Source organism: Dicentrarchus labrax, unplaced genomic scaffold (genome assembly GCF_905237075.1).
Source record: "Dicentrarchus labrax unplaced genomic scaffold, dlabrax2021, whole genome shotgun sequence".
NCBI classification, from domain to species: domain Eukaryota; kingdom Metazoa; phylum Chordata; class Actinopteri; family Moronidae; genus Dicentrarchus; species Dicentrarchus labrax.
The window spans coordinates 11,371,972-11,440,524 of NW_026136724.1; the positions used below are offsets into that span (position 1 = coordinate 11,371,972).

Consider the following 68,553-nt stretch of genomic DNA (forward strand, 5'->3'; position numbering starts at 1 on the left):
GTTGACATTTATGTTGCCTTATATTTATTCCAAGTAACCAAAAACTTCAAACAGTGAAATCAATCTATAAAATGAAGACAGAAAAATATTTGACAAAATATTTAAGTCAAAAATTTAATTTGTATTTTTCTAAATTCTGTCTCTTAACATCGGTCAAGTTTTTAAGTTTGACCTATACTTTTCTGACAAAACATTGGACATTTGGATTTACTTTGGATACTTTTGCACACAATATACCCAATGATTTAAGATTTTTAGTTTTAGTAATGAGTGACTTTTACTTGGAATTTGTCAGGAATTTATTTTTACTTTGACCTAAATATGACTTTTAATGCTTTTTCACCTCAGTGGAGTTCAACTGTAGGGCCAGACATACATAAGACATCCTTGTCTGTTCATGTTTTTTCCACCAGGGGATGCTGTAAACAAGAGTGGACAAACAATAGTAAAAGTGTGGCAAGTCTTCCCTTGTAAAAGTGACACAAGAAACTCATTTCCTCTTTCAATTTAGAAGATCATCCTATGTTGGAACAAGGAAGTTAGGGGTGAGGTTGTCAATATAGCAAACATGCTAGTGCAGATATAACATGAGTTGTTGTGTTTCTGTTAAGTTTTTGTGTCTTTCTGTTTTGGTTCATCCCCACTCCTTCTCCTCCTCTACCCTGCCCCACAAGCCTGCTTTCTCCCCCTTTCCTTTCTCCTCCTTCTTTTACTCTTTTCTTCTTAATTTATCTTTCTTTCCGTTCTTCCCCTCTTCCCCATTACTCTTCTGTTTTCTTCTATCACTTCTTTCTCTTTCACTTCCTCTCTCTATGCTTCTCCATACTACTAACTAAACATTTATTCACCCCATCTCTATTTCTGACATGTCCACTCCAGGGTTCCAGGCTCCAACACCTCCACCTCCAGTCCTCTGCCTCCAGCACCAGCCCCTGCCCCGGCCCCTAACCCAGAGCCGTCTCCCCACAGTTGGGTGACGGCAGCGGGAGACGGCGGCCGGCTTTCCAGTGACGAGGGAGAAGCAGAGACTCCAGACTACGCTGACAGGCCTGCCTTTCACTTCTCCAATCACCACCCACAGCCTTTAGGGGTAAATATTATGACTACTAATGCTGCACTAACAGACATTTTTAAAATCCCATAACCTTGGGGCATTAAATACCCATTCTCACAGGTTTGAGGCAATATTTCCCATTTTTACCCCTCAGGGTCTGCTTTTATATGCAATTTAGAGGAGTTATTTTTCTCTTATCGAGTATTTTCAGTGCAAAACAAAAAAGGTAAGGGTTCTGTGTACATTTGATGAATTGAGCCGTGGCCAAGATGTTACTATTACTAAATGTCTGTGCTTTCTGCAGTTAAATAAGTGTTTAAAGAGAAAACACTGACTCTTTTCCTGTTAAACTGACCACCTCAGTGCATATTTATACCCTATGTCTGAAAATATAGCATTAACAGAGAAGCTTTTGATATTGAGAATCTGTAGCGAGACCCACAAGCTTGTCAGATGAAGGATCAATGACTCCATTTCCTTTCTTAATTATCATGTGCATTATGCTGTACACTGTCACTAAACCAGTGACATTAAAGATTTGAAGGCTCATTGTGAAGTCTTCTCTTAAAAATGAAAACAAGGCTTTGATTTGGTTTTGTTGTCTTAGCTTAAGAGATGGTTGGGTTTACTGCTTTTTTTAGATGTTTGATTTTTGTTTAGTTTTTAGGCCATCTTTCACACCAGTCAGTGTTAATTAGGCATTTTTCTGTCTCCTCTACGCACTACCTTGGTCATCAGTTTTTTTTGCCATCTATCTCTCATCTTTCTGTCACTTGATGCCTCTTTCACTCCACATCCTGCTCTGCTTACCCACCTCTTACTTCCTCCCCCTTTCACTCTTTTTTTCTTTTTCTCTGCATCCTCTTCATTAACCTGCCTGTCTTGTTCTCTTTTTACCACTCTATGTACCTCTATCTCATGCGCATTCTTCTCTTCTCCCTTCTCCCATCAACACCTCTCTCCATGCCTAACCTTACGTCCCTTCTTCCCCAATCCCCTTTTACCCTCCCTCCAGTGTTGCGTATTCAGCAGCAGGCTCATGGGACGGGGTCACTATGTGTTCGACAGGCGATGGGACAGGATGAGGCTGGCGCTCCAGAACATGGTGGAGAAACACCTTAACTCTCAGATGTGGAGGTGAGTGTACATACACTTTTTCACATGAAAGTCAATGTATAAATGCATGCAACACATGTGAAATTCATTTCCAACTACTGTATCTACTCAGGAGTGACTGTGCGAACCTCTGTTTTGATTACACCTACGAATCAAACATTCAGGCTGAGTAAATGTGAGAGGAAGTGACTTATGCGAGCCTGTTTTATGACGGAAAGAGAAACAAAATTAAGTGGGTATACGGGAAGTGTTTTTAATGTCATGTGTAAATGTGATCAAACAAGAAGCAAGTTCATTTAAGGTTATAGGTTAGCAGAGAGAACAACATAAATACAAAGAGAGAAAAAGATGCATGCATGTGTTGATTGAAGAAATAAAAGAATATGTTGGAAAGGAATAGTGTTTGAGTTTTAAATCATATATATATATATATAGTTATAGATAAAATCAATGGAGGAGCAACAGTAGCTAATAGGATGCTAAGATTATGCAAAAAACACAAAAAAACACAAAAAAACATAATTCGGTAAAATACAACTTATTGATTTGTACTTAAGTTTTAGTACTCTGAATTTTCTGTTTATTGGAAATAAAGCAACTGTATTGGTGCATTTCTCATTTGTTTCAGGAAGGTGCCTCTGGCTTCTGAGAGCCTCCTCTCCCTCTCCTCCTCCGGTGCCTCCCCCATCACTTCACAACAGACTCCCTCTCCTACATCCATCACTTCTCCTCTCCTCTCCTCCCCTTCCAACTCCCTCTCCTACACCCCCACATTTCCTCAGTCCGCATCCATGGTGTTGAGCATTCGAGACGCTACACAGCCCGTCGCCCCAGTTTCTGCACTGGGTAAAGCCCGTAACGGCACGCATAAAGCCAGCCGCCCATCCAAAGACATGGAGGACTCAGTAGTGGGATCCAAGAAGAGAAAAAACTCTTCCTACTCCTCCTCCACATCCTTTTCTTCTTCTTCTTCCTTGTTTTCGACTGTGGATAATCACAAAAGGAATGGCAGCAGCTATCATCCAACGTTACAAGGTTCAGGGGGGGCTGCAGCAACCCCAGCCAGGAAAAAGGGACTTGGGCGCGGGGGAAGCGGGTTTTGGACCAGCGGAGAGGACTGGCTATCCAGAACCGATGGGTCTGAAAGCCACAACTCTCAAAACAGGTGGGTGCAGGGCTGTTTAAAGTTTTGGCAGGATTAAATCCACCTGACATATTCACAGTTTCTTCTGAAATGTGTCTTCTTGAAAAGATACTGGAGAGGATCTGCTCCCTCATTACAGGTCCCTCTATAAAAGAGCATCAGTTTAATGTGTTCAATAGAATGTCCTCAAATAAAACGCTATTGTCTTTATTGGTCTAACAGGAAGTTTTAATTGTCATCAGGGCTGCAAACAACACAATACAGGCTCAGCACACAGGGTACAGCATGAAGAGAAACACACAAGAGGGTGATTTATTAAAAGTAGAGCAGTGTGTAAACAAAGAGGACAGTGCCAGCAGTCCAGAGACTGTGATGACAAGTGCTTGGCTTTCCTCTAAAAGATACAGCACTGTAAAATCTGCTGTGATGATTTTATACCAGCCCAAATAGATCCTACTGTACAGTGAAAACTCAACTGGAGCTCACTATAAATCACTAATTGCAATTTTTCTCCTCTTCTGGACCTCTCCAGTCGCGAACTTGGCACGACCAGTATACCCTACTCACCCAACAGGGAGCCTGCCTCTGCCCCCCATCAGCCCTTGGCTTCCCCCTCCGGACCCTTGGCTTATGGGGGAGGAGCAGAGGGGAGGAAAAGGAGGAGTCCTAGCTCTTACAGAGGGAAGGCCAGTAAGCTGAGCAGGCCAGGTGGGTTGGAGAGCCTCTTTGGGAATGGGAGCGACAGCGGGGGAATACTGGCTTCGGGGCCCGAGTCCCCGAGACAGGTAGGTGTTACATACTGTCTCTTACATCTTCACATCTGTTGCGTAAATCTTACCTTCTCCTCACTGGCCTCTGAGCCTTTAACCACATCTAATGATCTTCGTCAGGGGATGGAGTTTTCCCAGTTTTTATGGACCAAAGTATGGAACCCAACATGATAACAGAGACATGGGTTATGATGAACTCTATCTGTTAAAGAAGACTGTTAGATGTGGTTGAAAGCTTTGAAAAAAGATTGAACATGCCAATCATTTCAGTTGTTTCTGAGGGAAAACATCAACAACTATACACTGCTGAGACTAGGAGAGCCAGCATTTTTAGCAATGCTAGCAGTATCCATGAATGGTCGGTTGGTTCCACCACTTTGGTCCAGTTTGAAATATCTCAACAGCTATTAGATGCATTGTTATAAAACTTGGTTTAGACATTCATGGTCCTTAGAAGATGAACCCTTCTAGCTTTGGTGATCCTCTGACTTTTCCTCTGCTGCCACCATCAGGTCAAAATTTTTACCTGCCCACTACTTAATTTTATGACCAGATACTGAACCTTCAAAACTATTGACGTTCCCATCAGCCTCAGCTGTACTTTGTGTTTAGTGATATTTAGCTAATGTTAGCATGCTAACATGCTACATTAAGATGGTGAACATGGTAAACATTATACCTGCTTATCATCATGTTAACATTGTGTCATTGTGAGCATTAGTAGCATGTTGACATTCACACTTAGCTCAAAGCACAACTGTGCCTAAGGACAGTAGTAGCTGCTAGTATGGCTGTAGACTCTTAGCCCTTGTTAATCACCTGGACCCTCGTGGACCTTAGCATACTTGGACATTCGCAAGGATGCGAGGGTCCAGGTGGGTGCACGCATAGGCTCGGGGCAGACACCTGCGTACCGCCAACTTGTTGTGACTGTAGAGAACATGCTCTCTAAGCGGACTCCAGCAAATAGTGTAAACAGAACTACTATGTGGCTGTGGTGTATCCACATGCATCCATGTGGGCGTGTATTCTGGCCAGCAATCCCATATTATAACAGATATGATGCTAAAATCATGTAGGTATTAAAAATATTATACAAACTGGCATTCTGTATTGTCGTCAGTTTTCTTAGAAAACCAAGCCTTCATTATTTTTCTGTTTTTCATAAATGTTAAAAGCTGCTTTACACACACTCATAATTGAACCAATAATAAATGAAAGCCTCTTCTGCCTTCCTCTCCCTGCAGGCCAAGTTGCATCACTGACAGAAACCTGTTTCATGGACTGAATGTTGGGCAGCTGTGCAGGCCACCACCGTTTGTGACCTTCGAACCTCACCACTCTTCCACTGATGGCACCAATCAGACTGCTTCATCTCTGCGATGTCACCCCTATTTACCCAATGACAGTTGAGTTCACCCACTGTGACATCGCAGGCTCTGCAGTCTTTGCCCACACAGTTGACTAGCAGTCATTTTCACTCTCCTCCTCTAATTATGGAGCGTTTTGATGGAGAGCTGCTGTGCATCACTCTGCTTGTGGTCTTTTTTCAGAAGAAGACAGTGGAATCCAAAAACTTATCCTCTGAAAAGGGAATTTGCCTCACCAAGTTTTCAAGGCATTGTTAATAATACCATCACTGTATAATTTTTGGGGAGACAATCAGATTATTTTCTGGTTGTTCTGACCATTTTCCTGGTTGCTGTGTCAGGTCAGCTGACAAGGACAGAGGTCTGTGATTGTTTTTGGGAGTTAGATGGTTGAAGGACCTACTGATATGACTACTGTAGGACTCAGCCTTCAGCTGTGCCACCCCAAGTGCCCCACCCCCCCCCCCCTTTCCCCCTTTCCTTTTTTTTTTGTTTTTCTCTTTATTTTAGCTTTTCCTCTTTCTAAAAGATGGAAGAGACAACAGCAGCTGTAGTTGGGTTTTATCCAGCTTCTTCATCTTTCAACCTCTTCCTTTTTCTTTATTTCCCCTCCATCTTTCTTTATATCAAACAACTTTGTCAACATCTCTACAGTTCTTATTTTTACCTTTCTCCCCCTCTCTCCCTATCCATCCCAGCATGCCCGTGTTCAAAGTGCACTTACTGTCCTCGCTTCCCCCCTCCCTTCCTATTCACTGACAGCAGAGCAGTCTCCAGCAGTGCCACAACAGGACCTGTTCACACGAGGGACGGAAAAACACCTCTGTGTTACCAACGACGCCGTGTCAATGCATTGTATTTCAGTATAGGAAGAAATCCGAGTTTATTTGAAGATTGTTATTTTTTTTTTTTATCTCTTCGCTCTGGTTTTAAATGTTGCAAGAAACACAAACTCCTGTCTGTGTGTCAGGACTTGCATCCAAAAAGGAATTATTACTATGGTGTTGGATCTTTTTTTTGTATAATAATTTATCATTTCTTAAATGATTTTCTCACTGACCATTGAGGTTTGAGCTACAGAGACTTTTTTGAGCAAAAAAATTATTTCTATGGCATTTTGAAGAAATGTTTGAAAGTATTATGATGAGTTCATGTTGTTGATAATGTGTACATATCTGTTTATTATTTTTGTATTTATTAATAATTTCCCCCTTTTACTTAATATGAGCTAGAGAAAGGAGTATGCTTTCCCTCCTGCCTTAGTCTGTGTTTAATTATATTGATGAGATTGGCCTGGTTTCTCAAAATCTGTAATATTTGTTCATTTGTAGGTTTTTAAATCCATACTAATTAATTCTCAAACACAGCCAAATATGATCTTTGACTCAATGCTCAATTTCAACAACAACCTGTGGTCAATTTATATATTTTAGTCAGGCCTCTTCTAATAACTAATTCTAGTTAAGCTAATTATGTTGCCTGACAGAAATATCTGAACTCAGCGAACACAGCTTTCAACCACCTCTCACATGCTGTGTGTCCCAGTTCCATAAACTTTACTAATTGTATACAGTATGTACTGTTTGGTAATCATACTATACTGTTTTTTTGCAGTTGGCATACAAGAAATTAGCATATTTAATAGTTTTATAATTACAGGAAACTAAACAATCAGACATATGTCAGTCAAACTGCAACTTTGGAACGCTACTGACAGTTAAACTTCACAAAGAGGTTTTTTTCCAAAGATTTTATAGGTTATTTTTCTTTCCTATATCTGTCATAAGGCTGTCTCAACACTGCCTTCAAATACTTTTTTATTTAAAAATGTTTTTGCAGTGATGAGCAGCTCGTCCATTTCCATCAACATTTAGTTCTCCAGTGTGAAAACATTCCATACACAAATCCTGCATAGAATTAGTATGTAGTTTTGTAATTGGACTACAACCTTAATCAGCAGATGGAGTTTACTCAGTTGCCATGGAGATGGCTCAGTTGTTGTCACATGACATGGTTTTTCAGCGAACCTCTCTCACCCCTTTCTATAAGACTTTTTCCTCTTTAGATCTTGTCAACCTTGCCGGTCCAAAATGTCAGTTGACGGTTTCTCCACCAGTATTTGTTCACATTTCTAATAACTGTGTGCCGCAGTGCACAATCTGTACGTCATGTGCACCAATGAACAAAGGTTGATTTTGTGAAACCAGGCCCTGGTTAGTATTTTTCATACAAAGGGCCCCACATTCCTGTTTGCCTGTGGTTCCACCCTTTTTCATACTTCTTCCAACGTTCAAAAATATAGATATATTTTTAAACAGTTTTTATCTTCCAGGATCGATTGGGTCTAGTGTCAGCGCGATTATGCTTCGTTGTTGGGTGTGTGTGTAAAATTAAAAGCCAGATCAAAATGCCTTCATTTACTTCTCAGCCGCAGACATCAAGTTTGGTATCATTTCCTCTCCGGTGGCTCAGTAGTTCACTGCACTGGAAATGCAGCACAGTCATTCCCATGAGTCTGTAATGTTTTTTTAAGTATCTACAAGATGCACACATACAGAATCAGGCGTAAAAAAGAGATAACATTTAAGGTTAAAGGGAAATCTCATGACTAAAGCATATATTCTGTTTAGCAGCGAACTACCACAGCGTCCAAAGTGACCCAAACATGGTTAAATCTAACTGAGAATGTCATATTGTGTAAATGTTAAATTCATCAAATGTCAGGGGGATTTCCTTGATTGAAAGTGGTATTGTGGATGCCATAATATGTCCACAAAAATGGGGAAAAACCTTCAGAACCCTGTCTATTTATCCGATGTTGCTGATAAAGCTAAAGTAATTGAAAGCATTTTGATTTAGCTTGATGGCTGTGAACCCACCCCCGCCCCACCTGGTACTTGCTAACCGCTTCAGTGGGAATAACTCCTAGGATTTTTTATTTTTTATTTTTTGTTTGTTTGTTTTTTGTTTTGTTTTTTTTTCAAAAGCGTCTAAGCACTAATGATGAATGAATTGTACATAATCAGTTGTATCTGTGTTACGCTTTTTTCCCAAGTGCTTCCCATGATGACACTTTATTCATCAGCGTGTGAGATCGTCTAACAGCTCTTTTCAGTTTAGTGGTAGCGGCTCGGTGGTCTTTATTATACTGTAGATACACATTCTTTATCAGTTTACTGGTTAACACACCTACGATTACATTATAAACAAATCTTTTCTGGTTTTTTCCCCCTACAGTTTTCTCTGTTTAACGGGACAGATGTACTAGTATGTAGATGTTTTATGTTGGTTTAATGGCTGAAAACTATGGTTCAGGAGTGATGTCAAGATTTTATTCCCTGCTCTCCACACCTGTATCCACAGATCAAACATGACGATCTTGGCGCTAAGATGTTTTTGGGAAATGGAAAGTTACAGCCTGCTGCAGCTAAAGTTTAAGACAAAAGCTCATGGATGTTGATTTCAGAGCAGTTGTTGAATTTTATGGAGGTATTAACAGTTTTTTAAAAGAAAACCCTCCCCCCTCCTTCCTTTTTTTTGCACTTTGTCATAATGCCCAGATCTTTAATCAACTTCTATTTATATAAATATTTGAGATATTAAAAAAAAAATTCTATATATATTTGTAAAAGTGTTTCTGGCAACTACAAGATGAAGAGTATATTTGTGGTGAGTTGGCGCCTAAACCAGCACACTTTTGTTGTTTGTTGTATCTGATTCAAACTGTGTTGAATGTCTGAAAAAATGCCTTGTAAGTTGGGGTTTATTCAATCTCACTGCAGCCGAATCGGATCAGAAAATGGAATTCCCATCAAAACAACTGAACACTTGCTGTAAAAAACAAAAAACAAAAAAAAAAAGGTCTTATATCCAAGCTTTTATTAAATGATTGAAAGTGCATGTGTGTGTTATTTGTAAAGCAAACATGCAGCTTTTGGATTGGCAGAAAAGTCCCACTGATGATCAATGTTTGTTTGTTTTGTGAATTTGTCATTTTTGCAACTATCTGTCAAATGTTTTCAAATGATGTTGTGTTATTGGCAAAGAGCAAACAAGTCTTCTGTGGCTGTCACAAAGGAGCTTCAGTTGTGTATTTTGTGTTTCACCAGATGTATCTATAATTGCCATTTTCATTGTTTCATTGAACTGTGAAGGCCTGCTTCCATGCCAAAATGTGAAAGTAGTTGTTATGCCTATATATGACTTTTGTTTTCAGGATTTGTATTTCCTAGCATCCTGGCAAGTGGCAAGTGACCGTGATGCTGGGCAATCGGTCCACTACTTCTGTCCAGAAATATCTCAACCACTATTGGATGAAGAGAATTGATCCTACTGACTCTGGTGATCCCCCGACCATTCCCCTAAGTGCCACCAGCAGGTTCACATTTTTGGCTTTTCCTGAAATGTCTCGACAACTTCTGGATGGATTGAAGTATAATTTGGTACAGATATTCATGGTCCCCAGAGGATCAATCAATCATAATCACTGTTGTGATCATCAAGTCAAAAATGTGGTTTTACTAATCAATGTCAGGTTATGTTGGACAACACATACAGTTTCCTTAAGGGACCCTTTTTTTTATCAGTAAACTGACGACCTCTGACTAAGTTAGATATTGAATGGGTATCTCATATTATATTCAATAACTGTAACGGTACAGAACAACTGATGAACTGTATAATGAACCCAAATACTGAACGCAATAGCTGCAGGAAGTTTATGTAGAATGAGCAATTTGGATGAATTTTGAGCAGATCATTTCCTGTGAATCAGTCTTCTTAAACAATGTATGATGTTTTTTGTTTTTTTTTAATAATCATACCTCATTAGGCTGCTTTTTTGAGTTTCATTCCTTGACACTTGCTCGTTGTTCTATGAACTCTTTGGTTGTTTTAAGTGCGTACTTTTCTAATGCAGAGTGACGGCTCTGTGAATATAGCTTGTGTTCAGGTCTTTACCGTACCCTCTAAGATGTCTTTACGTTTAAATCTTAAAGAATAATCTACACTTAAAAAAATAATTCCATTTAGTTTAATTCACTTTAAGAAATGCTGAGATATCGGCCTACTGTATCTATTTTTTTAAGTTTTCTTACACCCCATAAAAATCGAGACAGCCTTTATGAAGCTTTGGCAACCTCTAGTGTGGGTCGGGACCCTCGGGTTGGGAACTAGTGGTATAAGGTATCGAATTACAACATGACATGTTATTAACTTGTGTTTCGGTGCAATCTAACCAGATCCTTCTCAATTGAGGAAAGAAAGATGATCTTTGAAGCTTCTTCTCCACAGCAGGATGACTTGCCAGGTTTTAAGGTCCACCTGTAAAGGCTGATAACACAAAAGCACTATTTGTTCTCTTGACACTAAAGCTCAGCAGGCAGCAAATCACCTATGTTGGCAAGGAAATGAAATAGAAACTAATTTTGTGGGGCCCATAATTAAGTGCATAACAAGTGATCTTTGGGGAGTCCCTCTTGGTGCTTGTAGTTGGAGCTAAGCTAATTCTTTATTCCACCCTTTATCATCCATTAAACGTTGCCTATTAGGAAGAAATTCAGTCTTTTAATCACAGAACATCGGTCCACACTCTTGTCTTGGCACACAAGAATGATGTTGAATCCCGGACCCCCTTTTGGCAATGTAGCCGTCCCTAAACTTTGACCTCCAAGCAAGACGGTGAGAGAATTTCCCTTTGGTGACTGACGAGTCTTTCATGGTGCAACTTCAACGCTGTCTTTGATCATCTGATCTCGACAGATCAAATGGGAACCCATGATAAAACTTTAAGTCCGATTATTCTGTGGTGCCATTTCACAGCCCATCTCTCTTTATAGCAGTGATTTTATGTTGTTATTGTTCACAGAGAAAAGTGGGCTACTGAGACGTCATCTCTCTGCTATCCAGTCATTCAACAAAATCCCCACCTGGCTTGAGAAAGGACACTGTCGGCAGTAATCAGACATTTGCTCAGTGCTGAGTATTCGCTCTGCTGTGGGTTTTTTTTTTTTTTGTACTTGAGTTTACCTTTGAAGTTTTACAAAAGGAAAGAGGTAAGGAAAATGTGAATAATGCATTTTCTTATGATACTAACAACTGTTAGTAACACATTTCTTCTCTTCATCTTCATTTACAGGCCAAAGCAATGTGGTAAACTCAAACAATGACCTTCTTGTGTCAGTGATTCACGTGATCAATTTGGTATCCAGTTTGTTTTTTTACAGTTTTGCTGCATCTTTTCTAAATCAAAAACCCTCAAGATGGCAGTTTCTGTCTAGTGGTAGAGCTCACAGATCATTTGTGACTAATTGACTGAAGGGAAAATCAATTACATTGGACATCGACCTTAAAACAGGCTGATTTTGATCATTCTACTGATTAAATAAACCTTGATATGAATTTTAACTCAAGCCTTATTAACCTGGCTACATTTCCTTCCGACTACATTTGATGTTCATTAGATTGACTCGGAAGGGGAGCGCAGCATTTACCTCCGTCCGTATCATCAACCCTGCAGTCATTGACCATTAAACCATTTAAATGTACATTAAAATAAAAATGTATTTTAATAACCTGATTTTATATTAAGGAATTTAAAGACTAACACCTCTGGCATGATCTATCTTTAGTTCATTTTGAACACTGATGACTGAGAATTGACGTCTGTTCAGCCTTTGCAACTAAGTGCCTCTTGCCAGTGAGAACAGCTAATTTGTCCTCAAGTCTGAGTCAGATGTGACTGTAGACCCCCAGAGAGTGGTGACTGAGTAAAAAAAAACCACACAAAGACCATAAAGAGAGTGCAACTGACTACAAAACGATAGAAACACTGTCCCCACATTCCCTCGTGTTAGCACTATAATAATCCTAATGATCCGCAAAGAAAGACTAACTTTTACTGAACAGCATCCAATGTCCCCACAAGAAACATTATGAGATCATAGTAAATGTAACAGAACCACAGATATAAAGGAGTCAGTGAACTGACTCAATTAATATTGATTACTCGCTAACATTAGCAGCCATAAGGCTAGTGGTCATACTGTACTAGACTGAGTAAGGCTATAGCAACAAAAGCTCTTTGTGTATACGACTGAGTAAGACTGTGTTTTATTGCTTATAAATAAAAGTTTAAATTTCCTTCGGAAAATTAGATTTTTAACTGCGTCTGCCATTCCGAAGATTAAAAAATCTGAATATGACACATGACAGCAGCTTTACTTGTCCTGACAACTCACTTAACCTTCTTAGCAACAGACACAATATGGATGTACTGATCACAGTCTCTCTTCAAACTCAGATGTTGATGTTTTCCTCTTGTTTATGAGAGTTTAGGCTGGGTGTCATGTAAAAAATATCAATAGTAGGCTTTGTACTATTGGCCATTTGATTGATTTTACAGCAACAGTGAAGTCGTCCATAAAGGTCCTGTAGGTCGAGTGAGTTTAAGACGCCCCTTTGGCCTTTTTCATGGTAATTCTCTTATCTGAGAAAATGAGATGGCATGTGACAAAGGTCAGAAAGAAACAGAATCTCATTTGGCAGAGAGGGAGGTTAAAGTTAAATTACACATAAAAACTTGAAAGCAAAGGGACACTGTGGCCAAAACACACAACACTGTGTGGTCAGACTCCCTCCAACATTTGCATCTGAGCCTGGAGAGTTTATGAGAGTTGTTTTGTTTTTTTCCACAAAAGGAGCTGCTGCATTATTTTTTTTTTTCATCTTGCACTGCTATGCTGCTCATATGCCTACAGCATTTTCCAAACATCATTTTTCTCTTAAGAGGAATGGTTCAGCCTAAAATACACTGTATAGATTGTATCCTCTTACTATTATGTTGTGCAGTGTTTTTTTTTTTTAAAGAGGTTACGTATGTGTAAAGTCTGTAAAAACCCAGCTTTTGGCATACATACTGATCCAGTTGCTGTAGTTACATGTACAGACGGCTCTACTGCCTTATATTACTGCTCTCCAGACAAATCGCTACATCCAATTAGATTTATTTGAGCATGACATCCAGCAGGCATTTTTTTTCCTACTCGCTGCTTTCCTCCATGCTCTCTACATTAATGGACTGAAATGACAGACCGAAAACACATTCCCAGCAACATTGACACCTTGTGGTCAGTTACCTCTAACACGACCCGAATCTCATCAGCCACATATCAGATCAAAAGCACTCAGGGAAAGTAAATGCAGTGCAGAGCAAATGACGCTAACCTCGAAGTGAGGGACTGCTCTTATTTAGTCTTCATTTATTCCGATACTCCTGCTGGGATGAACAATTACTGTGCAGGTCGTCTGCTGAATTCATAATCATAGGCAGCTTCCAAGGGATATCAGATACTCACATATCCAAGGGAGTATTAGAAACTTTGAGTGCAAATAGACTTTAATTTTCAGCAATCTGGTGAGAAAGTTGAGCACAAATTTGATTACGGTGAATGTTTCTTTCTCAATCACAATATTTGCTCTCATATGGAAGCCTAAATAGGGAAAAACAAAAGATTTCATCAGTCCTATCTGTTCATTGTGTTAGTCTTCGGTGGATCCCACTGGAATCAAGTTGTACCCTAATCTCCAGCATCTTCACCAGTCCCCCCCTCCCACCTCCCCTCCACCAAAAAAAAGGCCCACTTGTGGCTCATGCTATAATTATAAACAGGCTATTTAAATTAGTAGCGTAAATTAATTATTTTTCATGCACAAAAAGTGTCCAAACATGTCACTAGGTGGTGTGATAAATGCAGCCTGCATGTAATTGAGAAGATAAAAGCTCCCGGGCTCTATTCGGCGACGTCCATGAATGCCGAGGAGTTTCTCCCCCCATTGCAAACAGCATTCTTATGATAATGGAATAATGCTGGTGCTTTAGTTAATTGTGTATAGCCGATAGTGGTGGGCACCTTTTGTTGAGAGCTCTCGTGAGCCTAAAGGAAAGAGCTGGCAGGGATTATAACTCTTATAGAACTTCTCAAATTCCCCCAACACATTGCATTCAATGAGTTGATTGTTTTTCTTCATTTGATTTGAGATATTAGCAGTGTGTATTCAGGAGACCATTTTGTGTATCATTATATCTATCAAATATCTGTCAAGTGCTGCCTAACCTGGTGGCTAAATGAAATATTTTCATGAATAGCTCAACATGTTGGCAGAAAGAAAAGGCTCTTTTATAGCTAGTGTAAAACCTCAGTTGGTTCACAATGTCATCCTGTTCGGGGTGAAGTAAGATAGCAGCTTACTTTTCATATATACTTGAATTCAATCTCTCAACTGTAGGGTTTCAGTTACAGTTTAATGGGATTATCTGCTCTGTTTACATGTTGCATTTTTTAAACCACTTACCTTACAGTTTTCTCATTAAAATGACTTACCAGGGAGGGTAATTGACTGGTTTTTGACGGCATCTCACCGTCAGATCCGGTTCGAATCACAACTGAATAAGCCCGTATCCATGATTACTAAAACAAATAGCATATAGAAGTATAAGAAAATGGTAATTACACTGAAGATACACGACAAAAAGTACTATAAGACAAAGACAGTAATGTGTTATTTCCTGCAGACAGTGACAACCTTTGGCTGTTAAAGTACTGGTGACAACTACTACACTATATTATGATCAAGTAGTATAATTACATGTACTACTTCTACTATACTGTAGGCCTAATACTATACTTACTATTGACCGACAACTACATCTGTAGTGCTTGTTGTGACAGCTTATTTCAATTATAGGAACAGCAAAGAAAACAACCTACTGCTTCTACAACACACATGATAACACAGCATTGCACTAATGGACTAATAAAGCTTTATGAAATATATTATTTGACCATAGACCCTTACTAACCAAACTTTTAATAAAGTCTCTCTATGACTGCTCTCATAGCATTTGAACAAATGTGTCACTTTTTGTGTCAAAAAATAAATAAATAACCCCCATATCCTCATAATAATACCCCCTCTCTGTCCCCACCCCACCTCCATAAACTCACCTCCATAAACTCACCTTATAAATGTAAAATGTTTTTAACCAGCTGCTCCTAATTAGCTTTAACACTTTTTCATTAAGCACAGAACAGGTGAGTCAGTCAAGCTAACACATTAGCTCGCTAACTTTAACCTAACAGCTTTTTTTTTTTTTTTTTGCTTTAACTTTTAAATATTGTTGTTATGTTTTATGTCATTTCGTTAATCTTTCAGCTGATGGCCCGAACAACCAAACAAACAAAGCTTTCTGCTCAACAACAATCCGGACACAAGGTAAAAGATGTAGTTATTAGTGTTATAACTTATTGTTATTATATCTAAAACACTAGCTGAACTGCCACCTCTCAGTGCAGCTCATAATAAATGAACGTTATATGTTTGTAGTTGTTTCTGTTACAGCTTATTTACGTTTCATTTATCCCACACCTGTCGTGTTTGTGAAGAATATAAAGGAAAACATCGGGCGTTTTCATGGTTTGTTGTCATATGTTGGTTTTTATAAGCAGGTTGAACGGAGGGAAAGTTACTGTGAGTGGAAAGCAATAAGCTCCAGATAGTTATTGGACATAATTATGAATTTAAGGCTAGCTAACTTGCTCGTGTTGCAGAAAAAATGGCGTTAGCTACTTTTAGCATAATGGCTAAGTCAGTAAAATGATGTATTGTTGTTAATTATTTTATCACCACCTCGGCAAACAATATAAAACATTTAAATATGTTTTTGAAGGCGTCTGTGTAGCTGTAGCTGTGTGATACCGTGAACCTTAACAACATAAACCCTGAAACAAACACTAATAATAAATGATATGTCAATTATTGATTGACTCTTGTATTGGCTCTTATGGGGGGGGGGGGGTTTGTAAATTAGACTGAAACCACTTGAATCAGCTCTGTGACTTGATGAATTTATCATCAGTAAGTGCCAGTGTTGTGTTAAAAGGTGTGTGTGTGTGTGGGTGGGGGGGGTCCTAGGAGGGTTTCTCCATCCAATTGAACCACAGTTCATTAACACACATTCCCACATACTCATTTGCACAGTGCAGGAAGTCACTGAACAACCATTCAACTATTAAATATGATATGTTTTAATGATTATATCTAAACATTTAAACTTTAAGATTTTTTAACCAAATATGCTGTACTTGTGGGGGGGCCCACCCCCCACCCCCCCGGACTGTGTAACACATATAATGGAAGTTAATTTTGGCCACACATCGCTTAGTTCAGTCCTCTAATTGTGACTCTGCTGAATGTGTATGTGTTTTATTTAACTGGTGCTGTATAAAGTATTTTAAAGTTTTATTTGAAGTCTTCAGTTTTTTGGGGAGGGTGTGTCCACTCCTTCTTTACTTTGCGTTTGAGTCGTGGAGTCTTGTGGAGAGCTGTGTGTCCTCAAAAAGGGTTGCGCGTTTTGGGGGACAAATCGGCGCTACAACCGTGGCCTCTGGTTAAAAGGTGGGAAATTATACAACTTTTATTAATTAAAACAGGTCAAGGCGTTCATTTTTATCACAATGTCGCCCTAAAAGTGCCGGCATTTCCAGCTGAAATTGGACGTAGAGGGTGCACCTTTGCGCAGAGGCTGGTTTAATGCTGAGAGGCTCCTCTGGGTGCACAAAGACAGCGGCTCGCAGACGAACTTGTTCAGAGTGAGCCGGGGACGCTGGGAGGCGAAATAAACAATCTCCGGACGAGAAGTAGCCACAGCCGCGCAGTTTTACCTCTTCAAAACACACTATCACACCACCCATCCACCAAATACAAGGTAGGTATTTGTTTTTAATGCGTTTCAGGAGGATTGGAGGGCTGCGGAGCGGGTTAAACCTCCTTCGCTTTGGCTTCCCGAGCATGGTTGTTTTTGCAGAAAATGGCGTCATCGCCCTCTTGTTTCTGCCTGGCCGCGGCGGGGAGAGGAATAGTTTCAGAGTGTTGTAGCAGCCTTCACACGTAGCGTTTCGCTCCTCAAAGAGGAAATCACCTACCGCAATGTGTTTTATTCAATAGTAAATCGTCAAAATACGAGATAGTTCGTGATTTCGCTCGGTAGAAGGACGCGCAAAGATGGAAGGGTCACCGGTCCTGTGCGCCAAGCTGCTTCTTGGAAAAGGTGGCACGGAGCCGCAAAACGCAGCGTTTTACATTCATAATAATGACATCCTCGCCGGCTCTAGGCTAATCCAAATGCCCGAGGATGGTTTAGTGTTATTACCAGGGTGGTGATGGACGTATTTATGGGAGTACTGCACCTTGCCTTTGTGTGTATTTTATTCGGGTTAGCTCGTTTTTACGCCGCACTCCCCTGCCATGCTGCAATCGTTATGAGGGGCCTCTCTTTTACGGCTTGAAAGGTGCATTTTGTACTTGGCTTTCCCTTTGATCAAGTCAAGCTGCCCCTTTGTTGCTCAAAATAGTGGCGTTTTTAGGCTGACAATATAACCGTGTAAAAAGAGATTTTCGGGGATAATGGGGGCGATGCAAATCGTGCCATGAGAACGGCGACTGCCCTGCGCTCTGGTTCGCCGCTCGCCAGACGAGGACTGCCTGAATGAGATAAAAAATAAAAGTCTTTTGGACGAATCACATAGTTTGCACAAAACTGGGGAAGTCCGGCGCTGCGCAATGATTGTGCTGCTGCTTTGCGCAGAGCACAGTGGCAGCTGCTGTAACCGCCGCCACCATTTCGCCGCGATATTTTTTGTGTGTGTTGGCCAACCTTTTGTAAATAGTTGGGGGACTCTTGGATAAAAGAGCACAATAGTATTCATGCGGGCCCTTTATGGCCTGTGAATGCGGTCCTAAGTCCCACTCCGGCTGTCCTGTCTTTCCCCGTCAGCTACGTGCATGCGTCCTAGCACTGGCCACCACACATCCACCATAGCGAGGCCACTCGGTTCCCTGTGTATACGCTCTGCTTGGTTCCTCCTGTGACCAAAAGTCGAGGACTGATCGTGTGCGGACTGTTGTGGTACAGGCCATCACGATCAACTCGAAACAACGACAAAACATCAGTCACGGAGACTGCACATCGCTCGCTCCGTGCACATTTTTATTAAGTTTCCTGAGTTATGCAACCGCATCCCCGTAGAGCGAACTGCTCATCCGCCTTTATTTACTCGTCACCCACCATCGGATGGATATTTCTGTGTGTAATATCTGGAGAATTGGACCAGTCCCTGTGGCGACGACACTGTTTGAGGAAGATATGTCATTTGCAAATCACCCAGTGCCATTTGCGTCACAGCCCGCGGCCTCGCACGCCCATGGGGGGCGATGGAGTTGCAAATGGAGACTGTGTGTGTGTGTGTGTGTGTGTGTGTGCTGACGCTGCCCCAGCTGAAAGGGAACCAATCGACACGGACCCGGGCGGCAACAAACGCCGTGCGCTTCCACTCTCCAGTAGTGCACCGACTTGGGATTGTGTATCAACACGGAAGATCGCGCCGTTTATTCGGGATGGTTAGGTTTCCTTCGCCCTGCCTGGGATGCGTAAGTGGATGCGTACACACACTGGTTAAGACTGCTTTAGGGCTCGACAGGCCAGCCAGAGAGGAGTATATCCGTCCGGTCCTTCCCTCATGGTGCTCGGTGCATGTGGCTATTGTGGAGTCGCTCATGTGTGGATAAATGTCTTTCCACTGGATCGTGATGATATGACCGTATAACCTTTATTAACAGCGCAGAGAATAAAGCTGGATGGTGATTCGGACACTGGATACACACCCGCGTCGATTTCGTTACATCCATAGCGCGCCACGCGTTTCTGGTATGGAGATGAGCAGGGCGTTTTTATCCAGGAATGTTTTATTTGTTGCTGTTGCGCTTTTGGGCACTGCGCATGGTTTCATCCACCAGAGCTCAGAGAACTTATTCACGAGGCAGAAAGTCCTGAAATTGTCAAACTAGGAAGTGTAGATTTAGTCAGCGTGGAAATCTTTCATAGGAGCTTATGCTGCGTGGGAAAGATGTACTTATTGTATCAGTTATACCGGTTGATTGGTAACATGCTGATACCATAACATAACATCTAATGATAGGATCTAATGTGATCAGCGTTAAAATATAGAAGGAAACTTGAAGATAATATATCTAAATATTATCATATGTTAAACTGCAGCAATATGGGAATATTACAATATGTTAAACAATTACAATAGTGCAAATATATAGCATTTGTTTGTGCAAATTGATTAAATTAGTAATATTGTCTGATCTTGTCTAAATCTGTTTTATGGGGCTTAATCTTAAGCTATAAGTTGCATGTAGTTTGTTTAAATGTAGATCACACTGTCCACTTCCTGTGCTCTATTTAAAAGGGCACAGATGCAGTCAGGTAGCATATCAAGTATTGTTACAGGGGCAAGTCAAGAACTAGAGATTGCTACCTGCACCCCGGAAAGATGGTCCCTAAGGTAGAGATTCACCTCAGAAGGCCTGAGTCAGGCAGCCCTGCCACTATGAACTATTTTTATCTGCGATAATTTAAGGTTCCAGGTTCATTCGTGCAACTTTGAATCTGCATGTGGCTGTACATGATCAATTGACTGCAAACTTACTTTGCATTGCATATTGATCAATAACCTGTCTAAGTTCAGATATAGAGATGGTTCTACTGTACATTTGTTGTAAAGTTAATTAATCAGCTCAGATTAGGCCCATCAATATCACCCCGTCTAAAGTCTATAACACAGTACATGAGTAGTAAAGATGGCCAGTCTAACCTTGAAGAGGAATATGAACAGATAACTAGGACATGAGTGTAGATAACAAAGTGGGTTATATGGAACTAAAATAAAATGGAAAGAAAGATTAGCCTGAAGTTGGCAGAATTGCCCCGCATATTCATAATACTTTTATGTTTGTTGTTCCACATGTTATATATTGTTTGCATTCATCCCATTTCCCAGCATTTTGACTGTCTCAGCTGGCCTTCCATCATCTCACGAGATTTGGGTTTATAGCAACCTGAGATTAGTCTTCCCTTATTAGAACAGCAGCCAAAACTGCCTGCCTGTCTTCCCTGATAAAGTTTTCTAGGTATCATTGGTTTTCTACCAGCGTGGATGTTTGTTGAGGGCAACAGTTCAGTGATGTCACTGTATGATTCAGTCAGTTTAATGATGTAGTGCTGCGTCCACTCACTTAGTCACCTCATCAAACTAATGTGCAAGTTAAGTCACTGAGCAAACCCATAAACTTGTAACCTGTCAGTCAGGCAAACAGAGCGACAGACGTTATGATATCCAGTCAGGCAGCCAGTCGGTAAGTAAGTTCAGCTGCAGTAGTTCTACAGTTAGTCCTGATACCTGCAAGCCAGGAAGCTGCAGTCAGATATTTTGAGAGCCCACAAATCAGATAGTAAGTACACCAGTCTAACCTAAACAGTTGTCTTGCTGTGTCAGTGGTGAAGGTGAACGCTGTGAGTTTCCAGCACAGCTCAACCTGTCAACAACTACTTTCTGCCCATTGTGACAGACATGCACCAGTAAGTTGGAGAAGATCTTTTTAGTAGTGCTTTTTGGATATCCCTGGAATTGGTGCTTTTTTTTTGCTTTGCCATTTCATGTTAAAATCACCATATGCAGTGTTTAAATATATACTTATGTGTGATTTTTAGAGACTTGATCTCAAAGATCATAGGCTGTGCATATCCACACCTGGACTGAAAATGCCCATTATGCACCTCCCATGGCTATATTTATTTAAATCTGTGTCCACGTTCGTTTTCCACACTCTGCTGCTGCATCTCTTTATGTTGCTCGTGCTGTGTGCCTGCTTTGATTCTGGACCACACAATGTACTGCGCCGAATTTCCGTTCATATCTGCTGTTTGAAAATCCAGTGGCAAATTTAGCCAAATCCAACCGTTTGGTACCCGCTGTCCTGCCACCAAGTGTGTTCTGGTTTGATTGGGTGATGAAAGTTATCACAGAAAAACAAGTGGAGCTCATTACAGGCCCCTTAAATTTAAGTCTAGTTAACTTTGTTGAGCGATGAAATCTGGAGTGAAACTGAAATTCGCTATCTGGGAGGCAATATTTCTTTAATTTGGTAATATATGAGCGTATGTGTGGACACAACTATGCATATGTGTGTACTTTGTCCGTGTGTGTCTGTGCCCCTCTCAGGTATTTCCCCATTTGCAACTAAATCTGTGCAGGGAATGGTTGGCCGAAGTGATTTATGTTGGGAGTTTTCCGAATGAAGCATCACATGTTTATGGGCACATGTTCATTAATGTTGTCACACAGGACATTACAGCCACTGGCAGTAAGATTAGACAAGCACAGGGGAACTCTGTCAGTAGGCCACATCATAGTTCCCATCCTATTTTGTGGTCAGGTTGTATTTCTGGTGTCTGCCAGCAGTCAGCATCATGTCAGTTAGTGTGGAGTCCCTCCATTAGGAGGAAGTCCTGTCAGACCGCCTCCACACAGCCATCGGAAATAAGAGAAGGCAGTGGTAGTTGCAGGCAAACATCTGATGGCTCTAGAACCACACACACACAGTTAAACACATACATAACATACATTATATACGTGCACGCTCTTACATGATAAATTATGACAGGCTGAAGTTTCTTTATCGTGTAGAAATCAGAGAAGCTTAGGCATCACAGAAGAGAAAGTTCTGCTCTTCTGACATGGATTTACCTCCTTTGTTGCTTCTGTGAGGCCAAATGAGGATTTTCCTCCTAAAATAAGAGATGTTCCCAAAAGGGAAATGCTTTGACAAATTGATTTCTGGCTGGTATAAACAAAATTCACTATGGATTATCACTGGAGATGGAACATATTTGCTTGTAAAGTATGTAACGTTGGAGAAGATATCATGAGGTGTATTTGTGTAATATTATGCAAAGGCTGCAGCAAAGGTTAGTGTGTGAAAATAAAGTTTTAAATGTGTCAGGACCATTGAAGTTTTACATACTTTACAAATTATAGATTATGTTAGATGGCTACTGATGGAGTGAGTCCTGAAGATGTGTCAGTTACAAGGTAGTGGTGGATTTGTTCAGGGTTATAACTGTATAGCAGAGGAGGAGTTTATGTCCAATTTCTTAGCCAAAAAGTGATAAGTTCTTAGGATTGTCAGTCTCAGAAGAACCTCAGGCATTACGGTCACATCTTGCCCATTCATTTGGCAACAGAGGCTCATATTATTTATCTTTTTCTGCAGTATTAGCCTTTTTTTTCCAGCATTACCCAGATCATCAACAGTTGTTTATCAAGTACTGCTCTAAGGAGGAAGGAAGAAAACGCTGTTTTCAAATCAGTTTTTTTCCCCTCATTGATCTTTTTAAATTAGTCTTTCAGTTTGTGTAGTGCAGGCAATCATTTTATTTCTCACATTTCCACAGCACATCATGGGATGTGCTGTTTCTTAAAATGAAAGGTCGGGACACCAATGAACACTCTTTTCCAAAGATTTACCACCACAACAATAGTAAGTTTAACTTTAACTCTAATACAGAATAGTTTGACATTTTCAAAGAAATAGAATAAAACATATCTGTCAACATTACAATTGGGATTCTGGACCATGGCTGCCAACAACCACTTTGAGCCCAGGACATTTTTTACTCTCATTACCTGAGTCAGAACAGGAGTCACTGCTTCACAACCACGTCTGTTGCCACGGAAACGGGAGAGTCCCTCGTGTTTGTGTGTGCAAGTGTTATTGGCACGTGTGTGACGGGATGTGTTTGTTTTAGACCTTTTTGTAGTACATAAAGCCTCTTCAGAAGTGAGTGGAGAGAGTGTTGTATACGCTCTCGGACGGTTGTCCACACTGGGCCTTTTAAGCCTCGGTCAGCTCGGCAGACGGCTGCCTGTCAGGTATTTATGAAACACTCCTCAACAAAGTAATTAAGCTGCTGCCGGTCTTCAGTTGGGATGCGCAACCTTCTTCTTGGTGCCATGGCACACTCAAATGAGGCTCAGAATCCCAAGACAAACCGATCTGTTGATTACCATATAAAATGGTACTGTAGATGTGAATGAAGGCAGTGAATTAGTGTTTGTTTCTGAGAACCAGTGCAAGAACCACTTGTATAAACAGCTGTGTTCTTAAATGGCACATACAAGTGATTTGAGAGAATTTGTGACATTCACCAGTTTTCTTTTAGATATGAACAAAATTCCAGTGATCCAGACCCGTCGTACAAGTCAAGTACAGGCTTGTACAACATGTCCGAAACTAATATCCTATTCTTTATATCATCACTGCAGCTTTCCAATTTACTCACTTTTTAGATGTAATATTTTTTTTTAGTGCCATATTTTGGCAGAGCAGCTTATAAAAACATTGCACAAGTTGAGGAACATTCCCTCCAGTATCATCCTCTGTTGCACCCGACAGTGTAAATTACCTGCTGTTTGCTATAATATTATTTCATCTAATATCTCTGTGATTGTCACATGCCACCTTTCATATTATTCATGGACCATTATGCTTTAGAAAGCTGTTAACAAAACTTCTTGTAGCCTGAACAATTCCCTCTTTATGTCTGTATAGCGCTGCTCTAATGACACATTGTTTTGCTTTAGTATTCATTATTTCTAATTACAGTAAATAGGAAGTGTTCTGAAAAACAAAGTGGTTTCTGACAGCCGGACTTGAAGCTCAGCAGTGTGAAAGGTCTTCTTACTGTTAGTTAGTTGTTGTTAGTGACTCTTTAGTAATATTTTTGTTGCTAATGTTAATGATCAAATCTCACAACACACATCTACTCATGAAAAGGTGACAATCATCAGGCTGAAATGAACAACTTATGGCTGGGGACATGAAAAGAAAAGTTCCAGTTGAGAGAAAACTTAAAACTACTATAACTCTACTCTTTTTCTACATGGTATTCCGTGTTTTTTCCGCACAGAAAATTGATCAGGAATCTGTAAGCGAAACATGTCCAATAAGCAGAATTGATAATGTTATTGGTATCATTAGAATCTTATCAATTCCCATCCCTACTATGGCTCATTTGGTGAATGAACAGGAATAGGAATATGTTCTTGCACGAGGCCCATTCTGTAAAAGCTCAGTTTTACCGTGATGCTCCCTAATGCACAGATGTCAAGCTGAATAGGAGTAAGCAGGTATCCTATATATTTTTTCTGTACCTGCTTACTTGTCTTCAGGTTGACAGGGTGCTTGAGAGTTTCCCAGAATGCATGGGGGGAAATGCTGACCCTCAACAGGTCATCAGAGGCTACAGATAGCTAACAAGCTAACACATAATAGAGCAGCATTCCTATTATAGTTAATGGCTAGTGTTAATCTCCCTCCCTGATATAAATAGAACCTGGAAAGGTGCATAATGCATTAATATGCCTCTAAATTTTGCTAGAATATAAATAATTTTCTATCTAATAGCTCTGTTTGAAATTAATTGTGTCTTCATTACAGTTAAACCTCAACAAGGCAAACCTGTGCTCAGAAATGGTTCAGTAATGAAGTCCCCAAATCATAGTCCACCTATAGCATATCTCCCACGCTTTCACCATGTACACATAATTTGATGCAACTGTGCACTGTTTGTAGTGCGAGGTGTCGGCTCCTGCTGAAGCCTGTGTAGGATACACAGTGTATAGCAGCCAAATTAGCACAGAATATCTACTAAATTAATGTAGTGTGATACACGTTAACAGCAACTTTCATTACCCACATTTGTTTGGGACTGGTACTGCATTCCACTCCTGACAGACTGACATTCCCCTGTCTACTCCCTTCAAATGAGCCTCAACTCCAGTTGTGTTTATCTGTTATGTAACAGCTACACCACTGCAGGTAGCCTCTCCTGTCCTGATATCGCACAGTTCTTAATTAATTGGTCCATCCCCACTACTAGACGCAGATTGTTTCATGTGTCCGGCCTGAATTTGAAAGATAATGCATGGTTGTTACAGAGGTTTGGAAGTCTGGAAAAGCTGTTTAAAGTCTGATTGTAACCCTGACACCTCTAAACAGTGTGCACAGGTCAGACACATCACCATGGAGTCTGTCTGTTTTCTGACTGCAATCTGGGAAAATCTTATGATCTGTAGTTAGAGCTAGTCACCCATGGGAAACAGCTAATAGTGTATTTGACAGTGGTCTACATATGCCTGTGTGTTTTCATATTCATCCAAGATTTTAAAAAATCTGCGTTCCTGAACATCACTGCTAATATTATTAGGCATAAATATTGCTGTTTCAACTTGATAGACATAATGCATTTTGTATGTAGTTGTAAATTCTCAATGTTGTCAGTAGTAACTGTCGACCATGAAGTATAATGATCTACCTCATGACTAAATATCATGTTGAACTCTGACTACAACCGTCAGATCCAGTCATTAGAGTGTGTATTGAAAACTCGGGATTTAAATGTAGTAACCATGTCTTCTTCCCATTCAACTTTAAGCAATGTCTAGTCCTTCAAGTGACTTTACTGAAACAGATGTGTGACCCATGGTTTGGTCCTGATTCACTGCTTACAAAACACAGGTGCAGAAGTGTTTTTTGTTTTTAATTCCATGCAAAAACTCTTCTTAATCACAGGGATCCCTCTGAAGGACCATACCTGCATGATAACATGATTTACACAGCTGCTACCCTACAAAGTATTTCATTTCCCATTACGAGGCCATAAGAGCAATCTGACCTTTGCCTTTTCATGTACACAGTGGCTTCATGTTGACATTGTTCTGGCAGATAATTAAGTTCGTGAAGTTGTATAGTTGTTGTTTTGAATTGTAATCATCTCACTTGCTCCTTGTTGCCGGAGCTACTTTAATCACTAGGCAGAACTCCATATGTGTGCATGCCTTAGTGAAACAGTATAGCGAAATCACACCCTTTGTATTAAGACATACGTTGTGTTGGGGCAACCCCTCTGTGGCCCCTTGTGTGTGTCGCTCAGTGTCATGCTTTTTGGAGACCTCACCAGACTACAAAACTTTTCAACTGGAAAAACATTTCCGGTCCAAGCTTTGTCTCCCTCTGCTGGAGTTTCAGTGGAAAAACAAATCTGCCCAAGCTGTGTATGGCTGTGCATGTAATGATGACACAGGCTGTATCATGGAAGCATCTGAGGGCCGCACCACACTTACCTTTCCCTGTCATGTAACTTCTCTGTAGGTGTTAAAGGCTTCAAATTTCTCTCCATTTCCTTCCCCATAGTTATACAGCGCAAGCATTATTTTTAGCTATCAGTCCATGTATTTACTACTTTTGGATAGTTTACCATAAAATCACAGAATTAACTAATGTATGTTGACCCCAGGCTTAGAAGAGATGTGATTTTATTCAGAGAAAAATACTTTTCCTTTTTCATATTCTGCTCAGTTGGTTGGTGTTTTGCTGCCTGCCTGTTACAATTTTCCATAAGTCTGTGACACCAGTGTCCCAGACTGCATTAAGCACCTGTCAGTTGCAGCCCATCTCATTAGCCCACCATTTGACTCATGGAACATTTAAAGCTTATCCGCTAATTTTGACGTCCAGAGTTATCCGTTGCTTGGCTACACTTGGTGACAGCTAATGCTGGACTGTTGCTATTAGGTATGAGAAAGGATAACAAATTAGTAAGCAAATGAGGCTGTTCAGTATGCCACAGTGCAGCTAATGCATATTTTGAACCAGTGGAATTCAGCACTAGTGTGGTGTCAGGTGCATGTGGCTGTTTTAACGTAGACCGCCACTAGAGGGCAACATATGCAACAACACATGTTATTTCACCATTGATGCTGTCATATAAATAAAATATAATGAAATAAAGCACACGTGTTTTAGTTGAAGCTCTCGTCAACCTTAATAAGTGGAGTTTTATTTGTGTACTTCATATATGTGTGTGTATATATACACTGAACAAAATTATAAACGCAACACTTTTGTTTTTGCCCCCATTCATCATGAGCTGAAGTCAAACATTTGCGAGTGGCCTTTTATTGTGGCCAGCCTAAGGCACACCTGTGCAATACCCATACTGTCTGATCAGCATCTTGATATGCCACACCTGTGAGGTGGATGGATTATCTCGGCAAAGGAGGAGTGCTCACTAACACAGATTTTGACAGATTTGTGAACAATATTTGAGAGAAATAGGCCTTTTGTGTACATAGAGAAAGTCTTAGATCTTTGAGTTCAGCTCACGATGAATGGGGGCAAAAACAAAAGTGTTGCGTTTATAATTTTGTTCAGTGTATGTATGTTGACTACAGCAGTAGTTATTTGCATAAAATTACTTGTTATAAAATGTTTTATAATGCAGAGCCACACATATATATGCAGTAACAGTGTTCCTGACACTGTAAGGTACTCTGTGGAAACCATATAACCATTAGCATACGCTATGTTAGGAATGCCAATGTACTCATTTTAAATGCATACAGGGGTAGTGTTACTCATACAGACTAATGCTGCAGGTAACATGGGTTTAATTGAGCAGCCAAATTAGCATTGTGGGAAACCATTACTGTGACCTTAAAATATTCAATTCTGTTTTATATTTAGATCCTGTTTGTCGCTTGGTAGTTTCTAAGCACTCTACAGCCAGTAAACACACACAGCCATTATGTTGACTGTGTGTTTTCAAATGCATTAAACATGCTTTCACAAGAAATCTCTGCACTGAAATGTGTTGTGGGTGTACAGTTTGGCAACAGAAGTCGATTTTTGTTGTTTATTCTAGTGATAAATATTATTTGCCAACTTTAATTAATTTGATCTTTTTAAATAAAGAAGGATCTGGTTGGTCTATTTGTGGATGTCAGAATATAATAGTCTAAAAACAGAAAATGATAACATATGTATGGTAAGCACTGTATTTTAATTGCATTGTGATAGTTAAGAGTATAGTGGTAAGAAAATGAACACATATCTGTTAGCATTTCCATTGCATTGTCCTCTTTTCCTCAAATGTTTAAGTATAATGATGCACCAGGCGGTAGTGCAGCAATATGTAATGTATACTTAATAACAGTTCTTAGCAAAAGTTTAGTTTTTGCAGGTAACAGGTGGCTATTAGGTGTGAATCAATGTAAATAAACATGAAGACAGTGCTAGGATGAGACATGAGAAGCGTCTGTAATTTCTTATGCTCAGCCTTTCCTTGGCTCATGTGGAGTGTTGTTGCAGGTTACAGGTGTGTGCTGGTTGTGAACGTGTGGTGCCACAGGCCAGTCTTGGCAGCATGGTGAAGGCCCAGAAGTCTACTGGGAGGAAGAGCTCTCACTGTCACCGCAGACAGGTACTGGAAAAAAAAAAAAGACAGCAATGTGTAGATGTTATTGTCAAGCCTCACACCTTTCACTGTCAGATTGTAGAAAACAGACTTCTTTAAAGTTAAGACCCAGCCAGACCCCCACAACTATCATGTAATGGTCAAATTTTACTGTGTGTGTCAGTGGAGAAGAATTAATTTGATGCTTAGCTGTTGAGTATACAGTATAGGCCACTTAACACATTGTAAATTAGTGCAAAGGCACCTTCTGAATGTCTTTATCCTAGTTTACCAGACACACGTTACTCTCTATTAGCATATGTAACAGCCAAACTTTACACACTTTTATCACAATAGGTGCTCAGTTTCCTGGAAACAGATTAAATGTAGTCCAGGTTTGTTTTATTCTAGAACTAGACCTAATCCCAGCCCTGTCTTATGCCTGTGTGTTTGTTTCTTTATTTATTCATGTCTAACACTTTTTGTTGTGCACTGGGAAATTACAGCATGCCCTTTTATTTCATAGCCTTTACCTCCATGAGGGACATACAGTTTGTGCTCAGACACCAGGCAATACAATGAAACACATTTATTGCGATAAATTCACTTATTCATATTCTAGGAAGCACCACAGAGACAGCAGTTGCTCATTTAATGCGAGCGCTTTGTTCAGAAATGATCTTCATTACAGTCTGGGATCATGATAAACTAACAGAGAGGATCGTATCATATTTTGATGTAAGGAATATTCCTATTTTTATCAATATGGGAAATAAATCATGTTCAGTAATCAGTCATAAACATTATAATCCACTCTCTGTATTCCAGTTAGTAGTTTTATTTAACAGTAAGTGACTAGTCCACCTACTCCAAACAGTCGCCTTTCATATATTCATATGCTACCTAAATGGTGGGGCTCCCTGGTGTTTCTTTACCTGGCCAGTGGGCAGTCAAGATGGTGATGTTTTATTTTCTTGCCATAGAAGTTTTAGATTTTGATGAAATAGGTTCGTTTTTTTCCCTCCATCTCTTCACACTCACACATTGATTGTGTTCATTGGCAAGGAGTTAAGTGCATTGTACTGCACATATGGCTCCACTGAGCATGTGTAACATACTGTTGAGCTATTATGTGGTCATTTGGTTATGCCGTGGTATTCACTGTGTGTGTGTGTGTGTGTGTGTGTGTGTGTGTGTGTGTGTGTGTGTGTGTGTGTGTGTGTGTGTGTGTGTGTGTGTGTGTGTGTGTGTACTGGTGACATGGTGTCCAAGTGGCCCACTTGTCCTGTGGTGATGTTCTGTAATGTGCCTGAACGGTGGGAGTCATTTATCCCTCTTCAAGGGCAGCGGGGACACAAGGAGTGAGAGAGACCGACACAGACAGAGAGAGAAAATGAGGATAAATTGGTGGGTGGGAGAGGAGAAGAGATTGGGGACTTAAAAAGAGAAAGGAGGTCTGGTCAAGAGACACAGCTACACACACAGAGAGAGATGTATGTGTGCACACTGATGGGTTGGTGTGGAGTCACTTATCTGCTGAAGGGTTGCTGTGTGCGACAAGGTTAATGTCCACCTACAAAATCTCTGGACACTTCTGGAGACATGACAGCCACAGACAAACACACAAAACACACACACACACACACATACACACATACACACACATACATACTCCACCGCCATGATCATGTTTAATTTACAAGATTGCGCGTGTGTGTGTGTGTGTGTGTGTGAGAGAGAGAGAGAGAGAGAGAGGGGGGGGGGTAACACTTTCCTTGTTTGTTCCCTATAGTCTGACCCTTAAACTTAACAATGCAGGGTAGATGCTGGCGAAATCTGAAATCAAGATACGTGTGATAGTATATTGATTGTTAGTGTATTTTAGTGTAAGTCATTATGTATAAAATTTGAACATTTCTGACGTTGGTGCCATCCAGTGGTAGTATGAAGAAAGACACTGAGATTATTGGACTGAAAGCAACACACAGACTGCACCATTTTTCATATTTTTTACTTTTACATTTACACACTGTGGCTTCACTTACTCATTTTATATTTGTCATTTTTCTGTTGCTCATGTTTTTCTGGTTTTCTGGTTTTGGTCCCCCAGAGCGGTGGTCAGGCGGAGATGGAGGAAGGCCAGCTCCAGTCAGACACCCAGCCTCCACCGCAGGAAGCAACCCCAGAAGGAGACCAGCCCTGTGATCAAGCCCAACTCCAGACCCCTGCTTCAGCTGAGGCACCGTCGGGGGACTTGGACCCGGAGGAATCTCCGATAGACGTCCAGGAAAAGGACGACTCTTCTGCCCAGGCCAAGCCTCTGTGGAAGCCCATTCCCCCTCTGCTGCCTGAAAACCAAACTGAGACCAGGGACCAGAGCTGCCAGACTGAGGAGCGGCTTCAGCAGACCAGCGCCGGCAGCCATGGTCACAATACAGGTGGGTTAGGTTTTCTTCCCTCTGCACTTTCTGCTGCTTTGATTCATCCACCCCCAGGCTACAACTGTCTGTCAGCCTGTGTAGCTTCACTGCCAGAGCATCGCAGTGTGGCTGGCTGTGTAAATAGAATCAAATGGTGTGTCCTCGCAGGAAAAAAAAATAGAAACCGATAGAAGCCTGTTACAATTCTGAAAGGGGGGTGAGAACTGCATGTTGTTCTAGGTTAACTAAATCTAGCTGCTGGGTGCTAATCACAGTTTCAAATTAGGCTACAAATGATGCTTAAAGTTCTCACAGTTTCTCTCTGTTATCCCTAAACATTACAATATCAGTCCAGAATCCCCCAGCCAGAGGAATTAGCTAAATAACAAAATGAACACTAAAACAACATAAACATGGCTTCCTTACAGCTTCAGAGTTTGAAGTTGGGTTACAGACAGTCGATAACCTTATCGATCCATCGTTGAGCTTGAATCTTCGTTACTACCCTGTTATTAGCCCATGTTACTCCATAGCAGTACACTCAGCTCTTCTGTCCTATGCGGCTCCGGGCTGATGTAGAGATTTTTGCTGGTTATTTGACATTGTGTTAATTAGTTTGGAGCTGAGTAAATGTTCAGTAAGTTAAGCCCTGCAGTCTCCAGTCCAAGCTGAAGTTGAAGGTGTTTTGACTTCCTGACTTATGTGTTTAACCATCCAATTATTAAAACAGAACTACATTTCTTGAAGTAAAATATATTTGAATATTATTTTCATACATAATGAATGTTACTTCTAACAAAATAGCTTACATCAATATATATTATGTCTGCATGTTGTGCCTCCTGACCCCAAATAACAGATTAAGAAGCTTTTTTTCCTAATTAAAGTAACAATAGCGATTGTCCGAGCAGTGAGAATTTGGTTGGACGACAGCATATAGACCAAACAACCGACCAACCGACCAGAAGGCGTCAGCCCTAGTTTACTCTCACTATGTAAGCTGTGGAGGGCATTAAAGGAACAGACACAGGCCATTAACTGAGTAGGAAATTGGTCCAAACAAACGGTAAAACCTAAACCTACCTTTTAAAATAGGATTAAAACTTTATACATGCTGACATGTTTGTTTGTTTCCTTCCTCCCTTTTGGCTTGGCTGCCCACAATCCTCTCTTCTTTTCTGTCACCTTAGCTTTCCTCCTTCCATCAATGCTTTTTGAACCGAGGTAGATGTCTTGATTCAGATGTAAATCCTGCTACTGTGAGTTAATTTCTAGCTGTGCTGGTAGAGTTTCCCCACTCATAGTAAAAGGAAGCTGTTTACTTCGACAGACGTTTCTGATTGGTTGATCTTTGACCCTCTTGCAGAGGGGGGTGTGGAGGTCAGCGGGTCACTGACCCGCCCTGCTGGGATTATATAGCAGCTTGCCTAAGAGAGGTGTGGGGGGATGGGGAAGAGGAAAACACATTCTGTCACACATTAATACATAATCTCCATCTCTCTCTCCCGCTCACACAGTTGTCATTCACATTTCTAGCTCTTTCTGTCGGCATCTTTCAGGGTGTGTCAGCCTGTCTGCTGGTCTTTTTGTATTATGTCTGTCTCACGTTCACCAACACACCCACATACACGTTGCCATGTTGCACTCTTACCCTGTAGTATTGGTTTATGTGCTTGTTTATGTGCATTCAAGCAAGAGTCTCCACTTGTAGTCTTGTTGTCTGATCACAAGTAACATAATCACGGCTAGAACAAAACTCTGTCTGGTTAAATAGCAGAATATGTTATTTTCATTTAATTCACATTTAATATATATGTTGCCATGAATTAACAAAACCCAGCATTGTCCTCTGATTGACAGTAGTGCATCTTGACTAAACATAAATAGTGCTTTTCGGCCTGTAATTGAAGTGCACACTTCAAAGCCGAACAAACAGTGGACATTTGTCACTGCTGGAAACATTGACAATATTTTATTTAAAGCTTTGTCCCAGACATCGCTGTTACAAAATGTTCTTTTTGTTGCAGCAGAAATGATGTTCTCCCTGTCACCTTCTTTCAATATGTTGTGAGAAATTAAGCTTAAGCGTTTGAGGTGATTACAGGGTCTGTGTTGATGTTTGTGAGTGTAATTGGTCTGCTTTCTGTGGCTGTTCACCCCTCTGTTTGTATGACCATCTCCATGAAAAGTTAAGATGGTACTGATGGAAAAATGAAGTTGCTGAAATTAAAATGCATGGAAACGGGTGGAATGAGAGCACTTTATCTCTCCACAATCCATCTCTGTAGCCCATTGTGGGTCATGGAGCCACAGTCAGCTTGCATCAATAATGCAGGAACCCAAGCCCCACTCCTGCTATTTTATATTTAATGTTTTATACAAAGGAAAAATAAATGTGTTTATTTGAGATCAATAAGTAAAAAAATAACACCCCAAAGACATATTTGTTTGTTTTTTTGTAGAAATATGTGATTTGTACTTCATTAGTCATTTGTGGTGTTCTCTGCAGTATTTTAATCAGGATTGTTAATGATTTAACAGAAGACAAGCCATAAAAGGCTGATTACATTTTGAAGTTAAAATACATCTCTGACCTAAATAATATAATTGCCCATGCATATTTTTGTTTTAGACATTTACCTGATGTTGTTATTGGCTAGCATGGGCTGCGAACGATTAAAAGTTATAAAGTGACAAAGAAATTGTAAAAGCAGGTCAGTAAATCAAACAAAACATTAAATCCCTACCAGCACCAGGATTGCTGTTCTCCAGCTGACCCTGCACTCCCTGGTGACTGAGGTCGAGCAAAAGCAAAAAAACATTTTCCAATACACATCAATACATTTCCTCCTGGTCACGTTCCTGTTTCGACTGATAAAGTGGCTCTGTGTGATACCCAAGCTGAAGTATCAGATGCTGCACTGGCTCTGAACACAGTTGGACTAAGCAGAAAAATTTGCCACCAGCATGCCGCTGCTCCCCCACTGCATGTTTGCCAATATTTCCATATGAGCCGTTGTCCTCTGGACAAGCATCACCGGAAGACTGAGTTAGTGAGAAATGTTTTTCTGTCCCTCTTTGAACGTCTGAGCCCTGTACTTCCCTTCTCATCACATCTTCGATAAAAATAAGGAATGAGGGATATATTTAATGATATACTGAAATTGGACAGAAAAGATAGATGACCTGCTTTCTCATAGTTGTCCTTTTAGTGTGTGTGTGTGTGTGTGTGTGTGTGTGTGTGTGTGTGTGTGTGTGTGTGTGTGTGTGTGTGTGTGTGTGTGTGTGTGTGTGTGTGTGTGCAAGGAGGTAAGGAGGTCAGAATGAATCACTGGCCCATACAGACCTCATTGTCTGACTGTGATTGCATGTATCTTTAAGCACGCTGCAATATACTTTGTGTCTTACCAGGTCCCCGGAATTCCCATTCCCATGATGGTGCCTTTCTCAAAAACTGTCACACTCTCTGCATAATTATATGCTCACTTTGATAAGATGTACTCTGTCTCTCTCGCTCGCTAGGTGTCTGTGTGGAGCCTGGAGATCCACCTCTGCTCCAGCAGCCTCTGCAGACCTCCAAGTCTGGGATTCAGCAGATAATTGAATGCTTCCGTTCAGGTTTGTGTCTTTGTGTCTTCTTATTATCCATTCACTTGTTTATTATTATTTATGATGTGCACTTGTGTCTGTGTTTTTATCCAAATATTTTAAGACTGAATCGGCAAGATGAAGATAAAAATAATGTAAAATAATGTGTTTGGTGCTGACCAATTTTTATTATAAAATAATGTTAGCAGTCTGTCACCAGCAGTCCATCACTTTAGCACTTCCTCTAGTGGATTCAAGCTTTCCAGTGGTTAGTTGCCGGGGAGTATTTAATAAAAAAGGAAATATTTCCTTTGCATTAACACAGCAGCAGACTTTATTAGCTTCAATAGATCAATTTCCTTATACAAAAGTATCTATCTCTCTTTCTAGAGAGATAGATACTGAGATAGATCTATCTATAATGTTCTTTAATGTTTTTGTTTGATTTAGATAGATCTATCTAAGTATGCAAAACAGAACGTAGCACTTTTACAACTGCTGCTTTTTCCCTTGTTGCCTACACACATGTTCTGAGGCAGCGGCTGAGTTAAGCACAGCAACCAAAGCTCCTTGAAGGGTTGAGACTGTCACTGGTCGGCACAGCTCCCAGGCAGGGCCATAGGGCCAGCACGGTTATCCCCTGCTGTTGTGGTATGCGATCATGCCACAACACCAAAGTTTTACTAAGCCCGTGGCAAAAGAGCAATAGATGAATCTGGATGCAGCTGTGTGTGTGTGTGTGTGTGTGTGTGTGTGTGTGTGTGTGTGTGTGTGTGTGTGTGTGTGTGTGTGTGTGTGTGTGTGTGTGTGTGTGTGTGTGTGTGTGTGTGAGAGAGAGAATGACAGAAAGTTGTGCAGGTACTGACATCTGTGTGAGTCATCATAACAGTGTTCAGCCAGTGATATTGCATGAAACGTGTGTATGTGTGCAAGCCCACATGTGTGAGTAAAATGTGCCAACAATACATGCTGTTACTTAGACAGAGCCAGAGGAGTACAAATACAAAAAATAAATATGAGTCAGATATCCAACGAAACACTGAATACTTCCATATTGAAGATATGAGTCAGCATGCTGACGACAATGACGGAAAAGTAGCACTTGATACAAAGGCAATCATCATCTGAGCCCTTTTTTAAAGGTCAATGAGATTTTTATTTGGATGTGGCAAAGTAAACTCATACAGAGTGGAATCTGTCTTTTTTTTCTGTTGAACTCTTCTTCTGTTTTCCTTGTGTTCTTAAAAATATTGATGATCATGTAAATTTTTTATACATTTCTGCATGTTGAAACAAATGTTGTTTTTCTTGTTACCTTGGTTTTTTTTGGCAATGTGCAGTGTACTTTATCAGCCTAAATCTGGGTTCGACACCAGTATACAAGACAGCAGATTCCTTTATAACAATTACGAGACAAGTATAAATAAATTTAGATTTGTTTAGATTGTACACACTCCATGGAAAGAGCATGGTCTTTAATGGCAAAGGTAACCTGCTTTTCACAGCCACAGAAAAGTGCTCCCTTTCTCTTTCTAACACTACCATGATTATGCGTTTGTTCATATATTACAAGATACTGTACGTAAGATGCCCACTGGCAGCCAAAAGATACTGTCTCTATATGTCTTTATAATTCTCCCTTAAATCACTGGAAGTAATCCCCACTGCTTTTCTTTGGCTTGCAGGCACCAGCCAGCTGAAACACATGCTGCTGAGGGAAGTGGACACCATCTTCGAGTGTAAACTGTGCCGCAGTCTATTCAGAGGTCTGCCCAACCTCATCACACATAAAGAGTACTACTGCCTATCACGGCTGCCTGAACCCGACGGTTAGTGACACGACACATTAGCATGCAGACACGCACGCATATAAACATGTCAGGAATACACATTTATGAATTGAGTTGCATTCTCAAAGTCCTGAAATCAAAGCACAAACCTAGCGGAGAAAGAAAACACAAGTGCCCATTAACTCAATAATAAAATCAATAGGCAGAAGAGGTAAAACACAAACTCCAAGAGCCAGGGCCAGAGCTTTTGTGTATGCTGTGGACATGCAAATGCAAACTTGTACAAATCACCCAGACAAACAGAGACTCCCTCAACAAATCAGGGATTAAACTGACTTGCACCCAAACACACCTAGTTCAGTTAACACAAAAACCTATGCACCGAATCATTGATTGCTTCAGTGTCTCTTATGACTTCTCCACAGTTTACTTTCACATTCTGACACTCCAAGGTTTCTTCTCTCTTTCACACCATCTGTCTCCTACTCATTACTCTCCCTTTATCTGTCTGCACACGGTACTCTTTCCACACACATTCACACAAACTCACATGCACATTGTAACACGTTCAATCTATCAATCATTTTTCTCACCAAAAGTGCAGTTTCTCCTCTGCTCTCCTCTCATATCACTAAGGAAATTGACTTTGATCTCTCAACATGGTGTTTTATCTACTTCTCATTAGTCACAGTATGTATCTGTGTCTCTATTCTTCGCTCTTTAGAAGTGGAATGAGACTCAGGGAAAGGAGGAAGCCTAGGAGACTGTTCAAGTAGTTTCTGTTACTCAACTCTCCTCTCATCTCCTCCTAAAACAGAAATCAATCTCAACACAAACGGTCAATTATATTTTCTTCAGTTTTACCCACTGTAATGATCGCTGTCGTAAAAAAAGAACTTTGTTTCATCACACTCTCCTTTTTGTCTGTCTGTGCTCTTAATGAAGTTGTTCCTTGCACCAGTGGCTTAATTTTTCTCAATCAAGAGTCCATTACAATTGGCTGAAAGTGTATCACATTGTTATTTTGATAAATGACTTAATTTGTGTCTGTTTTTCACCATTGACACACCGGGCAATAATTATGTAGTTACTGGATAAACAGAATGGTTTTCTTTAAAACATTACATTTTTCACCATCTAGTCGTGACAGTGGATCTATACAGTCTCCAGTCATGATTTGTGGTCCATTTTTAAAGTGCCTAAAATTCAATTCCTCTCCTTCTGTCTTCTCTTTATCTCCTGTTGTAAAGTATTTTATGAAAGAAACTTGCTCATTTACTAAAAGGGGAATATCCACATATTTCTGCCCTTAGAGAGGCAAAATAATTGTGTTAACTATAAAAGAAAGCTCTGTGGGAATAAAAGTAAGTGCCAAACCAAAAGTGCATGAACAGATTTTGTTTTGCAGCCCTAGACTCTCATCTTTTCAGTATATAAATGGAGTTACTCAAACCCATCCACTTTCTACCTGTATTAAATGTCTTTCCATTTTGACTTCTTTGTGGGCATTTTAAATTTGTTCAGTAACACAAAAGAAAATTGAAGAGAAGGGTGACTCGCCTCTGGGAGATGTTTTTTTATATAGATAGATGTTTGGGCTTTTATCAGATGCTCATGCACAATTTGCCACAAGAGGAAGGCAGCTTGGGGTTCAGTGTCTTGCTCAAAGACATTTTGAGAGGACACATTGGCTCCTGAGGCACATACTTGTGGCTGTTAAGGGTTCTGTCCTTTTGTTAATGGTGTTATTTTGCCAACTGTAAGGACAAACTGCCATATGTCAGATGATGATGGAATAAGTTTCCGCCAACTACACACACCTAACACCAACTTGTGTCGTCTTCCACAACCCTTCTTGGTTTTTTATATTTTTGTTTACAAATGTTAAACTTACTCTCTGTTTGTTAGCTGATACAGTTATGTTGCATCGGCAAGAAAACATGAACTTTAGCTTTCATATGTTTCCTTCTACACTGTTAGTTCCACATAATACTGAAGCTCCTTCTACCTTTCAAACCATGCACCATTCTTTGCTTTGGTTATGAGAAAAATTAAACAAAATGCAAGCCCCAGGAAATTCAAGCATCCCCACCGAAAGTGAACTGGGCCCAGCCGCCTGTGAAGAACTATCAAATTTCTCCGCAGCCATAGAAGTAACAGTAGTGCTTGGTATTGATCAGGGACTCATATGGTAGTTTTGTGCAAAGGCTAAACAAAATATTATTGATTGGATCTTATTAGGGATAAACCTACTACTGACTATAATATTATTTCATCCTTTTCTAGGTTCATCGGGTGATGACAGACAGAGTGTAGCCATGAAGGATTTATTGGACGCCATATATCCCAAAGTCGACCGGCCAGACTACGTTGTACGACTGGAGCCCATTCAGACCACTACCAAGGCCGTGTTCCAGTACCTCACCACAGAGGAGGAGCTGGCGAGATATCCATCGCACACACCCAGGTAAGTGGTATGCTGATGGATTAAAATGTCCTGTAACTTTTCAAATCTAACTTACCCTCGTCTTGTTTATGGGATTTAAGGCTCCTCGCAGCCCTTCCTTGTCTCTGACTGTTTGTCTCAACGTCCTTCACAGTGCCAGAGAGAGTCCGGTAGCATGGGAAGGAGAACCAATGGAGGGTGTGGACAACAACCAGCCGAGCCAGCCGGGAGGGCCAGAGAGCCACAACAGCCCGGGACACAATCAAGGACAGAGGAGATGGGAGGCTGAGGAGGAGACTAAAGCGGAGCAGCCACAGCTTGAAGACGAGGGGTCCACTAGTGGGGTAGGTGACTGGACACGTCAGGAAGCACAAGTGACAGTAAAGTTGGGGTGCTCAGAGTGAGTATCCAACAAAAATCAGTGCATGTACATCTTTTAAACTGATTTTAGAAATACTTGTCATGCCTGAGATGTGTTGCATTTTCATATTCTAATTGATAAAACACATTTTCCACATTGCCTTGTTTATCAGAATCACTCAATCTCCCTCTTCTTCGTTCTCTCCCTCCCATCCAGGTTGAGGATGTTACAATCTCCTGTTGTCTATGCGGTCAGGACTTTAACTCTCGCCGCAGCATCAGACGTCACTGCCGAAAAATGCACCAGACCAAACTGGAAGAGCTCCGAAAGTTCACAGAGACGCGTACAGTTCCCACAAGCCTTCTCTCTATGGTGAAAGGTAAGATTTGATGCAAATTACAGTGAAAAAGTTTGAATATGGTCATTTGGAAATAATATTTATTGTTGTTGTTACTGCAGGACGGCCAAGGACTCTCAGCACACCTACTGGAAAATCCTGCCCAGTGTGCCTCAAAAGCTTTGCTACTAAAGCCAACGTACGCCGTCATTTCGACGAGGTGCATCGCGGTCTACGGAGGGACACCATCACGCCCAGCATCGCCTCGCGGCCCGGCCAGCCCTTCTCTCTGGAGGTCACACCCCCCAGGAAGAGCAACAATTCCTCTCCAACACGTGGCAACAGCTCCAAGTCCACCCCTGTGAACTCTAAAACAACGCCTTCAAACCAAAACCAGCCTAAACCTCAGAGTCCGCTCCCAGCCTCTCCGCAGGCGACCCCGGCCTCATGTCGCTGCACGCTCTGCAAGAGGAACTACAGCTCTCAGGTTGGTTTGCTGCTCCGCTGTCAGCTTCAAGCTTTTCTAGCTTTTGATTACTTAAAAGTCCTGGCAGCAAGAGGCACTCTCAAGTTGTTCTTGTGGGTGGTATTTTACTATCTAAATGGGTTGTTGAATTGTAGAGTAATCATGTTTTTGATCTTTTGTCTGTTTATTTCAGCTCATGTTGAAGAGACACATGCGTATTGTCCACAAAATATATAGCATCAAAAGTAACAGGCCTGCCACCACGCCCACCTCCTCTACTCCAGCAGCCACTCCTAACAGTAGCAGCGCTACTGTAGTCCAAAGCAACAATATCCGAGTGAAAGAGGAAGCAGTAGAACCTTCAGATGAAGATGAGGAAGAGGACATCGACAGTAGCCCTGCCCCGTCTCCTAGTGACAGCACCGGGACAACAACTAAAGCTATTCCTGTGGCACAAAACACCATGAAGGTGAAGGAAGAGGAGGCCCCGTCGAGCCCAAAGATGACATCGTCCTTACCATCATCGGCTTCACGTGGGGGCAACACGTGCGGCGGGGCCGTGCCCGCCAAAATGACCAAACTGTCAGTGGGTTTTGACTTCAAGCAGCTCTTCTGCAAGCTGTGCAAGCGACAGTTCAGCTCACGTCAGAACTTAACAAAGCACATTGAGCTTCACACAGATGGCAACGACATCTTCATTAAGTTCTACCGCTGCCCCCTCTGTCGCTACGAGTCTCGTCGCAAACGTGACGTCCTGCGTCATGTCACCGTGGTCCACAAGAAGTCCTCCGCATACCTCGCCAAGATCATGCCCAAACTGGAGAGCCGGGCGGTGAAGAGGCTAGCCGAGGTCGTCCTCAACAGCACAAACCCCACCAAGAGGACAAGCAGCAACATCAAAGAGGAGGTGAACGGACGCCACGCTTCTTCGCCGCCCTCCTCCTCCCCTTCACCTCCTGTCACTCGCAAGCAAGAGTGCTCCACAGCTCCCCCAAGCACCACATCAGCCTCCTCCTCCTCCTCCTCCTCCTCTTCCTCTGCCCCGCCCCCTGCCCCCATTACTCGGAAGCAGCAGGATGTCTCAACGCCGGCGCTCGCTCCTTCCCCTCCCGTCACCCGTAAGCAGGAGAGACAGCAGACCCACCAGCATCGCTCCATCAGCCCCCCACTGACCCGCCGCAGTGAAAAACACACACACCAACGCAACTCCTCCTCCACCACCTCGCCCAGCAACCAAACCCCACACACCCGACGGCACGACGCCCAGTCAGAGAGCAGCGGTACGGGGTCGACCTCCACTGAAGTCAGAGTCACCAAGAATTTCTCCCTCCACGCCTGCGACCAGTGTGGACGGGCCTTTGCCAAGAAGGTATTGCATTCTGAATCACTCTTTTAAAAGAAGCACTTTGCACACTTAGTGAGGAATAACACTCATGTGGTACATTGTCAGTGAGGTCCCTGTGCTCTGATGAAGACTCTTGTTGAAGAGCCTCAGCGCTATTGACTTAGATCAGAGACGTTGACTTGCATTGATTAAGCTGAGCAATCATTCCCTAATTCCTTAGAAATCCCACCATCATATAAATTCTATGTTGTTCCGTTATTTTAGTGTCACAACTCTCTGAAAAGACTTCTTTGACAGAATAATCTCTCTCTCTCTCTCTCTCTCTCTCTCTCTCTCTCTCTCTCTCTGGTTGAGGAGAATCTAATGTATTTATGTTATAGACTTAAAACTATCACTGCATCTGTCCAAAGTCATACAATATCAGAACCGTGCCACTGATAAAAATGTTAAAGCAAGTTTAAGCTTTTAAGTTTCAAAGCAATTTTCCAGCTCCACAAATGTAATTAGGGACCTCGCAAGCGACCGCTGGAGGTCCCTTTTGTTTTTGGTTCGTTTCTTATTAGGGACCTCGCAAGCGACCGCTGGAGGTCCCTATTGTTTTTGGTTCGTTTCTTATTATTATTATTATTATTATTATTATTATTATTATTTTTAGGACCCTTTGACTGCATTTTTACCCCCCCTGAACATATACGAAAAGTCAATTTTATTTGGCAAAGTTGTCAGGCCTGCTGAAAAATGCGGAGTTTACATGTGTCACTTTTAGGTCTGCCACTAGGTGGCGCTACTATTGAGAAACGAATTTTCACTTTTTGGTTACTTAATAACTTTTGCATATTTGCTCGCACATTCAAAAAACTTATATCCACGCGTTCGGTGAATGGAGCTGAATCTCTCCATATAGGCCCCGCCCACTTCCGCCTATAATTTTTTTTCGTTAGAGCGCGAAATGTCGTTAAACTACTTTTTCGTGTTCCTCCTACACGCTTTGTCCGATTCCCACGAAATTTTTCACCTAGCACCTGGGGACCGCCCTGGCAAAAAAAGCAATTTGAACATTTTCGAAATTTCAAACAATAAGCACGCTATAAAATTAGCACTTCCTGTGGAATTTTCATCAAAAAAGAAAGTGGACCATTTCTCCACATTGGTATGTCCGATTGACACCAAACTTGGGTGCATAGTTCCAGGTGTCTTCCTTAAGCATCGTGCACAATTTCAGGCCATCAGCACTAGGTGGCGCTCTTTAAAATGAAGACGTTTATATCTCTACAACGGTATGTGTGATTAAGATGAAACTTGATACGATGCTTCCCCATGGCTCCCCGAGGCTCCCTTAAAAAGGACAAAAAAAATACGCCACTAGGTGGCGCTTTTTTGGCATGAAAAATCACTGTACGGACACCGTAATAGTTATGAATATGAAATTCACAGGGCACGTGTAGAGTAGTGCCTGAAGCTCACATACCAAAAATCGTGTTTGTCGTGTGTGCAGCGCCCCCTACAGGATAAAAAAACAGCAGCCCCGGCGCCACGTTTCACCGATATGTACGAAACTCGGTAGGCCTGTTTAGAATGCCGGGACGTACAAAAAAGCCTCTTGGACCCATACCCGAAACCCCACAGGAAGTCGGCCATTTTGATTTAAAGTTTCGATTTCGGCGAACTTTTCGCGTTGTATTTGAACGAACTCCTCCTAGGGAATTTATCGGATATGCTTCAAAATTTGTGAGTACACTCAAAAAATGGTCCTGATTAAAAGTTGTGCTATTTGTGCATGTACGTTGAACGGTGTGTCTGTGGCGTGAGGTCAAAGTTGGTCACTTTGAATTCTTTCGTCATACAAACTGATAGAAAAGTTCAGCTGGGACTGTACATTAAACCGCGTGCCAGTGACGACTTGTCCATTTCAGCATATTCGCCATAAAATAGTACTCATAACTTCAGTGTGCAATGTCCAATCTCCGATAAACTTAATATATTTTGAAACAGTTTTGCCCTGAACACGTCCTCATAACTTCAGCGTACGTGGTCCAATCTCAATGAAACTTCACGTGTTTGATAACACTCTCGCCTTGAACATGTCTACATGACAACATTCAGACATAGTGATAGCGCCACCTTCTGGCAACAGGAGTTAAGCGCTGCTTGGCGATTTTGAACTGATTCACGTGACATTTTCATGTTGTGGTCCCCACGTGCTACGACGGCCCGCGACACGGCCGCAGCACGCCCCGAGTTGGGTGGAGTGCGAGGTCCCGCTCAACGCTGCTTGCAGCTTTAATTAGGGACCTCGCAAGCAACCGCTGTAGGTCCCTATTGTTTTTGCTATGTTTCTTCTTACTTATTATTTTTAGCACTTTTGATTGCATTTTTGCCCCCCTGAACATATTTGAAAAGTAAATTTTATTTGGCAAAGTGGTCAGGCCTGGTGAAAAATTTTATATACTATGCGTCGCTTTCAGGTTGACCAGTAGGTGGCGCTACTATCATAAAAAATGCGTTTAGGCTAATAACTTCTGCATAGTTTGTCGCACATTCAAAAAACTGGTATCCACGTGTTTGGTGAAAAGAGCTGAATCTCCCCATATAGGCCCCGCCCACTTCCGCCTATAATTTTGGTTCGTTAGAGCGCGAAATGTCTTTAAAATACTTTTTCGTGTTCCTCCAACACGCTTTGTCCGATTCGCACAATATTTTTCACCTAGCACCTGCGGACCGCCCTAGCAAAAAAACGTAATTTGAACATTTTTGAAATTTCAAACAATAAGCACGCTATAAAATTAGCACTTCCTGTGGATTTTTCGTCAAAAAAAGAAGTGGACCATTTCTCCACATTGATTTGTCCGATTAACATCAAACTTAGGTGCATAGTTCCACATGTCTTCCTTAAGCATTGTGCACAATTTCAGGCCATTTCCACTAGGTGGCGCTCTTTAAAATGAAGAAGTTTATATCTCTACAACGGTATGTGTGATTAAGATGAAACTTTGTACGATGCTTCCCCATGGCTCCCTAAGGCTCACTTAAAAAGGCCAAAACAAATACGCCACTAGGTGGCACTCTTTTGGCATGATAAATCACTGTGCGGAGACCGTAATAGTTATGAATATGAAATTCACAGGGCACATGTAGAGTAGTGCCTGAAGCTCACATACCAAAAATCGTGTTTGTAGTGTGTGTAGCGCCCCCTACAGGATAAAAAACAGCAGCCCCGGCGCCACGTTTCACCGACATGTACGAAACTCGGTAGGCACATGTAACATGCCGGGACGTACAAAAAAGCCTCTTGGACCCATACCCGAAACCCCACAGGAAGTCAGCCATTTTAATTTAAAGTTTCACTTTCGGCAAACTTTTCGCGTTGTATTTGAACAAACTCCTCCTAGGGATTTTATCGGATCTGCTTCGAAATTTGTGAGTACAGTCAAAAAAATGGTGCTGATTAAAAGTTGTGCTATTTGTGCATGTACATTAAAGGGTGTGTCCGTGGCGTGCCCTCAAAGTTGGGCATAGTGAATTCCGTGTGCATTTTCTATGATTTTTCGCGTTGTATTTGAACGAACTCCTCCAAGGGAATTTATCGGATCTGCTTCAAAATTGGTCAGTACAGTCAAAAAATGGTGCTCATTAAAAGTTGTGCTATTTGTGACTGTACATTACGGGGCGTGTCCGTGGTGTTCCCTCAAAGTTGGCTCAAATAGTTGGATGCTATTTCCGGCATTTAAGGGCTTCTGTTTAACTAACTCCTCCTACAGATTTTATCAGATTGACTTCAAATTCGATCACTTCAATCTACACACATTGGTTATCAAAAGTTGTGCTATTTGTGACTGTATGTTTAACCGTGTGCCTGTGACGACGTGTCGAATTCCACCGATTGACCATCAAACAGATAGTACTCATATCTTCAGTGTACAGTCCCACCCTGAACACGTCCTCATAACTTCAGCGTACGTGATCCAATCTCAATGAAACTTCACGTGTTTGATAACAATCCCACCCTGAACCCGTCTACATGACAATATTCAGACATAGTGATAGTGCCACATACTGGCAACAGGAAGTATCACGTTTTATACTTTCATGTTGTACTCCTTGCAGGATGATCAGATCCAGCTGAAATTTACTTAAATAAAATGCAAAAACACATTGTTGATTATATGTGTTGACTGTGGTGAGGGGGCGTGTCTGTGGGGTGGCGGAAATTTTGATGGACCGCCACAAAACACAAATTCGCTATAACTTGAGTGTACATTGTCCAATCGGCTCCACACTTCAAATGCTTGATAACAGTCCTGCCCTGAACACGTGTACATGACAATATTCAGACATAGTTATAGCGCCACTTACTGGCAATAGGAAGTAAACGCTGCTTGGCGATTTTGAGCTGAGTTACGTGAAATGACCGTGCCAGTGACGATTTGTCGAACTCAGCGGATTCGCCATAAAATAGCATTCATAACTTCAGTGTCCAATGTCCAATTTCCAATAAACTTAATATTTTCTGTAACATCTCGCCCTGAACACGTGCTCATAACTTCAGCGTACGTGGTCCAATCTCAATGAAACTTTACGTGTGTTACAACAGTCCTGCACTGAACTTGTCTACATGACAATATTAAGACATAGTGATAGCGCCACCTGCCAGCAACAGGAAGTAAGCGCTGCTTGGCGATTTTGAGCTGATTTACGTGAAATGTCATGTTTTGGTCCGCACGTGTGACGATGGAACGTGACGCGGCAGCAGCACGCCCCGAGTTGTGTGGAGTGCGAGGTCCCGCCCAACGCTGCTTGCAGCTTTAATTAGGGACCTCGCAAGCGACCGCTGGAGGTCCCTATTGTTTTTGGTTCGTTTCTTATTAGGGACCTCGCAAGCGACCGCTGGAGGTCCCTATTGTTTTTGGTTCGTTTCTTATTATTATTATTATTATTATTATTATTATTTTTAGGACCCTTTGACTGCATTTTTACCCCCCTGAACATATACGAAAAGTCAATTTTATTTGGCAAAGTTGTCAGGCCTGGTGAAAATGCGGAGTTTACATGTGTCACTTTCGGGTCTGCCACTAGGTGGCGCTACTATTGAGAAACGAATTTTCACTTTTTTGTTACTTAATAACTTTTGCATATTTGCTCGCACATTCAAAAAACTTATATCCACGCGTTCGGTGAATGGAGCTGAATCTCTCCATATAGGCCCCGCCCACTTCCGCCTATAATTTTTTTCTTTAGAGCGCGAAATGTCGTTAAACTACTTTTTCGTGTTCCTCCTACACGCTTTGTCCGATTCGCACGAAATTTTTCACCTAGCACCTGGGGACCGCCCTGGCAAAAAAAGCAATTTGAACATTTTCGAAATTTCAAACAATAAGCACGCTATAAAATTAGCACTTCCTGTGGATTTTTCGTCAAAAAAGGAAGTTGACCATTTCTCCACATTGGTATGTCCGATTGACACCAACCTTGGGTCCATAGTTCGACATGTCTTCCTTAAGCATCGTGCACAATTTCAGGCCATTGCCCCTAGGTGGCGCTCTTTAAAATGAAGACGTTTATATCTCTGCAACGGTATGTGACATTAAGATGAAACTTGGGACAATGCTTCCCCATGGCTCCCTGAGGCTCACTTAAAAAGGAGAAAAAAAATACGCCACTAGGTGGTGCTCTTTTGGCATGAAAAATCACTGTGCGGACACCGTAATAGTTATGAATATGAAATTCACAGGGCACGTGTAGAGTAGTGCCTGAAGCTCACATACCAAAAATCGTGTTCGTCGTGTGTGTAGCGCCCCCTACAGGATAAAAAAACAGCAGCCCCGGCGCCACGTTTCACCGATATGTACGAAACTCGGTAGGCCCGTTTAGAATGCCGGGACGTACAAAAAAGCCTCTTGGACCCATACCCGAAACCCCACAGGAAGTCGGCCATTTTGATTTAAAGTTTCACTTTCGGCGAATTTTTCGCGTTGTATTTGAACAAACTCCTCCTAGGGAATTTATCGGATATGCTTCAAAATTTGTGAGTACACTCAAAAAATGGTCCTGATTAAAAGTTGTGCTATTTGTGCATGTACGTTGAACGGTGTGTCCGTGGCGTGAGGTCAAAGTTGGCCACTTTGAATTCTTTCGTCATACAAACTGATAGAAAAGTTGAGCTGTGACTGTAAATTAAACCGCGTGCCAGTGACGACTTGTCCATTTCAGCAGATTCGCCATAAAATAGTGCTCATAACTTCAGTGTGCAATGTCCAATCTCCAATAAACTTCATATATTCTGAAACAGTTTTGCCCTGAACACGTCCTCATAACTTCAGCGTACGTGGTCCAATCTCAATGAAACTTCACGTGTTTGATAACACTCTCGCCTTGAACATGTCTCCATGACAACATTCAGACATAGTGATAGCGCCACCTTCTGGCAACAGGAGGTAAGCGCTGCTTGGCGATTTTGAGCTGATTTACGTGACATTTTCATGTTGTGGTCCCCACGTGTTACGACGGCACGCGACGCGGCCGCAGCACGCCCCGAGTTGGGTGGAGTGCGAGGTCCCGCTCAACGCTGCTTGCAGCTTTAATTATTAGGGACCGAGCCAGTTCACTGAACTGGAAGGTCTCTATTGTTTTTCCTATGTTTATTATTATTATTTTTCAGAACATTGAGCGCATTTTTCACCCCCTTACCAATTATAATATTCGCATTTTATTTGGCACATTTGTCAAGCTTCTCTAAACTCGGAGATTCTATGCAGATCAGCCACTAGGTAGGCCACTAGGTGGCGCTATTTAAAAAGATCTTGAAAGGCTAATAACTCCCGCATAGTTTGTCTCACATTCAAAAACCTTATATCCACGCGTTCGGTGAATGGAGCTGAACCTCCCCATATAGGCCACGCCCACTTCCGCCTAGATTTTTTTTTTTCTAGAGCGCAAAATGTCCATAAATGACTTTTTGGTGTTCATCCTACACACTTTGTCCGATTCGCACGAAATTTTGCACGTAGCATCTGTGGACCGCCCTGACAACAAAAGTAATTTGAAGAATTTTGATATTTTAAAAAATAAGCGTGTTATAAAATTAGCACTTCCTGTTGATTTTTCGTCAAAAAGGAAGTGGGGTATTTCTCCACATTTGTATGTCCGATCGACACCATGCTTGGGTACATAGTTCCCCATGTCTTCCTTAGGCATCGTGCACAATTTCAGGTCATCACCACAAGGTGGCGCTCTTTCAAATGAAGGAGTTTATATCTCTACAACGGTATGTGTGATTAAGATGAAACTTGGTACGCTGCTTCCCCATGGCTCCCTGAGGCTCCCCTAAAAAGGAAAAAAATCACGCCACTAGGTGGCACTCTGGTGGCAGGGTAAATCACTGTGCACACACCATAATAGTTATGAATATGAAATTCACTGGGCACGTGTAGAGTGGTGCCTGAAGCTCACATATCAAAAATCGGGTTTGTCGTGCTTGTAGCGCCCCCTATAGGATAAAAAAACATCAGCCCCGGCGCCACGTTTCATCGATATGTACGAAACTCAATAGGCATGTATAATGTGCCGGGGCGTACAAAAAAGCCTCTTGGACCCATACCTCAAATCCCACAGGAAGTCGGCTATTTTCATTTAAAATTTGCACTTTTGGCAGCCATTTTGTGGTCATTTTGACCTTTTGGGCTTCTTTGTGAACTAACTGATCCTAGGGAATTTATCGGATCTGCTTCAAAATTGGTCAGTACAGTCAAGACATGGTGCTGAATGAACGCATTATATTTGGTGACTGTACGTTGAAGGGCGTGTCCGTGGCGTGCCCTCAAAGTTGGCCATTTAGAACTAATGTCACATTGTGATGTCATTTTTGCATTTCAGGGCTTCTATTTGAATGATCCCCTCCTACAGCTTCTATCGGATCTTCTTCAAAATTGAACAGTCCAGTCACAACATGGTGCTGAATGAACGCATTATATTTTGTGACTGTACGGTGAAGGGCGTGTCCGTGGCGTGCCCTCAAAGTTGGCCATTTAGAACAAATGTCACACTGTGATGTCATTTTGGCCTTTCAGGGCTTCTATTTGAATGATTTCCTCTGACATGTTCTAACGGATCTTCTTCAAAATTGGGCAGTACACTCACAATATGGTGCTGAATGAACGCATTTCATTTTGTGACTGTACGTTGAAGGGCGTGTCCGTGGCCTGCCGTCAAAGTTGGCCATTTTGAAGCCCGTGGTCCTGTATTTGAACAAACAAACTCCTTGAGAATTGATCACATCTGCTTCAAAACTTGACAGTACTCTTGAATAATTTTGCGGATTACAAGTTGTGCTATTTATGACTGTACGTTGAAGGGCGTGTCCCAAGTGTCTCGTCAAAGTTGGACATTTTGAATTCTGTGGTCTTTTTTTTCAAAGTGATGAAACACAAACACCCCTCCGCTCCCACTAGCCACATCTACAAACCATATTTCCTAGGGAGTATTGTTCGTGAAGCATAGTGGGAAACCGCTGGAAGTCACTTATTAAATGCAAGATAAATAGGGGACTTATCAAATCGACTTCATAATTGGACAGTCTTATAAAAACAAAGTGTACATGAAGAATTGAGCTATTTGTGACTGTACGTCAAACGGCGTGCCACTGACCCCTTGTCGAATTCAGATGATTTTCCATTAAGCGGTACTCGTAACTTCAGTGTGCAATGTCCAATTTCCAATAAACTTCATATATTCTGTAACAGTCTCGCCCTGAACGCGTCCTCATAACATCAGCCTACGTATTACTGTCCCGCCATGAACTTGTCTACGTGACAAGATTCAGATAAAGTGAAAGCACAGCATACTGGCAACAGGAAGGAAGCGCTGCGTGGCGATACGGAGCTGATTTGGAGCAGATTTACGTGACGTATTCGCGTTGCGGTACGCGCTTGTTACGACAGCACGTGCATGGCCTCGGCGCACCCCGACCGCACGTGACGTGTTTGCGGCGCCCCGACGAGCGCCGGGTGCGAGGTCCCGCCCAACGCTGCTTGCAGCTTTAATTATTATTATTATTTTTAGGACCCTTTGACTGCATTTTTACCCCCCTGAACATATACGAAAAGTCAATTTTATTTGGCAAAGTTGTCAGGCCTGGTGAAAATGCGGAGTTTACATGTGTCACTTTAGGGTCTGCCACTAGGTGGCGCTACTATTGAGAAACGAATTTTCACTTTTTTTTACTTCATAACTTTTGCATATTTGCTCGCACATTCAAAAAAACTTATATCCACGCGTTCGGTGAATGGAGCTGAATCTCTCCATATAGGCCCCGCCCACTTCCGCCTATAATTTTTTTTCGTTAGAGTGCGAAATGTCGTTAAACTACTTTTTCGTGTTTCTCCTACACGCTTTGTCCGATTCGCACGAAATTTTTCACCTAGCAACTGGGGACCGCCCTGGCAAAAAAAGCAATTTCAACATTTTCGAAATTTCAAACAATAAGCACGCTATAAAATTAGCACTTCCTGTGGAATTTTCATCAAAAAAGGAAGTGGACCATTTCTCCACATTGGTATGTCCGATTGACACCAAACTTGGGTGCATAGTTCCAGGTGTCTTCCTTAAGCATCGTGCACAATTTCAGGCCATCAGCACTAGGTGGCGCTCTTTAAAATGAAGACGTTTATATCTCTACAACGGTATGTGTGATTAAGATGAAACTTGGTACGATGCTTCCCCATGGCTCCCTGAGGCTCCCTTAAAAAGGACAAAAAAAATACGCCACTAGGTGGCGCTCTTTTGGCATGAAAAATCACTGTACGGATACCGTAATAGTTATGAATATGAAATTCACAGGGCACGTGTAGAGTAGTGCCTGAAGCTCACATACCAAAAATCGTGTTTGTCCTGTGTGTAGCGCCCCCTACAGGATAAATAAACAGCAGCCCCGGCGCCATGTTTCACCGATATGTACGAAACTCGGTAGGCCCGTTTAGAATCTCGGGACGTACAAAAAAGCCTCTTGGACCCATACCCGAAACCCCACAGAAAGTCGGCCATTTTGATTTAAAGTTTCACTTTCGGTGAAATTTTCGCGTTGTATTTGAACGAACTCCTCCTAGGGAATTGATCGGATATGCTTCAAAATTTGTGAGTACACTCAAAAAATGGTCCTGATTAAAAGTTGTGCTATTTGTGCATGTACGTTGAAGGGCGTGTCCGTGGCGTGGCATCAAAGTCAGCCATTTAGATTCTTTTGGTCATTTTCTGTGATTTTTCGTTGTATTTCAACGAACTCCTCCTAGGCAATTTATCGGATCTACTTCAAATTTAATCAGCACAATCTAAAGACATTCATGATTAAAAGTTGTGCTATTTACGACATTCCGTCAAACGGCGTGTCCGTGGCTTGGCATCAAACTCAGCCATTTTAAATTCTGTGCTCATTTTCTATGATTTTTCGCCTTGTATTTGAACGAACTCCTCCTAGGGAATTTATCGGATCTACTTCAAATTTAATCAGCGCAATCTAAAGACATTCATGATTTAAAGTTGTGCTATTTACGACATTCCGTCAAACGGCGTGTCCGTGGCATTGCGTTGAATTTCGACCAGTAACCATAAACAGATAGTACTCAACTTCAGTATACAGTCCCACCCTGAACACGTCCTCATAACTTCAGCATACATGATCCAATCTCAATGAAACTTCACCTGTTTGATAACAGTCCCACCCTGAACACGTCTACATGACAATATTCAGACAAAGTGATAGCGCCACCTACTGGCAACAGGAAGTAAGCGCTGCGTGGCGATTTTGGCCTGCGTTACGTGAAATGACTGTGCCAGTGGCGACTTGTCCAATTCAGCGGATTCGCCATGAAATGCCACTCATAACTTCAGTGTGCAATGTCCAATCTCCGATAAACTTCATATATTCTGAAACAGTTTTGCCCTGAACACGTCCTCATAACTTCAGCGTACGTGGTCCAATCTCAATGAAACTTCACGTGTTTGATAACAATCTCGCCTTGAACATGTCTACATGACAACATTCAGACATAGTGATAGCGCCACCTTCTGGCAACAGGAGGTAAGCGCTGCTTGGTGATTTTGAGCTGATTCACGTGACATTTTCATGTTGTGGTCCCCACGTGTTACGACGGCACGCGACGCGGCCGCAGCACGCCCCGAGTTGGGTGGAGTGCGAGGTCCCGCTCAACGCTGCTTGCAGCTTTAATTAGGGACCTCGCAAGCGACCGCTGGAGGTCCCTATTGTTTTTGCTCGATTTCTTACCTATTATTATTATTATTTTTAGGCCACTTCGACTGCGTTTTTCCCCCCCTGAATATATACGAAAACTCAATTTTATTTGGCAAAGTTGTCAGGCCTGGTGAAAAATTTGATATTCTATGTGTCTTTTTCAGGTCGGCCACTAGGTGGCGCTACTATTTAGGAAAGTATTTTCACTTTTTGGTTACTTAATAACTTCTGCATATTTTGTCGCACATTCAAAAAACTTATATCCACGCGTTCAGTGAATGGAGCTGAATCTCTCCATATAGGCCCCGCCCACTTCCGCCTATAATTTTTTTCCGCTAGAGTGCGAAAAGTCCTTAAAGTACGTTTTCGTGGTCCTCCTACACGCTTTGTCCAATTCCCACGAAATTTTTCACCTAGCACCTGGGGACCGCCCTGGCAAAAAAAGTAATTTGAACCTTTTTGAAATTTCAAAAAATAAGCGCGCTGTAAAATTAAGACTTCCTGTAGATTTTTCGTCAAAAAAGAAAGAGGACCATTTCTTAACATTGGTATGTTTGATTCACATCAAACTTGGGTCCATAGTTCCTCATGTCCTCCTTAGGCACCGTGCACAATTTCAGACCATAACCACTAGGTGGCGCTCTTTAAAATGAAGACGTTTATATCTCTGCAACGGCACGTGTGATTAAAATGAAACTTGGTAGGATGCTTGCCCATGGCTCACTGAGGCTCCCCAAAAAAGGAAAAAAAATCAGGCCACTGGGTGGCGCTCTGGTGGCAGGATAAATCACTGTGCGGAGACCGTAATAGTTATGAATATGAAATTCACAGGGCACGTGTAGAGTAGTGCCTGAAGCTCACATACCAAAAATCGTGTTTGTCGTGTGTGTAGCGCCCCCTACAGGATAAAAAAACAGCAGCCCCGGCGCCACGTTTCACCGATATGTACGAAACTTGGTAGGCACGCGTAACATGCCGGGATGTACAAAAAAGCCTCTTGGACCCATACCCCAAACCCCACAGGAAGTCGGCCATTTTGATTTAAAGTTTCGATTTCGGCGAACTTTTCGCGTTGTATTTGAACGAACTCCTCCTAGGGAATTTATCGGATATGCTTCAAAATTTGTGAGTACACTCAAAAAATGGTCCTGATTAAAAGTTGTGCTATTTGTGCATGTACGTTGAAGGGCGTGTCCGTGGCGTGCCCTCAAAGTTGGCCATAGTGAATTCCGTGCGCATTTTCGGTGAATTTTTCGCCTTGTATTTGAACGAACTCCTCCTAGGGAATTTATCGGATCTACTTCAAATTTTATCAGCGCAATCTAAAGACATTCATGATTTAAAGTTGTGCTATTTACGACATTCCGTCAAACGGCGTGCCCGTGGCATTGCATTGAATTTCGACCAGTCACCATAAACAGATAGTACTCAACTTCAGTGTACATGATCCAATTTCAATGAAACTTCACGTGTTTGATAAGTCCCACCCTGAACATGTCTACATGACAATATTCAGACATAGTGATAGCGCCACCTACTGGCAACAGGAAGTAAGCGTTGCGTGGCGATTTTGAGCTGCGTTACGTGAAATGACGTTGCCAGTAACGACTTGTCAAATTCAGTGGATTCGCCATGAAATGCCACTCATAACTTCAGTGTGCAATGTCCAATCTCCAGTGAACTTCATATATTCTGTAACAGTCTCGCCCTGAACACGTCCTCGTAACTTCAGCGTAAGTGGTCCAATCTCAATGACACTTCACGTGTGTTACAACAGTCCCGCCCTGAACTTGTCTACATGACAATATTAAGACATAGTGATAGCGCCACCTTCCGGCAACAGGTGGTAAGCGCTGCGTGGCGATTTTGAGCTGATTTACGTGACATTTTCATGTTGTGGTCCCCAAGTGTTACGACGGCACGCGACGCGGCCGCAGCACGCCCCGAGTTGGGTGGGGTGCGAGGTCCCGCTCAACGCTGCTTGCAGCTTTAATTATTATTATTATTTTTAGGACCCTTTGACTGCATTTTTACCCCCCTGAACATATATGAAAAGTCAATTTTATTTGGCAAAGTATTCAGGTCTGGTGAAAATGGGGAGTTTACATGTGTCGCTTTCGGGTTGGCCACTAGGTGGCGCTACTATCATAAAAAATGCGTTTGTTCTAATAACTTTTGCATAGTTTATGGTATATTCAAAAAACTTATATCCACGCGTTCAGTGAATGGAGCTGAATCTTCCTATATAGGCCCCGCCCACTTCCGCCTATAATTTTTTTTCGTTAGAGTGCGAAATGTCGTTAAACTACTTTTTCGTGTTCCACCTACACGCTTTGTCCGATTCGCACGAAATTTTCCACCTAGCACCTGGGGACCGCCCTGGCAAAAAAAGCAATTTGAACATTTTCGAAATTTCAAACAATAAGCACGCTATAAAATTAGCACTCCCTGTGAAATTTTCATCAAAAAAGGAAGTGGACCATTTCTCCACATTGGTATGTCCGATTGACACCAAACTTGGGGGCATAGTTCCAGGTGTCTTCCTTAAGCATCGTGCACAATTTCAGGCCATCAGCACTAGGTGGCGCTCTTTAAAATGAAGACGTTTATATCTCTACAACGGTATGTGTGATTAAGATGAAACTTGGTACGATGCTTCCCCATGGCTCCCTGAGGCTCCCTTAAAAAGGACAAAAAAAATACGCCACTAGGTGGCGCTCTTTTGGCATGAAAAATCACTGTACATATACCGTAATAGTTATGAATATGAAATTCACAGGGCACGTGTAGAGTAGTGCCTGAAGCTCACATACCAAAAATCGTGTTTGTCCTGTGTGTAGCGCCCCCTACAGGATAAATAAACAGCAGCCCCGGCGCCACGTTTCACCGATACGTACGAAACTCGGTAGGCCCGTTAAGAATCTCGGGACGTACAAAAAAGCCTCTTGGACCCATACCCGAAACCCCACAGGAAGTTGGCCATTTTGATTTAAAGTTTCGATTTCGGCGAACTTTTCGCGTTGTATTTGAACGAACTCCTCCTAGGGAATTTATCGGATATGCTTCAAAATTTGTGAGTACACTCAAAAAATGGTCCTGATTAAAAGTTGTGCTATTTGTGCATGTACGTTGAAGGGCGTGTCCGTGGCTGGGCATCAAAGTCAGCCATTTAGAGTTTTTTGGACATTTTCTGTGATTTTTCGCGTTGTATTTGAACGAACTCCTCCTAGGCAATTTATCGGATCTACTTCAAATTTAATCAGTGCAATCTAAAGACATTCATGATTAAAAGTTGTGCTATTTACGACATTCCGTCAAACGGCGTGTCCGTGGCTTGCCATCAAAGTCAGCCATTTAGATTCTTTTGGTCATTTTCTGTGATTTTTCGCCTTGTATTTGAACAAACTCCTCCTAGGGAATTTATCGGATCTACTTCAGATTTAATCAGCGCAATCTAAAGACATTCATGATTTAAAGTTGTGCTATTTACGACATTCCGTCAAACGGCGTGCCCGTGGCGTTGCGTTGAATTTCGACCAGTCACCATAAACAGATAGTACTCCACCTCAGTGTACAGTCCCACCCTGAACACGTCCTCATAACTTCAGCGTACATGATCCAATCTCAATGAAACTTCACGTGTTTTATAAGTCCCACCCTGAACACGTCTACATGACAATATTCAGACATAGTGATAGCGCCACCTACTGGCAACAGGAAGTATGTGCTGCATGGCGATTTTGTGCTGCGTTACGTGAAATGACCGTGCCAGTGACGACTTGTCAAATTCAGCGGATTCGCCATGAAATGCCACTCATAACTTCAGTGTGCAATGTCCAATCTCCAGTGAACTTCATATATTCTGTAACAGTCTCGCCCTGAACACGTCCTCATAACTTCAGCGTACGTGGTCCAATCTCAATGACACTTCACATGTGTTACAACAGTCCCGCCCTGAACTTGTCTACATGACAATATTAAGACATAGCAATAGCGCCACCTTCCAGCAACAGGTGGTAAGCGCTGCGTGGCGATTTTGAGTTGATGTACGTGACATTTTCGTGTTGTGGTCCGCACGTGTTACGACGGCACGCGACGCGTCCGCAGCGCACCCCGAGTTGCGTGGAGTGCGAGGTCCCGCCCAACGCTGCTTGCAGCTTTAATTATTTGTTGCTTTTCTCTGCTTTAAATTTAATATCTATGGGTTTTGGACTGTTGTCAAATGAAACAATACATTTATAGGAAATGTAAGGGTATTTGTCAATTTTTTCTGATGTATAGGCCAAAAAATGAACAGATTAATGAAGAAAATAATCTGTAGATCAATCATAAATCAATGTAATACTAAAAAGACTTCTCACTATCTGCATTCTGTCATATCAATGAGTAATGAATCTGTAGATGTTTGTTTTTTTTGCTGTAAAATTCAAATTAAATGATCTTTTCCTCATTTTGTGTTGTCAGCTGTACCTGGAGTCTCATAAGCGAAGTCATCGTAACGCAGCAACGGCAGGGGCCAACAGGAGGAAAGGAGTCAGCACCCGCTCCAAATCCCTGGCCTGGTGAAACCCACACTGTAAGAATACAGAGGGTTTACCTCCTGTACCTGTTCCCCTTCATCGCTCTCTGCCTGCCCTCCTCTCACTTTTGCTTTTATTTTTTTCTCTTGAGTTGCACTGGATTTCTTTCCATCTTGTTTCCTCCCTCCTCCTCCTCCTCCTCCTCTCTCTCTGCTACAGCTACAGAGACTCTGCTGTGTGGTGTGAACTTGAGCAAATTTTGCGTGTGTGTGTGTGTGAGTTTACTTGTGATATATGAGTTTCCTTTGTGGCAAGAGAGGTGTGTGTTTTATGTTTGTGTAGAAGACCATTCCCCAGAGCAAAGATGAGCCACCACAATCATTCTGCAGGCTTTAATTGACCGTTCAGCCCCTTTTACTAGCGGTTTCCTGCGTTCTCCCTCTCGCTTATGTCTCTGTGTCTCTCTGCTCATTAGAAATCTTTCTCTTTGTCTAACGGCTCTTTCTTCTTTATTTCCTCCCCTTTTTTCTCTCTTGATTCTTCCCTTTACTCTCTGTATTCCCTCCTTTCTTTTGTTCTCTTCCTTTCTCATCTGTCTCGTCTTCTGTCTCTCTCTGTTCACAGTCCGCCGGGGATAATGGACGAGCGAACCGCTAACAACGAAGAAACGAATCAAAACTTTCAATTGGGAAAAATAATGAACGGATGGAAGGAGCACAGAGCAGAGATGAAGGAACAAACAAAAGGAACAATGGAAAACGATAGACGAGTGAAGTACTGAGGATTCCCACCTTTTGCTTTAGAACCAAATATATTGTTGGAATCTGACTTTTTTTTTTGTTGTTGCATAGTTTCATTATGAAGCCAGCCAGCTTGCTGGACGGTGGCGCTGCTATCGATGGAGAGACCGTAGTGAATAGATTCACTACACCTGTATATATCTGTATTTACTTACAGCAGTATCTAAATATAGATCCATATGCAGCTGACTGATTCGTACTGCTTTGCTCTCGGTAAACTGCCTTTAGCAAAAGGATGAAGGTCGACTATGACAGTGTGTGTGTGTGTGTGTGCGTGTGCGTGTGCGTGTGCGTGTGCGGTGTGTGTGTGTGTGTGTGTGTGTGTGTGTGTGTGTGTGGAGACATTGAAAGAGGGAGGGAATCAGAACTGGATCGTGGCCTCCACAGAAAATAGACTGGAAACAAAAACTGATTTTTTTTCTCTCTTTTGTTCCCCTTTGCCTAAACCCTGCAGTCCCACACAGATACAGAAAACCTATTTTGAGTCCTTAAAATCAGTTTTCCTTTTCTCTGTACCTTTTTATAATGTATACTACTTCATTTATTCAAGACTATTTGCTCAACATTACGACAGATCAACAGAAAATACAGTTTTTCCCCCTTTCCCCGACGACAGGAGCACTGCTGTGTCCTGCTATCTAACAGAGATATGCCATACCCAAAGTGTTTCCCCCTGTAAGTCTTCTGCTCACCTAAGAGTTGAAAAGGATATTATTTTCATGTAAATGTTGCTACTGAGAAGCAAACAGATGATGGGTCAGAATTCCAGCTGTAATATTCTTCATGAAAACAGCCCATAGTCGGATTTGGTAACGTGTTGTTACAGCAGCTCGAGTCTTGTTTTAGAAGATGAAATGCTCATTAATTACATGTATGGTCAAAGTAGGGGAAAGTATTTTTTTTGCAGTTTTTCTTTAAAATTGTGTGTGCGCTTATTTTTTTAAAACCTCCTCTTATAAATGTATAGTTATTTTCTGCCTTTTTGTTGTTGAACTGCATGTGAGAAACTTTTGTGAAGGGTTTCCTTTACTTTGACCGTACCCTGTTTTACCTCCATATATTAGTCACTTTATTAGTCCCAGTAATGGTTCTCTTCTAACTGGGTTACGTGAAGCAAGGGTTCAATAAGACATCAGTTTGTGACACAAGATTTAGGGAGGGAGTTTTGTTTTCAGCTCAACACAGAAACACACAGATACAAACACAGAAACATACAGACCTGAGGGAGTAAGGTTCTAAAACGAGGCAACCATTTAGGTTCAAATGTCACAACAATGCCCTTAAGTGGCACTAATTATGACCATATGAAACAATACAAGGTGATACAATAATCATTTAAGAAATTTAGAGATGCTTAATAGATATTAAATCACATTGGAATCAATTTTCTTCCAAATATGGATTATTTCTGAATTTAACAGCTGGGACTGTTAATGCTGAGGTGTGCTACCACGGGCACAACTATCAAATTAACACCACCATCACCCCCTACAAGTTGAATCACTTGTGTTAATGTGCGAGAATTTAATTAATAGTGAGCAGGAAAAACCGACTAATAACACGTTTTACTGTCAACTAACGTGTGTTTGAATGCACAGCCATACTGCTTAACATATTAGAAACCATTAACTGGAAGTTAATTTTTTATGTATACTGACACTAAGCAAAAACAAAATCACAGTGTTACTCCGCTGCAACATCCCACATATTGCTTTAATCCTTTTGGCCACATTAGAATCACTCCTCAAACCCAGAGGGGCAACAGTGCAGCATCACTGCAGAGTGGGTGAGTAGACATCTCTCAGCTATAGTGCCTAAGCAGCAGGTGTAACAGGTCTGAATTGACAACCAGCTGTTTGGGAATCTACCGTTTGTGGTGCTAATCCTGATTATAACGGGCCAAAATGTGAGCGCTGTAAACATGAGAGAGACGAAAAGCAACATGCTCTGGTAAGCTAAACAGTTCAATTCTCTCTTTATCTTAAACTTTTTGTTCCATTAACAAACAAAAGTTAAAAAAAAGATGCTGGGGCTCATTCAAATAAACTTTGTGAACTTTTTTCTTTTCAACCTTAACTGCTGCATCAGTTCCATTCAAAATGTGCTTTCATGTACTCAGAGTTAAAGGGGTGGGGGGCTGCATTTGTTTTAATGACAGCAACGGCACCCAGAGGTAGTCTTTGAAACACTGGCACATGAGTTGGGAGCGAAGGATTGAGGAAGACCAAATGTAGATATGTCTTAATGTTCAAACAGAAAGCCATGAAATGGAACAAAATGAGAAAAAAGGAAAGACCAAACTTTATTTTTATAACTGAAAAATGCTACTGCAACAAGGTCTTGAAAACATGTATATATGGATCCATCCTACACGGATGGTATAAATAATAGTTATAATAGTCACAATAGTTATTGACTTGTACTTAACTGTTGGTTGACCATATGCTTCAATGTCTGACTAGTTACTACGCTGTCACTGAGGCAAGTTTGCGATGTTCCACAATTAGTTGTCTTTGTTTTTGTTTTTTGCATCTCATTCCTTTTTGAAGGAGGTTTTTGTTGGACTGTGACAAGAAGAGAACAGGAATCAATCCTCAAGAGACTCTTAGACTCTTTTTTTTTTTTTTTTAATCTTGTCATCTCTTTCATCATCAGTTGTAATATGTTATTAAGCTCACCTTCTAGAGAATCTGAGAAGAGTTAGTGAAGCATTTCAGATGTGACAAGAATGTTAAAACCAACCACTTAATAAATAAAAATGTACTGCTTCAAACCTCGGGGGGAGTTTCGTGTGGCTTCGTTTTTATTTTGTGTGCCCTCAGATATGAGTCATATGCTTTCCATCAATCATGTTTGTTTACTGCACTTACAGACAGGTGGTTTCATTTGCCTCCTCAAGAATTGCTTCTTTGGACATTTGCATTTTCACATATATATTTTTGGAGATTTCTTCTTTCCCTTCCCACATTATTTCCGGTGAGGCAATACGTCATTCCTTTTAAAGTCCCTTAGAGTGATACAAGGATTTATGCCGGTAACGTCAGTAAGAGACAGTGTTTTAGTGCATATTGACCCACATATAGAACCAGTGTTGGATATCTTTTGGCAGTGTGAATAAACTGAACTTAGAAACGGCACACATTTGTAACCAAAGGTCCAGTTTGGAAGGATCTTTTACTGAGTTCTAGGAGAATGTCATCAGTGTCATTTCTGTGTTTTGGTCGTCTGCTGTCTCTCCCAACGCCCCCAGCTTTGTTGAAGCACAATAATAACCTAAATGTTTCTGCACAGAACCTTCTTCAGGGTGTTTTTTTTTCAGGGTAGAGGAAGGAAACTCCTTAACAGACAGAGCTAACATCACAGGAACCAAAACGGTTCAAAAAATGAATGAACTTTTGTTTTGCTGAAGAGGGGATCCACACTTTATAGCGACAGAAGAAATACTGATGAGTTAGTCAAGTAAAATAGCAATACCACACTGTATAAATACTACATTAGGCTCCAAGAACACTGAAAATGTTACTTAAATAAAACTATAAGTCACGTCAGCAAAATGTATTCAAAGTATCAAAAGTGAAAGTACTTAATGCAGAAAAATGGTGAGTGTTATAGCATTATATGTTACATTATTGGAGCACAATTGCTGATGCATTAAAGTGCAAGTAGGATTTTACTCATGTCAATATGTTATTGATTGATGCAAGGAATGTAGAGAGGTAGAATTATAAAGTAGCACCTCCAACCTGCACTGCATTATCTCAGTGCATTGGTTTAGTTACATCCACTCACATTTACCTCTGATAAAATCCTCTAAAGCACCACCAACAGACACTCCTGCACTGCCATTTTTTAAGGCGCCACCAGGTTTGAGAACAGCCCCCCCCCCGCTCTTATGCTTGCAATTACCCAACTTTGTCCACAAGATGGCGCCATTGCACCGCGTCCCTTCCACCCTTCGCCGCAGTGGTAAAGAGCCACAAATTGGACATGTTGCGCAGATCTTCCACATTGTCACATCAGAGAACACCCGGGTCTGTTTCGATTGCCTGGTTTTCTCACTCCACACAGCTTATCAAATTGTTATTACACAGCAGATGGGATGCGGTTCATTTATTTAATTCCATTCACCACAAAGATCCACGGCGCTATGGTTGTACAAGGGGGGAAATCAATGGGCGCAGTAAAAAATGGATTGAAGTTCGGGGCAATTAAGAGTGTGGCGCAACGCCTGTGTGAGCATATTTTGATGACTTATTAATATGATCAAATAACCAAAGCCCTCTATTGTGGAAACTATCGATCCGATTGATTAGTAATAAACTTGATTGAATGGGTGGACTCTGCAGGACGACAGTGGCGCAATTAGACGATGATTTGGTGCGGGCGGGTTGAGCGGACTCGATGTCTGAATTACATATGTTTCACGTAGAGTGGCTTTTTTTTCTTTGTGTGTGTGTGTGTGTGTGTGTGTGTGTGTGTGTGTGTGCTTCGTTTGGCTGTGTGGAGTCGTGCGCTGTCCCTTTCAGCACCGACAAACCGGAGGAACCGGAGAGGAGTGAGTGAGCGCGCGCTGCCGTGGAGAAGGCACGAGTGGACTTCCACCTTTTTTAAAAGAGGGATTTATGCGCAAAGTGCGTAAAAGCTCGGAGAGGACTATGGATAGGAACCAGGTGGGTTTTTTTTTAAACAACATTATTGATCATGGCCGGATCCGTGTATGATGAATTCCTCTGCTCTCTCTCTCTCTGCTCTCTCTCTCTCTCTCTCTCTCTCTCTCTCTCTCTCTCTCTCCCCTCTTCCTCTCTCTCTCTCTCTCTCTCTCTCTCTCTCTCTCTCTCTCTTTCACTCTCTCTGTATCTGAGGCTCATTCTTGGGTATTGACTTCGTTACAGGCAGCCTCCCTCTATTGTCACCTTAAACAAGTGCGGGGATAGTAATTGCATTTTCAGCTTTATAATCTCCTCTGCTGGTCACGACGGATAACTTTAAAAAAAATATTAAAAAAATATCGGTTACGTATATATATATATATATATATATATATATATATTTTTCTTCCTCCATGTCTTCGCCTTGCGGATGGTCTTATTGTCTTTAAATCCGTTTTTTTTTTTCGGGCTGTTGTGGAAAAAAAGAAAAATCTCACTCCAGGAGCTCTGATATTTGGGGGGTTTTTGGGGGTGGCGGCGGGGGGGAGAGAAAAAAACTGCTGAGCTCCGCAAGGAAGTTGCCTGAGGCGGACAGGGACCCCAAGGAGTCCGCGGAGGAGGCTGGAGAAGGCGCTTCTCACCCTTCACACACTGTCGGAAGAATTAGATTTTCTGAGGTATCTCATATCTACTATTATTTCGTAATCCCCCCCTCCTCCTCCTCCAACCTCCCCATTCTGACTAAATGCTGTTGCATCCCTCTTCTTTCCCCCCTCTCTATTTTTCTGTGGGTGTTTTCTCTCTGACATTCCTCTATAGGGATGGATTTTGGGCAGTCTGTCTTATTTATTGTCTCAGTTTGTCTTGCAGCCTATTTCTTATGGGATTTTACTGATTTTAACTCATCATTTTCACTACACATAGATTTTTTTGCAATAGTGGTTATGTGAGTACATGTCCTACCAGCACATGGGAAGAGGTATGTTTCACTTAATAACTCTATATTCCTTTTGGCATACAGTGTTTTAATGGCAATGTGGAATAAGCTCCATAATTTGATCTCCCTAAATGTACCATTGCGGTGGTGTTTCTCTGCTTTCACTGTGGATGGCACTGTCTTAATTGGGGGGTGCAATCAGAATACCACCGCTGCTGTACAGAGAGAAGCCTATAGGGCTGCATAATGAGCCTACACCCATAGACTTTGATCTCTTTCTGAACCTGTGGGCTGTGTTTTATCTCCAGACACATGACTTAATCATCAGAGGCATGTGTGTTTAAAAAACGATGCGTGAGCTATCTCTGTCTCTTAGCAATGTAAGCTGGGATTTTTAATGTTTATCCGTATATGGAAACAATTGGAATATGGCACAGAAAATAAGGTGTTTTCACTTGTAGCTAATGCTGATGGGAAGATGTGCTGTATTTACAGATGGGTCCAAAATTGCATTAAGATTTTAATATATTACATGGATGTCATCTACATGGGTGGATGTGTCGCACATACCTATGCATTTCAGTTCATATTTATTTATTTATTGCAGTCTGGGTAAGCCCATAACATGCTGAATTTGCGGGGAGAATCCACAGTGGGAGAAGAGGGAGGATCACCATTTGCATGCCTCCCTGGCCCACAACCTTGATAAAATCATAGAAAGAATGCAGCTGGAAAGTGAGAGAGAGGGTTGAGATTGGAGCAAGGGGTAATGAACAGGTAGAGAGAGAGAGAGAGAGAGAGAGAGAGAGAGTGAGAGAAAAGTGAGGTATGAATGAGAGGAGACCAAGAAGGAGATGACGGAGAGACAGAGGGAGAGACCGACTGCAATTGTTGAACGGGAGACTCCGAAGAAAAAAGAAAAAAATCAACTACTGGGAGGGAGAGAACGAGGAGGGAAGGGATGGGGAGAGGACAGGGCGGCAGAAAAGCTATCACTTTCTGAAAAGAGCAGCGCGCTCCCCAGAGAGATGAGGAGGCCTGCAGAAGGCGATGTGATAGAGGAGAGAGGGAGAGGAGGACTCGATGGCATAGAGAGGCAGAAAATGGTAGAAAGATGGTAAATAAGAATGGGAGAAAAGTGGAGGAGAAACAAAGAATCTGTGGGTGGTGGAGGAGAGAGGAGAGGAGGGGGGGGAGGAATGGCAAGGAGGCCAGGTGTGGGGATGAGTGGAGGAATGAAACCGCAGAGGAGATGAGATAAAAAAGATGAGATAAAAAAAAAAAAAAACACCAGAACAAGGAGTGGGCAACTCTCACTTAGACAGCCAGCCGTGGGTGGAAATTAAAAAGAGTGATGAGCCAGCCACAGCCTCTTGGGGTTTAACCCTCTTCATCTTTGAGCCACAAACCATCACGGTGCAGGAAACCTCCTCTTTTTAGGCTGGGAGGAACTATCTGGGGGGGTTTTGAGCCTTTGTAAAGCACCATAAAGCATAAGGACTCTTGTGGGAGCATACAGTAAAGGAGTAATATCTAAGATCAGGTTATTAAGAATAGCATAAGATCATGCTGTAGGTGACATATGAGCGTGCAGACAAGGATGTCACTGCTTTTCACCCCCCCCCCACCCCACACACACACACACACACACACACACACACACACACACACACACACACACACACACACACACAATACACACACACACACACACACACACAGAATGTGATAATTCTTAGTGAGTGTAAATGAGACATGAAACTTTTAATAACCTCAGGGCCTCAGTTCAGTCAGAAAACGTTCACACATTGCCCTGATCTGATTTTTTGGTGCCCCTCTCGGGACGCCTGCATGTACTTACATCTTGAATTAATGTACATTTTTAAATCATGCGCTCCCCCTGGATTAAAGATGTCCATTAGGGTCAATTTAAGTCCATGGCTCCTTGTTTGGGAAGATCTGATTTCTATATCACAGTGGATCCTCTTAGACTTTAATTAGACTTAGATTTGATTTGTTTAATGTATTTATTAAGTCTTAATAACAGGGTACCTGGGCCTCATTTGTTACTTTTCTGTGCCTGAGCCAAGTAGAGCCTCAATCCAAGGAAAAAGTGTTGAATAAACAATATCGCAGTGAGTAGAATACGGCCTAACCTATATAAAGCAGGGTTTTTAATCATAGCAGGGGCTTGGCTGTGTATGAGTGGCTTTGACCTAATTCCACTTAGAGTGGAGAGAAACTGATGAATTAATTGGGACAGAATCGAATTATAAATGGCTTCATTGAGAGAGTGGGCTCACGCTGTTGTGAGATCTGAGCCCGAAAGCTGTTAGGGGTCCTTGTGGGTGAAATTAGGCAGGTCTGCTGAATATTTCCAAAAAGTTCCAGTTTTGTAAATGAGGCTTTACTCTCAGTGTGGACTGATATTGGCAAGGCAGGATTGACCCACTAGGTGGCCCTGGGCCCCCCTTTTTACAAGATGGGGCCTCCAGATCAGGCAGTAATGCAGGTGCTGCCTTAAGGCCGTCATTATTTTTGTTTATAATGTTCTCCAGTGATCCATACAGTATTAACAACATATTTGCAATCAATTACCACAAACTAATTGCCACAAGCTGGAGGCTTTGGGGTCCCTTAGGGTCTAGGGCCCCGGGGCAGTTGGGATTTCAGCCTTGAATATAGCCAAGGTTCATACATACATTCCACTTTTTAATGTTTGAAAATGAACGTTGGATGTGAGTATGACTGATGTGTGTGATACCACTCTCATATCTGTCCACGATATAAAATAAAGCTACACAACAAGGAGACAGCAAGGATCTAGGAAACCACATTTTTATCCTTTGGTTTTTCGAGGATTTTAACAATCGAGATATCACTCGTTAATTAGTGAGCTAACTGGTATAAATCTTGTCATCCAACTCTTGGCAAGAAAGTGAATAATATGTCATACGTGTCAAACCATTGTTTTAACATTAGGATACCACTCAGTAGACTGTGCTGAGAAGTTTTTCTCTAAAGGAAGATAAGCAATGGAATGAACTACAAAGCTAATTAATAGACTAAATTGTGTGTGGGGGGGGCACCTCAATAGCAAAGCGTGTGTGTATTGAGGTAAGCAGGGCATCTATAATAAAGGGTCTTGTTTCAGAGTGATGGCCTGAATATATAGAAATGATGTAATGAAGTAAATGACGACCAAACAGCTTTGAATAGCACTGAATGGTTCTGAATTAAATCCAATATCTGCTGTAATTCTTCATTCAGAGTTAATTTCTAGGAGCATTACATCTTTATTGGGAGCTAAGCGCTAAGAGCTATATATCCCTCGCTGGCAATATAATGCATGCTCTGCTTGTTAACTACAGATTGCAGGAAAAATTTAAGGGGGTGGGGGGGACATTAAACCTACCTTTACTTACTTAGGGCTCAAAATGTATACATATTGCTGTCTCCATGCAAAAATGAAATCAGGGATTGTGGATCAGGGGATGCAAATGAGAAAATAAATCCCCAGGGCCTCGGCTAATGAAAGCACATCAGCACTTGTATCACGTAGGAACCAACCAGTTTGTCACAACCAATTTTCAGTTCTGGCCCGGACCAACTTTTAGCACTTTTTCAAGGCTGGGGCTGCTTAATGTGCAACTCAGTGGGTAGAGCATGACATTATTACTGCCAGGGATGGAGGTGCAACCGGCCTGCTGTGGGTGCAGGCAGAAATGGCATATGAACATTTAATACTGTTAATGCAAAGGAACAACATTCAACATTAAATCTACCTGTTGTGACTTCAGGCTATGTGTGTGTGTGTGTGTGTGTGTGTGTGTGTGTGTGTGTGTGTGTGTGTGTGTGCATAGCAGGGTGTACTGGATATAATGTGTTCATTTAGCTGCAGCAGAAACAGCAGGTGTTTGAATGATGCAACACATTTGCTCCAGGGCACCGCTCTCCGTCTTTTCACTGCTGTCTCCGTCTCTCTCGCACTGTCTCACATGGTTTTTTTCTTTCTGTCTCTCCTCCCTTGTCTCCTTGCGTGTGTGTCTCTCCCAACTCCCATCTCCCTCCTCCTCCTCCTCCTCCTCCTCCTCCTCCTCCCCGCTCTGTTCATCGCTCTCTCTCGCTCTTCTTACTCCTTCTCCACTGCAGCAGGTAGTCTGCTGCCTCCGTGCGAATAGCCCGAGGAGCTCGCCAAGGTTCTCTGCTGTCATTTTAACAGCTGTTCCACTCATCGATATGCCAAGAGATGAGTGTGTGTGTGTGTAGAGGTGATTACAAACTGACAGACTTTGGGTTTTCAATTATAGAATGGCAGTGCAAATTTTGACAAGTCTGCTGGAAACACTATACCCATGTGAGTGTGTGCAGGCGAATGAGCATGTGCTTATTTGTGACTTGTTTTTGGTATGCTTGGCTGCATTTTTTCTCCTTTACATGTGTTTGTCAGGTGGACCGTACATCCCCGCAGCAGCTTGATGTTCAACATCGCACTGGTGCTTAGACGTCTTCTCTCTGTCTCTCTTCAACAGGCTCTGCTGAAGATGTGACTTGTGGATTACAGGCTTCGAACTCTAGATTTTCGACCACATCGCCACCACGTTTCTACGCCACTGCTCCCCTTCATCGCGCTGCCTATTCTGGAATATGATTCGCTCATGGGGCTCGGCTAGCTCCACCCCTGGGGTCCTTCACCCCTCCCTGTTTTGACCAATAGGAAGGCGCTCCCTTTAAATATTCCTAAGAATCCTCAGTTTTGGAATACCCATCTGAAAGCCCTCTCTAAGATCAACTTGGCTCTTGTTTGGTTATCATTCATTGATCATGGAACCGCAGTGGAGCCCGACTTCCTACCCGCAGTCTCCCTCTGTCGTCTTCCTGCTCATGGCTACTTCCTGCACTTGGTTCCTTCCTGTCACCTCCCCTCAGAGGATCCCAACAGACCCACAGGCGGCGCCTGAGTATGCCCACTCCATCCGACTGGATGGGGACATCATCCTCGGC

The 68,553-nt window shown here is 41.8% G+C and overlaps 3 protein-coding genes across 14 annotated transcripts in view; all 3 read left to right on the top strand.

Annotated features, from left to right (window-relative positions):
• atxn7l1 (ataxin 7-like 1) overlaps nucleotides 1-9,352 on the top strand; it is a 30,363-nt gene extending 21,011 nt beyond the window's left edge. For both annotated transcript variants that reach the window (XM_051393041.1, XM_051393042.1), the window contains 5 exons: nucleotides 880-1,090; nucleotides 2,070-2,191; nucleotides 2,799-3,335; nucleotides 3,847-4,099; nucleotides 5,332-9,352. In XM_051393041.1, coding sequence (XP_051249001.1) covers nucleotides 880-1,090; nucleotides 2,070-2,191; nucleotides 2,799-3,335; nucleotides 3,847-4,099; nucleotides 5,332-5,349 — 1,141 coding nt within the window. In that variant the 3' untranslated portion in view covers nucleotides 5,350-9,352. The remainder of the gene's footprint in view (nucleotides 1-879; nucleotides 1,091-2,069; nucleotides 2,192-2,798; nucleotides 3,336-3,846; nucleotides 4,100-5,331) is intronic.
• A 7,484-nt stretch (nucleotides 9,353-16,836) lies between these two features.
• Nucleotides 16,837-60,740, top strand: znf800b (zinc finger protein 800b). Of its 5 annotated transcripts, none has more exons than XM_051393035.1 (12): nucleotides 16,837-16,908; nucleotides 28,567-28,677; nucleotides 30,752-31,089; nucleotides 34,594-34,689; nucleotides 36,345-36,488; nucleotides 38,736-38,916; nucleotides 39,050-39,239; nucleotides 39,473-39,635; nucleotides 39,716-40,080; nucleotides 40,253-41,428; nucleotides 57,108-57,219; nucleotides 57,788-60,740. In XM_051393035.1, the coding sequence occupies exons 2-11, from the start codon at nucleotides 28,622-28,624 to the stop codon at nucleotides 57,207-57,209; spliced, it is 2,811 nt and encodes a 936-aa protein (XP_051248995.1). In that variant the 5' UTR covers nucleotides 16,837-16,908; nucleotides 28,567-28,621; the 3' UTR covers nucleotides 57,210-57,219; nucleotides 57,788-60,740. The 5 variants fall into 5 exon arrangements, with proteins under 5 accessions (XP_051248995.1, XP_051248996.1, XP_051248993.1 ...); XM_051393036.1 differs by lacking the exon at nucleotides 16,837-16,908 and adding an exon at nucleotides 16,963-17,218 and having other exon boundaries at nucleotides 28,567-28,678; nucleotides 30,762-31,089; XM_051393033.1 differs by lacking the exon at nucleotides 16,837-16,908 and adding an exon at nucleotides 16,963-17,218.
• Nucleotides 60,741-62,042: 1,302 nt separating this feature from the next.
• Nucleotides 62,043-68,553, top strand: part of grm8a (glutamate receptor, metabotropic 8a) — a 444,440-nt gene continuing 437,929 nt past the window's right edge. For 2 of the 7 annotated variants that reach the window (XR_007882612.1, XM_051393032.1), the window contains exons 1-2: nucleotides 63,146-63,289; nucleotides 68,082-68,553. The exon at nucleotides 68,082-68,553 is cut by the window's right edge and continues 363 nt beyond it. Coding sequence is in view for 6 of the 7 variants with exons in the window: in XM_051393032.1 (XP_051248992.1) it covers nucleotides 68,374-68,553 (180 nt within the window). In the remaining variant the exon portion in view is untranslated. Of the gene's footprint in view, nucleotides 62,634-63,136; nucleotides 63,290-63,458; nucleotides 63,592-68,081 lie in introns of those variants that run through there. The other 5 variants (XM_051393028.1, XM_051393027.1, XM_051393031.1 and 2 more) reach the window with 5 other exon arrangements.

Bases quoted from the DNA above. Each gene is read 5' to 3' on its own strand.
- znf800b (XM_051393035.1), top strand. From the start codon at position 28,622: ATGGTGAAGGCCCAGAAGTCTACTGGGAGGAAGAGCTCTCACTGTCAC. The intron at 31,090-34,593 runs GTGGGTTAGGTT...CTCGCTCGCTAG, and splicing joins CAGCCATGGTCACAATACAG to GTGTCTGTGTGGAGCCTGGA. The intron at 41,429-57,107 runs GTATTGCATTCT...TTGTGTTGTCAG, and splicing joins GACGGGCCTTTGCCAAGAAG to CTGTACCTGGAGTCTCATAA.